We start from the raw sequence: 72,089 nt of genomic DNA, 5'->3' as shown, positions 1-72,089 counted from the left end.
GCGATCTTGCGGTGGAAGAAGGTGGCCAGCGAGTTGCACAGGTTTTGCAAGGGTGGGATGTCGTTGGTGTTGGAGCAGGGGTTGGAGAGTTCCTTCATGATGTGGAAGAGCTCTTTGCTGTTGTGTGCGTTGTTGTCTACGTGGTCTTTGAAGGAGGCCTTTTTTGTGGATCAGATGAGGTGAGGGTGTTTGCTGGTGGCGTTCTTGTGGGCTGTGTAGCTGTCCCGTGTTCGTTCCCGGAGCCAGTTCTTCTCTAGCCTCCTGCAGGTTTGCTTGGAGGCCTGGAGGTCTTCGGTGAACCAGCCGGTGATGGATCAAGCCCTGATCTTTGGACTGGGTAGGAGTGTTCTGCTTAATTCAGATACTCTGTCCATCACCACCCCCTTTTCTGAATCGTTTTGGCCACTATAGGAGTGGAAGGGTATGCTCAGACATGAGTCCCTTGCTCACTGCACCATCAGGATTCAAGCAAGCCGGGCCAAAGACGGCTGCAATGCCAGAAACTGGTCCCCGGAAGCTTGTTTCCTTTCCAGTAAAGAATTGGCTTGGTAGTTTGGTCTGCCCTGTACCCATGATGCACTGGGCCAGGGACAGACTAATTTGCATGTAGCCAGGTTCTGAACTGGGATGGTTCAGTGAGCTAAAAAACGGTGATGGATCAAGCCCTGATCTTTTGACTGGGTAGGAGTGTGCTGCTTAATTCAGATACTCTGTCCATCACCACCCCCTTTTCTGAATCGTTTTGGCCACTATAGGAGTGGGAGGGTATGCTCAGACATGGGTCCCTTGCTCACTGCACCATCAGGATTCAAGCAAGCCGGGCCGAAGACGGCTGCAATGCCAGAAACCGGTCCCCGGAAGCTTGTTTCCTTTCCAGTAAAGAATTGGCTTGGTAGTTTGGTCTGCCCTGTTCCCATGATGCACTGGGCCAGGGACAGACTAATTTGCATGTAGCCAGGTTCTGAACTGGGATGGTTCAGTGAGCTAAAAAACGGTGATGGATCAAGCCCTGATCTTTTGACTGGGTAGGAGTGTTCTGCTTGATTCAGATACTCTGTCCATCACCACCCCCTTTTCTGAATAGTTTTGGCCACTATAGGAGTGGAAGGGTATGCTCAGACATGAGTCCCTTGCTCACTGCACCATCAGGATTCAAGCATGCCGGGCCGAAGACAGCTGCAATGCCAGAAACCGGTCCCCGGAAGCTTGTTTCCTTTCCAGTAAAGAATTGGCTTGGTAGTTTGGTCTGCCCTGTTCCCATGATGCACTGGGCCAGGGACAGACTAATTTGCATGTAGCCAGGTTCTTAACTGGGATGGTTCAGTGAGCTAAAAAACGGTGATGGAACAAGCCCTGATCTTTTGACTGGGTAGGAGTGTTCTGCTTAATTCAGATACTCTGTCCATCGCCACCCCCTTTTCTGAATCGTTTTGGCCACTATAGGAGTGGAAGGGTATGCTCAGACATGAGTCCCTTGCTCACTGCACCATCAGGATTCAAGCAAGCCGGGCCGAAGACGGCTGCAATGCCAGAAACCGGTCCCCGGAAGCTTGTTTCCTTTCCAGTAAAGAATTGGCTTGGTAGTTTGGTCTGCCCTGTTCCCATGATGCACTGGGCCAGGGACAGACTAATTTGCATGTAGCCAGGTTCTGAACTGGGATGGTTCAGTGAGCTAAAAAACGGTGATGGATCAAGCCCTGATCTTTTGACTGGGTAGGAGTGTTCTGCTTAATTCAGATACTCTGTCCATCACCACCCCCTTTTCTGAATCGTTTTGGCCACTATAGGAGTGGAAGGGTATGCTCAGACATGAGTCCCTTGCTCACTGCACCATCAGGATTCAAGCAAGCCGGGCCGAAGACGGCTGCAATGCCAGAAACCGGTCCCCGGAAGCTTGTTTCCTTTCCAGTAAAGAATTGGCTTGGTAGTTTGGTCTGCCCTGTTCCCATGATGCACTGGGCCAGGGACAGACTAATTTGCATGTAGCCAGGTTCTGAACTGGGATGGTTCAGTGAGCTAAAAAACGGTGATGGATCAAGCCCTGATCTTTTGACTGGGTAGGAGTGTTCTGCTTGATTCAGATACTCTGTCCATCACCACCCCCTTTTCTGAATCGTTTTGGCCACTATAGGAGTGGAAGGGTATGCTCAGACATGAGTCCCTTGCTCACTGCACCATCAGGATTCAAGCAAGCCGGGCCGAAGACGGCTGCAATGCCAGAAACCGGGCCCCGGAAGCTTGTTTCCTTTCCAGTAAAGAATTGGCTTGGTAGTTTGGTCTGCCCTGTTCCCATGATGCACTGGGCCAGGGACAGACTAATTTGCATGTAGCCAGGTTCTGAACTGGGATGGTTTAGTGAGCTAAAAAACGGTGAAGGATCAAGCCCTGATCTTTTGACTGGGTAGGAGTGTTCTGCTTAATTCAGATACTCTGTCCATCACCACCCCCTTTTCTGAATCGGCATTGTAGTGGTGTCGGGCATCGTGGTGATCTTGGGGGCGAGGGGTTCTAGCCCTGGGCGCGGTCCAGGCACAGATGGGTGCAGACGGGCTTGCCTTAGGCAGGCAGCGGGCCGCCAGCGGCGCAGCTACCATATAAGGGGAGGTGGGAGGGAGGAGGAGCGGGGCGGCAAATGGAAGAGTGAGGGGGCGGGGCCGCAGGAAGGCAATGGCGGTAAGAAATGGGGAACAGAAGGCAAAAGGGGACGGGGCACAAAAACAGATCACTAAGGAGCAATGAGAGTCAACAAAAACGACACAAACGGTGCAGAACAGTTAGCACAATTCAACACAGTGAGTAAAGGGGAAGCACAAAAACATACAAACAGAGCGGAGGGGGAGGCGAACTCACGGAGCGGCAGCAGCGGGCTCCTAGGGCGGAGAAACACAGGCGGAGCTGTGCAGCATGGGAGCGGCCTAACCTGCAAGCAGGGTCAAGGGTCGCAATAGATCAATGTCCAGTCAAATAATCATTTTTATATTAAAAAGAAGTATTTTATATCTAACTTTATGCATTCAAAGTAGTAATATAAAATGTATTAGAAAAAATACAATCCCCTTGAGGTCAGGGCCCTAGTATTTATCTGGCATCTCCCTGACCCACCCACTCTTTGTTACATGTTCGGGTTAGTCGCCGTTCACTGGTGCCTCACAGAGGGAATGCTCACTAGTAGGCCTTAACTCAAGAGTCCAGTCTGACTCTTAGGAAGTAGTCAAAAGTGTCTGTGATGCAGTAGCACCTATAGCAGCGAGTCGCTTGGTCCAAATAGCCCGTGTTAAGTCTTATCATTCCAGCATCAAGGAAACTTTCAGCCTCTCAGCAGGTGCCATGACCTCTTCTAGCCCTCCACTATTCAATTTCAATCCAAATACCAGACTGATATGTCCACCCTTCAAATTAATTTCATATTTCCCTATACTAATGCCCCACTAATCTTGTTGGAGTTCCGGAGTAGCGTGCTACTCGCCAAAAAGCGCTTCAACACCTCATCAGGGGTAGCAAGCACTATATAAATGCCAACCTTTTCCTCTTTTATCCCTACACTAACCTTCTCAATAGAAATAGCAGACTAACATATCCACCGCTCAAATTACTTCCATATTTCACTATAGTAATTCACCACTAATCTTTTATGGGTTCCAAAGAAGCATTCTACTAGATGAAAAAGCACTACAACGCCTTGTCAGGGGTAGTAAGCACTATTTATTTTTATTTATTTATTTATTTTAATTTCTTATATCGCGCTGGAATCAATCCCATGAGGTATCTCCGCGCTTTGCCTGCCAGCGTGTGCTAAAGGGACTGAAGTGCTTTAGAGGGACTGAAATGCTTCCTGGAAGAGGAATGTTTTCAACGCCTTTCTGAAGGCCAGATGATTGATGTTCATCCTCATTTCTGTAGGAAGTTTGTTCCACAGGGCAGGGCCGACTGATGAGAAAGCTCGGTCTCCCTGCCTAGCTCTTTTTGTTGCAGGGGGTTTCAAAAGGGCTTGGTTGCTTGAGCGAAGCGAGCGGCTGGGTTGGTACAGTTCAACAGATTGGGAAAGATATTTGGGGCTGTTCCCATATAAACATTTGTGAACCGTGCAGCATATTTTAAAATTGATGCGCTGTCGTATCGGGAGCCAATGTAACTCCATCAACAAAGGCTTAGATGGGGTCCTAGCCTGCACACCCATGACCAGCCTAGCCGCCGTATTCTGGACCACCTGCAAACGACCTACTGCATCAGCATTTGCTAGCGTCAGCAGGCCGTTGCAGTAGTCTAGGCGGCTAGTAACCAAAGTCTGCACGAGTGTCTTCCTATAGGTATCAGGAAGATAAGGAAATACTCGCCGTAGCAGACCAATGGTAAAGAAGCACAGTCCTGCAGTGTGATTGACATGCTCCTTAAGGGTCAGTTTTTGGTCAATCTTGACCCCTAGATTTTTTACATGGGGCTTTGAAATGGGAACTGGGCCTAGGTCCAGCGGCCACCATTCAGGAGACCATAGAAGGCTCGCCCTACCGAAGAGCATAACCTCCGTTTTTGCAATGTTACATTGGAGGCAGTTGGCGGCCATCCAATGTGACACTGCCCTCATACCCTCAGCAAAATTTTCCTTGACTGCAGGACCAAGGGAGCTGAAAGGGTAGAGGAGCTGGGTGTCATCAGCGTAGGAAACTGGTATGAACCCATACTTCCGCACAATCTCAGCAAGGGGGGCCACATATACATTGAATAATATAAATGCAACTTGAATATAATTACAATGTACCATGGAACAGAGGTGAACTTGAAACATTTACCAACAATTTTCCAAAATTGAGAGACAAGCCTGTACTGTGCTACCCACAAGTTGATAGATTGTTGTGTGGATTGATTTGAAAATGTTCTTTGACACTGCAATGCCATCTGATTTGTGGTCTGAATGTAAGGTTATTGTACAATGGCCAAGTGAGGAGCCAACGAGAGATGCTTGCACAAATGCACCATCTTCTGAAGTCATGGAGAACAATTAAGCATTGATTGCTTTCATGAAGGGCTGAGTGCCATCAAACGACCGAAAAACCAAAGAAATCGGTTCAAGAATTTTATGAAAGAGTGATACAGGAGTATCAACAACACAGTGGGAGAGAATGGCCTGATGCCAGTGACAAAAGATTTTTTGTGTCTCAGTTTGTTATTAGAATAAGGGAGTCTGGTCAGGTCAGTGTGTATATGCAGGAAAGTGTGATTTGTTGGCAGAGAAAGTTGATAGATGGGATTCTGAGGGAGTAAGGGTACTGTAGTGATGGACAAGAAATGAAGAACTAGGGGGCATATTATCAAGAAACAGTGTTAACATTATCGCCGCTTTAGCGGCATAAAACTGCAGCTAAAGTGGCGATAATGGGCTTGACAATACGCCCTTGTGAATTCCCATAGAAGCCCATGTTCTAGTGTGAACATCAGCTTCTATGGGAATTCTCTACGGCGTATTATCAATCCCATTATCAACGCTTTAGCTGCAGTTTTCAGCCGCTAAAGCGGCGATAATGTTAACGCCGTGCTTGATAATATGCCCCAAAGAGTTTAAGGAGAAGCTTATTTTAGTTCAGATGAAGTTTGCTCAGAGAGGATATCAGAATCAGTTGTTTCAGGGAATGAAGGTGAGATGGAAGGTGTTATTCCACAAGCAGGAGTAGAAGGTGCTGAAGAAAAAAATCGATGTAGAGGTGTTTTGGTTCAGGTATGCAAAGTTCAGGTATGGTTGTCACAATGATGAAGAAAATTACTTTTTGCCATTTTTGTAACAGATTTGAGTATTGGGAGAAAAAGTGTAGACTTAATCTTGAGGCAGTAATGGAACTGTGCAAATACAGAGAGAAATGCAGAAACAAAATGTGCCAGTTCGGCAAATGCAAATGTCAGTTCAAAACCAGGTCCCAATGATACAAGTTCCACAATCCCAGATGTTCCCACAAAATATGAGAAACCCTAAATGTAATTTAAATCACTTGCCCAAAGCAAATTTAAATTATTTTCAGAACCCATTTCAACAGTTTGCTGTATTTGGTAATGACAGTTTTAGCCCAGACATTTCTGACATTACCAGTTCCATTGTGAAAACAGTGGTAGTTCCAGATCTACCCCATTTTGGAAATAAGTTCCAAGTTGCAGGAGTTTTAAACAAACCGATTACAAATCTGGTTTCGGAGAAGGCAGCAGTAAAAATAGGGTTATTTGAGGAAAGTTACCAATTTCTTGTTTGTGACTCAAACCCTGTAAACCCGCTAGGTAGAGATTTGCTGTGCAAATTAAACTGTACAATTTACTGTACACCGTATGGTGTTGAATTTGAGACTCCTGATGTGGATGTAAAGTTTAAAATGGCCCAACAAGAGACAGCTGCAGGATTATTTTCAGTAATGACAGTTGAAGAATTACCCCCTGAGTTGAAAGAAACAGTGAACCCAGAAGTATGATGCTTCACACAGAAAGACATCAGATTAATAAAAAGTGCAGACCCAGTCCGAGTCACATAAAAACAAGATGCAGTGTTTCCAAGAACACCACCATACAATTTGACACGAGAGACAGTTGCAGGAATTACACCCATAATTGAGGATAAGTTGAGTGAAGGATGTTTGAGGGAATTGATTGGAAGTTCATGTAACTCTTCGATCATAGGTTTCCAGAAACCCAGTGAGGAGTATAGAATAGTGCAGGACCTTAGCATAATTGTTACATGTTGTCCTATGGTACCGAATACAGACAACATACTTTTTCAACTTCCAAGTATTGAAGGATGGTTTACTGTTATTGATCTTTGTCAGGTTTATTTCTCAGTGCCATTACATGAGGATAGTAAGGAATGCATGGGGATAGTCGGGATGTGTCAATATCTGGGACACATAATTGAAAAAGGAGCTAGGAACATGTTACCAGAGAGAGTGGAAACAATTCTTCAGATGAATCAACCTCAAATGCAAAGAGAAGTCGGGATGTTTTTGGGAATGGTTGGCTACTGGAGATGGCGGATTCCAAACAAGTCCCTAGTGGCTAAGCCTTTACTGAAGCTGACATACAAAGATGTGTCTGATCTGCTTCCATGGGACACTGATTGCACATGAGTGTTCCTAGAGTTGAAAGAGAAAGTGCGTTGTGCCCCAGCACTAGGAATGCCAGATTATTAAAAAGCATTTACACTAATTTGCAGTGGGAGGGAGGGCTGCGCTCTCTCCGTGCCTATTCAAAAACATGAAGATGTTCAAACATCTGCGGTGTATTTTCCATCAACCCTTGACCCTATTACCCCAGAAATGCTTGGCTGCCTTAAATTAGTAGCTGCGGTTCGTGTCAGTCTTCAAAAGAGTGAGGACAAAATTATGGAATGTCCGGTAACTGAAATGGTCCCTTACTTTGTGGAGTTTCTATTGAAAACTGTTGTGATCAAAATATGTCTAATTTTAAAAGAATCAAGTCTACTGCCAGTAAATGAATATGTTTGAGATGAAGCAGAACATGATTGTCTATGTGTCATGGATCTATGCACAAAGCCAAGGTTAGACATTAATGATGAACCCCCTGTTTGAGTCCGACCATGTCCTTTTTGTAGAATGTTCATGTTTACGAGGCAACAGTGGCACATTAAGAGCAGCATATACCATATGCACAAAACATTATGTTGTCGAAGTTTTATGGCTTCAAGGGGTTACCTCAGCACAAGTTACAGAATTAATTGCCCTTACCATAGCATGCAGTTGAACTGGGAAATGGAGATGCTAATTCAGTTGCACAATATTGTGTCCTGCTAGCCTACACATTTAATGGAATTTTCATATGTGAGTCTGAGAAGGACACTGTCTATTCAATGTTGATGTCAATAACTGACACTTCAGATGAGTTGAAAGGGTACAAGGAAATGTTTTAGAGGAAGAACAAGAAGGTTGGTTCAGAACAGATTTTGAGGAAAACACAACTGACATCCAAATGTCCGCTGATGGGAAATCAGTGTTACCTAATAGATTGTTGTTTTCAATGACACAATACTTTGATGGACAAACGCACTTAGAGAGGGATTCAATTACACATCTATTTAGACAGAATAGATACAAACCAAAGCTTTGGATGCTTGCAGAATAAGGTCATTGAGATGTGACATGTCAACAAATGAATGCAGGGAAAAGAACACATGTTACACTGAATCACACAAAGAGATCAGAAGGTCCCTTCAATAGAATGCAAAAGAACATCATCAGATTGCCTGATTACAATGAACTGAGATACGTCCTAGTTATAGTGTGCCTCTTCACAAGATGGGTGAAGGCCTACACAACAAGAAGAAATTACAGTCCCAGCTTAGCAAGCCTGTTATTGCAAGAATTGATCCCCAGGTATAGATTGCAAGTTTCTCTGAAATCAGATCTAAAGACCCACTCTATCAATGAGGTCCTGAAGATGATGTGCGCAGCACTATAGATTGAGCAAGGATTACACTGTAGGCATCGACCTGAAGTTTCAAGTATAATCGAGCAACACAAAGACACTATAGAGTCTCACTTTGCAAAAGTCTGTGCTTCAACAACACTGAAGTGGCCTGATGCTTTGCCTTTAATGCTGACGAATAGTCGCAGTATTCCAGAGAGATGAACTGGGTTGTTTCTGCATGAAGTTCTCATGGAACGTGACATGAGATTGCCTGCTGTACCTGCAAATGCACTTATGAAAATCACAGATAAGATGATACTCGATAACTGCAAAGGATTGACTGATGGGGTGCTTACGGTTTCTCATCAGGATGCAGCTGCAACACAAGATCCACATAGTGAACAGTGCCATGACCTCAAGGTGGAGGATAGGGTTGTGATAAAAAAAGCACGTTCAAAAGACTTGTTTGAAACCAAGATGCGAAGGGCCCTTCCAAAATATTCCTGTCACGAGTACTGTTGTTAAGTGTGCTGGGGTGTCAAACTGGGTGTATGCATTTTACACAGGAAGAGTAAGAAATCTGCATGGAGAAGAAGTGTTCTCAGAACCTGAAAGAAGAGCACTGGTGACAGGCTCGTCACAAGTTGAACAACAGAAAGAAGCAGTGACCCAATGATCACAACAACAAGGTGAAGAAAGGGGTGAAGATTTGCATCCAGTTGCACCAATCCAAGTTCCTGTGATTCGACAATGTGGCACTGAAATCCCTGACGGAGAAGAAGAGACACCACAAGCTGAAAAGACTACAGAGACAGCATCAGTACCAACAGAAGATTTCTTAGCTGAAGAAACAAACACTGAAACAAGAAGCGCCACTTTTGAGGTTTTTGTGACCATTCGACAAAACAATGTTCAAAAGAGACTGAAAACAAGTGTATCAATTGATCGAATATCTAAGACTTTTGCTGAAGAAACAGAATCAAGTTGTGAAAATGACACAGAAGAAGATCAACAGAAACAAGGAAGATCATAGAGAGGCAGAGTATCTTGTTGGAGGTGTTCAGCACCCGAGTGGTCATATTCCGTGGACAAAGTACTGAACGTCACATTAGATGAATTGTGTGCAGTAAGAGTTGAACTGTATGAGTCATGCTGATTTCAAGCTTGAGACAAAAAGAACTGAGAAAAGCTGAAATAAATAACTGAGAATTATCAAAAGCTTAAAAGAAAACAATAACATATCAATGAACGAAACTGCCCTGTTAAACCTTTAATTTTTGTTACTCATTTTATAGAAAAACAACCGAGGCCTGCGTTGCAATAAAGAAATAGGGATAACATTTTTAGAAGAACACAGAGTAGGTTTAAGGATTGTCTATTTAGAAATCTAAACAGCTGAAAGCTAACCACATTAGAGAAGCTACTTACAGAACTCTGCAGTGAACTTTTGAGCTTGGCTATATATATATGTGATCTGATTACAGACAAAACTTGTGTTGCCTTAGAAATAGATATGACATTATTATGTGCTCAGTTTTTTGTAATAACATTGATACTGATCATAATTGTGTTAGTTGGATTCTTTTTCGCAACTGATAAAAATTATGTCTACTAATTAATTACCACATTCACGCACATCACAAATGAGAAGCAGTATTCAAAGCTAAAGAAAAAAATATGATTCAACTAATGATGAGTGTTCTTTAAATGATTTCACTTGTGAAATAACTTTTGTGTGAAGGTTAAGATAACCATCTGATGGAAGGACTGTGATAGTCTAAAATTTCCTATGAAATTAAGCACCACTAATGAGAATGTCCCTTGGGTTTTTAACATGAGAAAATGCATTTTCAAAAATAACACACAGACTTTTGGGCTGAAAAGACAAGGCTTTCATATTCAATGCCAGGCCTTTAGCTAGACTTGTTTAATAAATAATGTTCTTTGGAATGCAGAAACATGCACAAATATATTTGATAGGTTGCCTTTAATGTGACTAATATAGATTTTGTCTTAACTATAGAATGTGCTTTTTCAAGTTACAATAAGTATTAAACATGTGTGCAGAATTAACGTGCAGCTTGTATTAAATTAAAGCAACATTTAACACAGTGATAGCTAACTAAAATCATGGTTTGTAGAAATGCAGCTTGCTCAAAGAGCTGACCTCAAGTTAACATAGGATGGAATGTGTCTTTCGTTTATGAAATAAAGATGCCTCCCATAAATGACAGCATGTAACCTTGGAATTATACTGTATTTGTTGCTGATAACATTTTATCATTCACACAGAGCCCTTATCATAAGCCACCTACCTGGATCCCAGATGATTCCAATGTGGCAGCTATGCTATTTCCCGAATCCTCCTGAGACTTGCCCTCGGTTTATGGTAGGAGACAGTGCTCCGGCGGCAAATCCCAGGGGGCAATGGGGTTGGGATGGACAGAGCATGTAGAGTCAAAGATGCTGTGGCTCATCTACTCAACAGCAACATTGCAGCAGGTATTCACACCAGTCTGATGAATGGTACAGTACATATGGTACCTACAAAAAACCAGATAATAAGGCTTTAGTCTAGTATTAACTCTGTTTCTTAAGATATCACCTCACAAAAGCTTTTCAAATCTCATCCAACCTTTAGTTTTGTTGTTGTCTTCGATTCATATAGATTGTCCATAGAGGCCCCTTCATCAAAGTTCTCGAAACTGTAGTGAGTATGATTTCAGCGTCAAACTCAAAAACAAATTTGAATGGGGTTAGCTTCACCCAAGTCCTCACTGGCAGAGCCCTGCCAACAATATGTACAAGTTGACCAACAACAATGGTCACCTTTGTTTGCAGCACAATGTTGCGACTGAGCTCAGAGAAAGGTAAAATCAAGTATGTTAATGCATCTCTCCTTTTCTTCTTGTTCTATTTTCCATCCAGATGCAAAATTAATGCGGGACGTTTGTTGCGGTGAGGTCGAAGCGGAAGGATCAAGAAAGCTGGCAAGACAGAGCCCTGGAAGCCTGGAAACAGATAAGTGACAGGCGAAGAGCCTATGCGAAGGAGAGGAGTGTGGACGGTCTTTAAATCAGACTGCTTTAGAATGTTCAGAAAGGTCACATTCTAATTGTTTGTAACAAGGAACAGGTGGAGATAATTAACTTGACGAGGCTGCCTTCTAGAGGTGCTTTAGAATGTCCACAAGGGTCGCGCTCTAATTGCTTATACCAAGGAAGAGGTGCAGATGATTCATTTGATGAGTCTGTCTTCTTGAAGGTGTTTTAGAATATTCGCAAAGGTGGTGTTCTAATTGTGTATATTAAGGAACAGGTACAGATGATTATTTGATGAGGGCTGTCTCTGGAGGGTTCATGTTGAGGTCATCTATGCCAGTTGCTTGATGCTTATTCTGGTGGATTTTCTGGAAGTTTCTGTGGCACCTGAAACCTGACCTTGCATATGCATGGTAAAACATTTGTAAAAGCTATTAAGCCTTTTCAAACAAATCAGGGAACACCAGCTGCAGCTAGCTATTACCAACAACATGTAATGTAGTCAAAAGTCAGGGTACCACATGTTTGCTTGTTCATAAGTGTTGGGAGGAATGATATGAGTCATGCTGTTATATTGTGATAGTCAAGAGAGGTGAGCTGTGGAACGAATCCTGATAGCTCCATTCATAACTGACAAAGCTTTGTTTTACTTGCCGAAGAGAACAGAAAACACACTATAATTTTATATTTCAAATGATTTCCTGCTTAGTAATTTTTTCCTTACAGCTTAGAGACCATGTGTTTAGTTAAAGTAACATTTGCTTTATTAGAAGGTTAGGAAAAGTGAAGTCATGTAAGGTATGGGGATATTTTTGTTGCAAATGGAGGAAGATACAGCCTGCCACATCTTGCTGAATGACAGAAAGACTTGAGAACGGTGAGAAATATTCCATATGGAGAATGCTGAATTTCCATTGGATGGAGAACAAAACACAAACCATATGTGCTTTGCAACTTTAAATTACTGTTTTAAAACGTTTGTTCATAGAAAAGGAGTTCAGATGTAGCTTAGGACACACTCAGAAACGTATGCACCTATTCTCCAATCCATTCAAGCACTCATTCAGCTACTCACAGATCCACTGAATGACTCACACTCACAGACCTATTCAGAGACTCACATACCCACTCACACACCCACTCAGAGACTCACACATCCATTCATAGACTCACTCAGACTCATGCACCCACTCACAGATCCACTTAGAGACTCACACACCTACTGACTGATCCATTCAGATATTCACTCACCCACTTATAAACCCACTCAGAGACTCATACATCCACTCACATCCCCACTCATACACTCAGACCCACTGTCAGACACACTCAGACACTCATGCACCTATTCACAGACCCATTCAAGCACTCATTCACTCACACACAGACCCACTGAGAGACTCACACTCACAGACCCATTCAGATACACCCACTCATAGATGCACTCAGACACTCCAACACCCACTCACAGACCTACTAAGAGACTCTTGAATGCTCTCACAGACCAACTCAGATATTATTCCAACCACTCACAGACCCACACAGACACGTATGCTTTCATTCACAGAACCACTTACAGACTCATGCACCCACTCACAGATCTACTCAGAGACTCATGTATCCACTGGTTAACCCACTCAAACACTCACTCACACCCTCACAGACCCACTCAGAGACTCACACATGTAATCACAAACCTACTCAGACACTCAGCACCCACTCACTAAGCTACTCAGAGACTCATACATCCATTGATAGACCTTCAAAGACAATCATGCACTGACTCACAGACCCAGCCAGATATTCACGCACCAACACACAGGCCCACTCATACTCATGCACCCACTCAAGGACCCACTCAGACACTCATGCATCCAGTAACAGAGCCACTCAAGCACTCATTCACCTACTCACAGACCCACTCAGAAACTCAAGCACCCACTCACAGATCCACAAGGCACTCCCACACTCACTTAAACAGCAACATACACACTCATACAGTCACTCACACACCCACTCACAGACCCATACAGCCACTCACGCACCCACAACCCACTCTCACACCCACTCAGAGACCCATGCAGGCATTCGCACACACCCTCACCTACCTATACAACCACTCACACACCCACTCTCAAAGGTTACAGGTTACAGTTAAGAAATAAAACTTTCAAAAATTTTGCAATTCACTGAAAAAAACAAAGGTTACAGGTGAAGTTGTAGTTAGGAAATAGAATTTTAAAAAACCTTAGAAATTCACTGAAAAACACAAAGGTTACAGGGACGTTATAGACTCACTCAGAGGCTCATGCACTCACTCACAGATCCACTCAGAGACTCATACACCTACTGACTGATCCATTCAGATATTCACTCGCCCACTTACAAACCCACTCAGAGACTCACACATCCACTCACATAACCATCATATACTCATATACTCACTGACAGACATACTCAGACACTCATGCACCCATTCACAGATCCATTCAAGCACTCATTCACTCACTCACAGACCCACTGAGCGACTCACACTCACAGACCCATTCAGGGACACCCACTCATGGATATACTCAGACACTCCAACACCCACTCACAGACCCACTCAGACTATTGAATGTTCTCACAGACCAACTCAGACATGTATCCACCCACTCACAGGCCCACTCAGACACTTATGCTTTCATTCACAGATCCACTCACAGACTCATGCACCCACTCACAGATCTACTCAGACTCACATACCCACTGGTTGACCCACTCAAACACTCACTCACCCCCTCACAAACCCACTCAGAGACTCATATATCTAATCACAAATCTACTCAGATGCTCACGCACCCACTCACTAAGCTACTCGGAGACTCATACATCCATTGACAAACCTTCAAAGACAATCATACACTGACTCACAGACCCAGTCAGAGATTCACGTACCAACACACAGGCCCACTCATACTCATGCACCCACTCAAGGACCCACTCAGAAACCCATGCATCCAGTAACAGAGCCACTCATTCACCTACTCACAGACCCACTCAGAAACTCAAGCACCCACTCACAGATCTACACAGGAACTCCCACACTCACTTACACAGCAACGTACACACCCATACAGTCACTCACACACCCACTCACAGACCCATACAGCCACTCACACACCCACAAACCCCTCTCACACCCACTCAGAGACCCATGCAGTCACTCACACACACCCTCACCTACCTATACAGCTACTCACACACCCACTCTTAAAGGTTACAGGTTACAGTTAGGAATTACATTTTCAAAAATTTTGAAATTCATTGAAAAAACAAAGGTTACAGGAGACATTATAGTTAGGAAATAGAATTTTTAAAAACCTTCGAAATTCACTGAAAAAACAAAGGTTACAGGGACGTTATAGTTATACTCAGATTTCACTCATACAAAACCAGTGAAATTCATCAGTTATAGTGAGCTAACTATAACTTATGCCTGCGCAATGCACTGCTTTTGACCTCACATGTTACATCCCTCATGACATAGTCAGTGATATCACTGATGACATCAATGATGATACCATCCATTGTACCACTCACTCTCACATCCACTCACACCACATACAACCTCTCACACACCCACTGAAACACCCACACAATCACTCACATACCCATTCACAGACCCATACAACTTCTGACACACAAACTTACTCACTCATACAGCCACTCACACAATCACTCACTTACCCATATAGACACTCACACAGCTACTTGCAGATGCATACAGTTGCTCACACACCCACAAAACCACTCATATACCCACTCACAGACCCCTGCTGCCATTCACATACTCAGTCACACACCCATACAACCACTCACATACCCATTCACACACCAACACAGCCACTCATACAACCACCCACTTACCCATACAGCCACTCACATAGCCACTCACTCACTCATACAGCTACTAATAGAGCCACTCACTCACCCATGTGGCCACTCACACATCAATTCACTCATCCATAAAACAACTTACATACCCATTCACACACACATATAATCACTCATGCGCCCACTCACTCATCTATACAACCACTCACACAAATACTGTGCAAAACAGCCACTCACACACCCACTCATTTACTGATGCACCCAGTCAAACAGCCACTCACTCACCTACCCATCCTCTTACACACTCAGTTACTCTTCCATTGAGCCATTCACACAGTCACCTAGTCACCCATACTGCCATTCACAAACACACTCATCCACCCATAGAGCCACTCACACAGCCACCACAGTCACTGATACAGCCACTCACACAAACTCACCCCCATACAGCCACCAACGCAGTCACTCATTCACCCTTTACAGCTACTCACACACCCACTTATTCACATGTATAGTCACTCACACACCCATACAGCCACTCAGACACCCACTCCCACACTGATACAGACAGCCACAGTGCTACCCAGATAACATACATTAGAAACAGTGTCACCCATTATTAGTACAAAAAGAGTAGCAATTTAACTTATACAGTAGCTTAATATGTATCTTTAACTCTCAGAAATATTTATGAAACACACTCGCTGGATGATGTCATCCTGCTAAACTGAGTGTTTATATTTTGTATTAAAGAAAAGTGATGCTTTAAGCAGTGTTTTAGGTACTGTGTAATTTAGTAGAGTTTAGACTGGTTTTTTTTGTGAACCTTCAAGCCTGCCATTCACTACAATGCATTTCAATAGGGTGCTATCATGTATATCACAAGATGGTTCCCAACACTTAGTCGAAATGTTGGCAACCAATCAAATTTCAGTAGGATTTCAGTAAGATTTTGGGTTCCCAGATATCTATATTTTTTAAACCTAAATATCTCCTAAACTACTGAACGGATTTACACCAAATCAAAAAGAGCACACTTTCTGAACCAACGTCTAGTTTACTGCCAAATTTGGTGTACTTCGGTTCAGTGGTTCAGCCGTAGTTGTGTTAAAAAAATTAAAAATCCCCATAGGCATAACATCGGAAAATGTGTTTATCACTCACTTATACAGCCAGTTACACACCTACTAAATGAACCATGCTGACTCTTATGCAACCATTAATTCTTCAATACAGCTTGGCATATATATATATAAAACATATTTACATTTTATAGAAACCCATAGTCACTGGATGATGTCATCAGTGATGTCATAAGTGATGTCATTTGAGATGTCATCAGTGATGTCACTGACCATGTCATGAATGATGTAATATGTGACGTCATCAGCAGTGCATTGCGGGGCACGAGTTATAGTTAGCTCAACTAACTATAATAGGGGAATTTCTATCGTTTTGTATGAGTGAAATATTTCCAACTAACTTTAACGTCCCTTAAACCTATGTTTTTTTCGTGAATTTCTAAGGTTTTTTAAATGCTCATTCCTAACTATAACGTCTGTAAAACCTATGTTTTTTTCAGTGAGTTTCTAATGTTTTTTAAATGCTTACTCCTAACTATAACGTCTGTAAAACCTATGGTTATTTCAGTGAATTTCAAAGGTTTTTTTAAATGGTAAATTCATATTTTAATATTTATAAAACCTATGTTTTTTCTAATTGTTTTTTAATATTTTGCAACTCTATTATCCTTTTTTTTAACTTAAAAAATATGTAATATTTTATATCTTCCCCCCAAAAATATGTATATCACTTTTTCTTTTTTTTAGAGAAAATTGAAGTCCCGTACCGGTAGTCTACCAAGCTCCATCAGCACGCAAATCCTATCCACCATATTGAAATAATGCGCATTTGGAATCCAACGTATTTGTGACACTGCGTCCCGCGTACCAACATATACGGATAAGGTCGCACCACCTACTAGTTTAGTATGCGAAGGGTATGCAGTACCAACTGCGCATCACGTCATGTACGTATGGGATCGCGCCAGCTGCGCGTTGCATATGCAACGAGTGCACACTGCCAGGCCCTGTCTTACATCATAGATGTATGGTGTTGCACCGGGTATGCCACTCCCTAATTTTTTTTTTTTATGTCTCAAAATTATATGTATAACTTTAAAGTGTATATGACAGCAAGCGATAATCTAAGATTTTTCAAACATTTATATATTTCTAACTGCAATAAACATACTATAGTAAATATATTGTTTCAAAATTGCATCGGGTGCGGTCTCCTTCCGCACTGAATGTGTGATTAGATTACCACGTGACCTTAAAAAAACCCTTTTGATTAGTTCATAACATTTCCCATTGTAGCAGTTGAAGGACGCTACCCATTTTAGTCATTCTCGCTATAGCATTTCATGAGACACACCTCTTCTGCTTAGAGAGCTTTTTTGAAACTTTTTGCTATGTACACATATCTTGCACTACACACAACATTCAACGACCATCTTCATCAAAATTCATCGTCTGTAAAGTAGCCTTCCACCTATGATAGCCATACACCTAAAAGTTACTATGCCGAAGTTTCCCCCACTACCAGAGATAACATAGTTACATACACTGCCCACAGCACAATCTAATGTAATACGGCCCAGGGGCAGTACCATGCATAGATAATGAACACACGGACACAGATAGATAGTGTAAGTGGGTATGGGAATGTGCGCTCAACACCTTTTTATTACCAGGGTCACATATCCAGTGACATCTGTGGTGGATGCGTGTGGAGTTAGTGTAAACCAGCCCTCAGGGAATAGTTGCTACTATCATCAACTACAACAATAATCATTGGATCACACACATATATTCAATAATAAAAGTATCAATAGTTTGTGCTGCAGCAAGGTAGGGACAGTAAATGTGAAATAATACAGAATAATATTCTATCGTAAAAGAAACACAACTTGTGGTATACTAAGACACAATTAATAGATCTGAAATAATACACAAAAAAATTGTATCATAACGGGTCCATCAGTTCTAGTGCACTCAGATAGCCACATCAAAATCATTCAGCATGTCAACAACCAGCGATGATGTGTGCTGTAGACGGGCGGGCCGTACTAGGAGTAATATCTGTTGCCATCAACACAACATCATCTGCAATATCAACTCAATCTAAATTGGGAACACTGGTGTCTACAGTGTAGGCTAGGGAGAGCAGTCAGCAAGGGCCCACAACTACGTAAGGTGGAATTCAGCTACACAGTTTGCCATACACGAAGGAATAAAAAGCGGGTCTGGAGCCTATAATAATATGTATGCATGGTGTAGACAGAGCGCACTGGAGTAATGTCTTTTCCTACAGAACTGTGTCATCTACAAGACTAACTCGATCTGAATTGTGAACACTGCTATCTGCAGTGTTAATTGTAGACAGTACTCACACAGACATTCATGAATACGTTCTCTCACTTCCTCTTCACAAAAGACAACAACATAAATTGCAGAAAAATCTGCAATAAAACAAAACAATTCAAATACCATTTCTACTGTCTACAGTGTAGACTATTCAGTTTTCTTTACACTTGCAAATTAAATATGGTCATTCTAGTAAACCTATAAGTCATTGTCTTCAAGCAAGTATACTAAAAACATAATATGTATATTCCAATAGATATTGTAGTTACTTGACTACTGGATTCTATAATTAAACAATCAGCACTCGATCTGAATTGTGAACACTTCTGTCTGCATTGTAGGCCAGACTCACTATTCATTAACGTCTGATAGCCATGTACTGTTCAATTCGAAAGCATGGACTTGCTTGCAGTAGATCAGAGAGGATACACAAAAATAATAACAAACTTCAACTTCTCACATCCTCAATCATACAATCAAGACCCTGTTTCACTGTTCGTACCTGCTGTACCAAGGTACACTCCACCGACTGGTGTAAACCAAGCACAATAATCATGTGCAACAGTTAGCTACGGAAGCACTGAGTTCTATGAAAACCAAGCAACAAGTAATATTGGACATCTTCCATTGTGGAATCAAGACACCATTCCACTGTTGGGACCTAGAGTTTCTAGCACCTGGTCGAAGGGAGTACCTTCATCTCCACTCTCAGATGAAGTTCTAACATCCGTCATTGTGGAATCAAGACATCGTTCCTACTGTAACTTCTGACATCCTCACTCATAGAATCAAACCCCATTTCACTGTTCGGACCTGCTGTACCTCGGTTTACTCCACCGACTGGTGTCAACCAAGCACAATATTCATTTGCAACAGTTAGCTACGCAAGCACAGTGTAGGATGCACCTCAACAGAGGGAGTTCTATGAAAACCAAGCAACAAGTAAAATCGGACATCTTCCATTGTGGCATGAAGACACCGTTCCACTGTTGGGACCTAGAGTAGGTTGCACCTGGTCGAAGGGATTACCTTCATCTCCACTCTCAGATGCAGTTCTAACATCATCAATTGTGGGATCAAGACACCGTTCCACTGTTGGGACCCACAGGTGGTTGCACCTGGTCAGAGGGGGTACACAGAAATGATCACAGACTTTAACTTCTGACATCCTCAATCATAGAATCAAGACCCCGTTTCACTGTTCGGACCTGCTCTACCGCATTGTAGTCCAGCGACGACTATCAACTAAGCCCAATATTCATGTACATCAGGTAGCTACGCAAGCACAGAGTCTGATCCACCTCAACGGAGGGAGTTCTATGAAAACCAAGCAACAAGTAATGTCGGACATCTTTCATTCTGGGATCAAGGCACGATTCCACTGTTGGAACCTAGAACTGGTTGCACCTGGTGTAAGGTGGCACACAGAAATAATCACAGACTTTAACTTCTGACATCCTCAATCATAGAATCAAGACCCTGTTTCACTGTTTGGACCTACTGTACCGCTGTGTACTCCACCGACTGGTGTCAACCAAGCACAATAATCATGTGCAACAGTCAGCTACGCAAGCACCATGTCTGATGCACCTCATCTGAAGGGGTTCTATAAAAAACAAGCAACAAGTAATATCGGACATCTTCGATTCTGGGATCAAGACACCGTTCCACTGTTGGGACCTGGACCTGGTTGCACCTAGTCGAAGGTGGTACACAGAGATAAACACAGACTTTAACTTCTGACATCCTCAATCATAGAATCAAGACCCCGTTTCAGTGTTCAGACCTGCTGTACAGCAGTGTAGTCCAGTGACTCTATTCAACCAAGCACAATAATCCTGTACAGCAGTAAGCTATGCAAGCACAGAGTGTGATGCACCTCAACAGAGGGAGTTCGATGAAAACCAAACAACATATAATATCGGACATCTTCCATTGTGGGATCAAGACACCGTTCCACTTTTGGGACCTAGACCTGGTTGCCCCTGGTCGAAGGTGGTACACAGAGATAAACACATACTTTAACTTCTGGCATCCTCAATCATAGAATCAAGACCCCGTGTCAGTGTTCAGACCTGCTGTACAGCGGTGTAGTCCAGCGACTACACTCAACCAATCACAATAATCCTGTACAGCAGTAAGCTATGGAAGCACAAAGTGTGATGCACCTCAAAAGAGGTAGTTCGATGATAGCCAAACAACATATAATATCGGACATCTTCCATTGTGGGATGAAGACACCGTTCACTGTTGGGACCTACAGTTGCTTGCACCTGGTCGGAGGTCGTACACAGAAATAATGACAGACTTTAAATTCTGATATCCTCAATCATAGAATCAAAATCCCGTTTCAGTGTTCGGCCCTGCTGTACCGCGGTCTACTCCACCGGCTACAGTCAACCAAGCCCAATAATCCTGAACAACAGTTACGTACACACACACTGTGATGCACCTCAACAGAGGGAGTTCTGTGAAAATCAAGCAGCAGGTAATATCGGACATCGTCCATTGTGGGATCAAGACACCGTTCCACTCTTGGGACCTACAATTCTTTGCCCCTGGTCAGAGGGGGTACACAGAAATTATCAGACTTTAACTTCTGACATCCTCAACCAGAGAATCAAGACCCTGTTTCACTGTTCAGACCTTGTGTACCGCGCTGTAGTCCAGCAACTACAGTCAATCAAGCCCAATAATCATGTGCAGCAGTTAGCTACGAAGCACACAGTGTGATGCACCTCAACGGAGGGAGTTCTGTGAAAAGCAAGCAGCAAGTTATATTGGACATCGTCCATTGTGGGATCAAGACACCGTTCCACTATTGGAACCTAGAGTTGGTTGTAACCCATCAAAGGGAGTACCTTAATCTCCACTCTCAGATGCAGTTCTAACATCCATTGTGGGATCAAGACACCGTTCCACTGTTGAGACCTATAGTTGGTTGCACCTGGTCAGAGGGGTACACAGAAATTATCACAGACTTTAACTTCTGACATCCTCAATCATAGAATCAAGACCCCGTTTCCCTGTTTGGCCCTGCTGTACCGCATTGCAATTTCAACTTCATGCATTGCAATGGCTGCTTCATGTTCCAGTATTGGTCGTCCAACAAGATCGTGACTACATGGACCACTAGTTTCACTATCTTGAGAACTTTTATTACTAATTTCAGATGTAATAGTCTTTTCCTGTTCAACTTCATCATTCAACATTTTTAAATATATAGCTAAAATTGTACATGCAACGCTAACTTTACATGCATTACAAGAATCTTCATAACAGTCAAAGTCCCCAAATAATTCACTTTCACTACACCATGGTTTAAACAGTTGCAGAAGTGCTAAATAGTAAAATTCTCGCTTATCTAAAGTTTCACAACTAACTTTCTTGTGGTTTATGAGATTACTCTTTGCATGTTTTACTAAACAACCATGACATCCAACTGCTGCATATTTTCCTTCTTTTATATTCTCTTTAACATTTCTTTTCAAGATGTAATGTTGAAGTACTTCATAAAGACATAGCTGTTCCAGATGTTGACTCCTTTTCGGTTAGTTCGTGTCAAATATATTAGTTTTAAGAATGTCTCTACTGTCTGTTTCATTTAATGCTAATTCTTCAATTTCTTCAAATGATTTCAAGACTCCATTTCGTTTGAAGGCAAGACCTAAACTTACCAAAATGATTCCTTGTGACTTTGAATTTAAACTTGAAGAGCATAATCAGTCTGAACATTCATACAATCCAATTTCTCGGTGGGAAAGCATTTTCAAAGTAAATATGTACAATTCTTTACTAAGGCATTTCTCTTGTGCAATTTCTTCCCACAGTTCTTTCATCTCTATTTTTTTCTGATTTTGTTATGTGCGATGTAACATAACATGCACCAGCAATTGAGTTATCTGCAACATACTGAATGTCCATGTTCGCATTCCATATTTTTAAAATGACTGGATTGTAATCATTGATATACTTTGACACTTCTCTTCCTTTTAACTTGTAGTTATTCTTTGGAGATTTACGAGTTATTGTGTGCCTTACAGAAGAAAAAAAATAATTTACTCTTCCTTTACAAATGACTGGACAGCAGTGGCGGCTCCTCTATAGGGGCGTCTGGGCGCCCCCCCTGCTTTCTCGCGTGCGAGAAGGCAGAAACATAAATGGTAATAACTACCATTTGTTTCTGCCTTCTTCGACGGCGAGAAAGCAGAAGTTCCTGGTTGGGGGTGGGCGGTCCTCCTCGAGGGCAGGGGGAGTGGGTTGCCCACTGTGGTTCATACTGACTGTTTGGGCAGCCTGAAGCCGCCCAAACAGTCAGTATGAACAACAGTGGGCAAGCCACTCCCCCCTGCCCTCGAGCAACACCGCCCACTCTCCCTGTTGTCTATGTATGCTGCAGCAAATATAGAGAAAATAACCCAGGTGGGGCGCGGCCTCACCAATCTCAATGCTGCCATTGCAGCATTGTGATTGGTGGAGGGGAGGGAGGCTGCCTTCCTGATGACGAGCGCTGCAGCCAGGAATTCAAAACGCAGGACAGCGGGAGTCAGGAGTCTCGGGATTTAACCAAAAGCGGGACGGTAAGTTTTACTTTTATTTTATATATATTTTTTCCATTAAACCCCTCCCGCCCCCCCATCCCCTCCGTGGCGCGACAACCCCATTTCCACCCCCCCAACCGCCCGTAATGCCAGCCGCGACTGCTCAAAGAACTGTTGAATGTGATTCAAATGTCAAGATTTTACAAGAGGCTCCGACCACCATTTTAAAAGAGGCTCCTGGGATGGTGTTATGCATTTCATCTAATGGATGCTTAGGAGGAGCAGCTAAATTAATGTTTTGGCCCAACTCCATTTGGCTGACGAATACATTAACACAAACTCATTAGGGGTTAGAGACAAAAACGGTCAGTACACTAGCTCAATAAAGGCTTGCGAGTAGAAAACAAAAAGGTGGTGGTAATTACACTTGTCGACCTCAACTGTGACCTGTGAAGCGGTTGTATCACAAAAGCGAACACGAAGCTTCTGCAGACACTAGCATGCCATAACTAGACTACTAAAACTATGGTGTTGCTGCAGAAGGCGAATTATGTAGCGAATGGCAGTGCAATCAAAGGCCCTCATGATTCTTTCCTTGAATGCACCGGCATTTTGTCATACCATTGCTGGTCAAAGATAGTAAACAGACATAGGAAACTGGGCGCAAGTGAGATATGTTTACACCAGTGCACTTTTCACAGCGAGAGGGTGCCGCTGCCACAGATCAATTTGTGAAACAAATAGAGAGCAGGCAGATACATAACTGGCGCAAGACGGCTTTCTATCATGAGGAGAGACAGGATGACTTCATTTATCGGATAAGGGTTTACAATTGTTCATCATGTGATTAAAGGTGTATAATTGCATTTTGTCTGGCCATAGACTGCCAATAGGCCTCCCTATTGGATTATCAGTACAAGCAGATAACCTAAAGAGGTTGCATACAAGGCCTCTTATTTGATTAGCAGTATAAGCAGAGATACTTCAAGGTAGCTCTTCCTCAGACAGCAAGGCGTCCCAGCCACTTCCCCATCAGTTAATGCCTGTCTGCGCTGTTAATGGTCAGGTCTGTTGCCTAAACTTACTTGTGGGTCTCTCTCTTAACCACATTGCACGAGATAGTGAGTGCATCAAAATTGCAACTGCACAAATCAACAAACACAATATTACTAATTGTGTAGTTAATATAGACTGTAGATATTGTATGTGGGCTTGATTCAGAAGTTGGAGTGCTTAAGCCGCAGTCAGATGGTGCATTATTTTAGTGCTTTGCGCGTCACTGCTGTGGTTTCTAAAAGTTCTAAGTATCAGGTTCTACTACTGTCCGAGCTAATATACCCAATTTACCGATCCCGCTAAGGTGGCCTTGCCTGAATGCAATCTGGGGAACTACGAACAAAGCTGATGTCAGCAGCGAGCGTTGCTCTTACGCCTCACTAGTTTCAAATTCCACCAGACGCCACTGCTGGACAGGAAAAACCAAACCGACATCTGGTGTAAAATTTTCCTATAGACTTAGATTTTCTTCTGTAATACTTTCAACAACTCTGACTTTGGAAACGTAAAACTTGCTATCTCAAACTTCTATCTCCTTCTTCTCTTGGTATCTCACATGTCACATACTATTCAATGAAAGACAATACTGTTTCATCAGAATCATTTCCAAATTTGGGTTCATCCTTGATCCATAGTAGCATATGTATATGAGGTGCACCTCTTGCTTGATACTCGTTTCTCCAAAAGAAATCGGTAACCTCTCCAAGAGGTGTATTCTTTTTATTGCAGATAAAAGACATCATAGGTTGAAGTCTATCATTACAATATCGGCACACATTTACAGGATCCAATGAACACAGTTCACCACAAGTCTTTATTTCAACATTTTTTAAGTTGGAATTCGCTTCTCTTAGAAAGTCAAGCAAATCTTCTCATGCATACTCTGCACAGCTAAGTGTGACAAACCATGTTCTTGTACCTACGTTCCGGAACATACACTTGAGTTCTTCATGATGACAATACCAATACTCATTTGTTCCACGTTGACATGCCATCAAATTGATGAAGGGTCCTTCTAAATTTTCATCTGTTTCTTGAACTTTCTCCATAAATTCTTTCGCAGAAAGAACTTATTGATGAACTTTAGTTTTAAGTATGTGGTTCACTGCAAACAACAGAGAAGATAGATCATTTTCAAACAAAAGATAAATATGTATAAAATGCACTGTCGAAATCTAGGATCTTTAGAATATAATTTGAAAATTCAAGTGATCAAATTGAGAAAGTGGACAAGTCAAGGACTGAAGATATTCATGAACATTACACAATATACCCTTTGTATTCAAAAGAAGTAATAGGAAGCAGCATTGAGTTATTTGAAATGAAAAAGGCACAGGGAACTCCAATGAGTGAAAGGTAGAAAACCTTGGAAGGTCATTATTTTTCACAGCTGTTTCCTACTGGAGGCGGTAGACGGTATAATGATCAACCTGTACAGATTGCAGCTTCAGAATATCGGTCAACAAGATTCATCTTCTAAACTTATTACCTCTTCACCCACATTTCCAGTTTTGTAATAAATATTGTTTTCTATAAGATATAAGGTAGTCTTTTCAACTTCATTAGCATCCACAAATTCTTGCCATATTTTCCAACTCTTTGTTACTACACCATTTCCTAGAATGACTACTACCTAATTTTCCTCTTTCACTCCAGCAATAGTTTCAATATTTTTTTTTAAATCCAAAGGTAACTACACCACTCTTCCTTCAAACCTCTTTGCAAGTCTGTTGGTGGCAGTTTACCTGTTTTAGGCTCCATCCGAATTACAGTTTGAAAAGAATGAACACATTGAATTAGAACAGACTCATGTGTATTCAATTCTGCCAGTTCCTCGGGAATAGCTACTAATTCTAAATTATTATGTACTGCTCTAAAAGGCATTTTGTCCTCTTCTAATTTGTTGTAACAATATTTACATATACGTTGATCACTACTTAACTCAAAATGACCTTCCACCAACAAGTAAATTGAAAATATTACCCACTTACAATTGTTCTCCTTTTCACTTTTCAAATACAAATCAACATTCCTACTTTGACTTTTATAATCAGTACGTCAACAACAAAGACAAACATAGTTTCGTATTTCAGACCACACTACATTAAACTTTCCTATTTCTTCTTCAAACTGATCAGTGCTAATCACTTTCCGATCTCCTCGAACATCTGTAATTGTCAAACTTTCACTTTCTATGAACTGCTCCTCTGAACCAAAATATCGCATTTCAATATTATCATACTTTTTTTGAACAACTAATAAAGAAGCATATAAAAGACTTGTACTCAGTTCACTTAAAAATAATGCAGGACTTTTTACATAGTGCACTTTCCTCACAAACGTCCACATTTCTGATGAAAAACACTTTTACAAACTTTTTTTCAAAGACCAGCCTGAGAATGCCCATACTTCTCAGTATATTTTCTTACATGACATGGAACTAGCCCTTGTAACAACTTACCGTTCTGTTTAATACTTTCTCTTCAAAATCACAATGAATAACTTCTGTTTTAAATTGAAAGCACTATCCACTATACTTTCAATACGCTGCTTTTCTTTCAATTTAAAAACTTTTGTTTTATATTTGCAGCATGTTTTCATTGAATTCTGCATCGCTCTAGACCGAAAAAGTCTCTGACGAATTTTATGAAACTTCTTTTGTCTCTGAGTAACAGATACTATTTCTTTATCGTGTTTCATTTTCTGGGTATTTGAAATTGAACTCAGCTTCACCTTACTTGAAAAATTCTTCTTTTTCCTCTTGTGTGATCCTTTCATTAAATGTTCGTAATATTTTTTTTCATAAACTATCTTGTACTTATAGTAGAACAAACTGTTTCTGTACTACTCACATTTTTTTCTAATTCAAGATTTTGCCTTTTGCTGAAATATATATTTTTCTTCTCTTTTCTTTTTTTTCACTTCTTCTTGGTATTTCCAAATTTTAATCCAAACAAAATAATTTTCTGAAAAACAAAAAATACATTCAATTATTTTTCACATTTGTTCACTATGTTAAAATAATAACATACAATTATAAAACTTCCACTAACGACTTCCACACCCAGTGCTGCAACGTGATTGAGCACGACAGAGCAGCACTAGGATGACAAGTAGTACCATAGAACATACAGCAAGTATTTATTTAATTATTTACATACACCTTTACAATTTATATGTAACTGCACTACCTCGTACTTTTCACCTCTCTGCCGCACCCCATCACCCCTTACCACTCTCTCTACAACCCACCGCAGACAACATTATAGAAAGTATTTTTTCAAATTTTAATCTATGTACTTAGGATGATATTATCAACCAAACAGCACACACAAAAATTACCATTATTAGCCTACAATTTTATCTACAACTTCTCAAACATAACACTGCCCCCCCGGCTTTAAGTGGGGAGGGGGTGTCTGTGGGGATCTGAGCACCAGCACTTTATTTTTGGGGTCCTCGAAACAGGTCTTTATGGGGGTCTATTTTCGGGTCTCGCAAACCCCATCCGTTTTGTTTTTCTTTATTGCACTGCAGTGAGACTGTGAAAACATGCACATTACTCACTACTTAGAAGTGCAGACATCATGCCAGGTGACTCGCACTGTAGGAGAAGGGAAATCCTTTAAAAAGACACATTTTCTCTCAGTATTTCCCTTCTCTTTTTGCAACGCAGGAGCAATATCATCCAGGGGAAATTAGCAAACAGACCACCAGGTGCGCATCGCCTATTGCCCCGGACTCTCTCAAACAGCTTCCTGGGCGCACACACAGCCACACCGAGTACTTCACAGGTCTCCAAAAGATAATTTTTTGGTAAAGATGACTCTGTTCTTTTTCACCTCTTTTTACAACCCCTCCAGCTCCACTCTGCCTATTGCTGAAAGAATTAGGCTCCCCCAAAATTTCGCTCTGGTTGCGCCTCTGGAAACTACCACAAACAGGCAACTCCAGCACGAACCTGCTCTGACCTTACACACTCTCTTGTTTTAGTGCTACGAAAACACACGCTTTGCCGGCCTCACTATGGCCTAGATGTAGGTAATTTTATTTTACCACTTCTTAAATACCAAATTTTACCGATTCGGTATTTAAGAAGTGGTAAAATAGAGGGGGGGATGTAGGTATTACAAATTCGGTAAATACCGAATCGTTAAGATTCGGTATTTACCGATTCTGTAAATACCGATTCGGTAATGCCCATTGATTCCTATGGGCATTGAAGCCCATAGGAATCAATGGGCATTACCGAATCGGTATTTACAGAATCGGTAAATACCGATTCCAGCAAGGGTGCAGGGGGTGTCACTTTGACACCCTCTAGCACCCCAAATACAGGCATGCGTGCCATGTGGCACACAGACATGCCCTAAGGGCATGTGTGTCTGTCACATGGCATAGGTGTGCATGCACACATGTGCAAGCACACCAGGATTCGGTATTTTACCACCCAATTGGATTGGGTGGTAAAATACCAAATCTGAAAGGCCTTTGGGACTCAGAAGAGTCCCACCTACATCTAGAAGTTACCGAATCGGTAAAAATACCGATTCGGTATTTTACCGAATCGGTAAATTTACCGATTCGGTAAATTTACCGAATTGGTAGAATTGGCCCCCTACATCCCAAAAACCTATTTACCGGTCAGTAACGGCCGAAATCGGCCGTTACCGGCCGGTAAATGGCCACCTACATCTGGCCCTTAGTTCTCACACCCCCTAATATGAACATAAAAGCTTTCCAATTACTTTTATAGTCCTATACTGTGCTTCACATGGAAATGTAGAACTCAAGGTTCTCACCACCCCAAATTAGCTTTCTGGTATACTCTCTCAAATATAAGAAGTACAGGTATTCAGTATCTGTCAGTCACGGACACTTTAAAACAGTGTACCTATATACAACTCGACAAAACGTTATGTTTCTATATTAACGTCTTACACTTAAAAGCTCCTTTACATTTCTTTCTCTAGATGTACCTTTCTTTAAAACACCACCAGAGAAGGGTGGTGAAGTATGCTCCACAAAGTGCAACTCAAAGCTTTGTTATTCTTTATTAAAAAAAATCTGCCTGTCAATGCTCTTCGCAAGCCTTTTCGACCCCTTAAGAGGCTGGATGGATGAGTATATTACGTCATATTTAGGATCGGGGGCGGACGATGCACGGAAATAAGAACGTATAGTTGAATAAAGGGCAAGTGGATGCATGGCCAGATGCATCAATGCACAGATACATAGAGGAATGTATCAATGTATGGATGGAAGGATAAATGAATACAGGGACCAGTACTTACGATAGACGGGTGGGCTGATAGATGCTCAGGATTGGTTCTGGGACAGATGTTTCTATGGATATATAGAAGTATGGCTGCATGAGTGGCACAGTGCTTACAATGGGCGAGTGGGCTCATAGATGCTTAAGATAAGTGCAGGAACAGATGTATGTATGTATATAAGTAGGAATGTATGATTCAATTAAAAGATGGTTGGATGGCGCAGTGCTTAGGATAGATGGATGCTGGGCTTTAATTGGGCCGGGTCTGAGGACCGGCACTTATTTTCAGGGAGCCTCGAAACAGGTCTCTATCGGGCTCTATTTTCAGGCCTCGCAAACATAGTCAATTTTTAAAAATGTTTTATTGCACTGCAGTGAGAGCATGCACATCGATGTACGCATGCTTATTTTGCTCACTACTAAGTTACCCACGTTGTAGAAGGAAGGGAAATCCTTTAAAGAATGTTTTTTTCCGAACGTAGGATAATTGGAGAGGATTTTCTAAAGCACACAATGATACTTATCTTGATTTAGACCATGGCCCAACTTGCACAGCCCACATCCCTTTAAGAGCTTTGCCCCCCCCTTTCAGAGCATCCCCACTTGTTTTTCTCCCACTTAGAACCCTAACTACACCATAGTAACAAAGAAACAGTGTAAGCTTCCATTGAAATCTACAATGGAACCAAGTTTTATAATTTTCCATCAACGCTATAAGCCTTCTACCACAGTACAAGAGTGTCTATCAGCACGAAGATTTCTTATCCACAGAAATGGTGTGTAATTTGTGTACCTGTCTGCTAGAACACTCATCACCAAAAGGTATTAAAACATGGGAATTTGCCAGAAAAACATATACCATACCATAAAGCAATTCATTAATGGGTACACTACCACTGCACCACCCTCTTCCCCATCCTTCCTTAACTTTACAAAATTAAAGAAAGAGCCACACCAAACCTAGTAGACACACTATAGCAATACAGGAACTTAATTCTCCCAAAAAGCTCATCAGCAAAACGTATTAAAACATGACAATTTGTGGGTAAAACATATACCATGCCGTAGTGCACTTTATAAGGGCTCCCAGTGGTACTATATCACCTTTAGTAGCTCGACATCTGCACGTTACTGTATTCTGTGTTTCAATTAGCAACATAACCACCTCCCCCACACCTACCCCCAACCTTGGTTAACCGTACAAAATGAAACAGAAACCCCCACCATTCCCAGTAGCGCCACTATACCCATACACAGGGTTAATTTTAACAGGTGTCTGCCGGAACATTTATCAGCAAAAACTATTCGAACATGCAAATTGGCGGGTAAAACATAAACCATCCCATAGCACGGTTTATAAATAGACCCAGTGAAACTACATTACCTTTACTAACTACACATGCCCACGTTAGAAACATCTGTCTTATTTTATTTTATTTTAAAGGTTTTATGTAGCGCTGGCTAGACCCGGAGGTATCAGAGCGCTTTACATGAGCATCAGATCATAGTTACAGGTTACATGGTTACACAGTTATTAGAGCATGGCAGCATAGTTACTTGTAAGGTTGAGATAAAACAATAAGCACAAATACATAAGGGGAAAAGCAGGCAAGGGGAAAGATTCAGGGGAGGGGTAATGAGGGGGGAAAGAGAGGAGGAGGGTGACGGACACAGCATGGAAAAAGGAGGGGAAGGGCGACGGGGACACAAACCGGTAGACGAGTCAAAGCAACGTCCAAAGTCCAGTAAGCTGTGATCCCAGGAGAAGTGGTATCACTTCTCTATCTCTATTGTGGGAGGTTCCCTTTACGCAGTGGACTCTCTCAGAGGGGTCTCTGAGACTCCAAGGCCTACATACTGAATCCTTTCCCAAAAAGGGGAGAGGGAGTGCTTTGGCAAGGGGTGCCATACCATACCTCTGATGTGAGTGGCTCCCTTGGCGCAATGGACTCTCTCAGCGGGTTTGCTGAGACTCCAGAGTATAAATATTGGATCTTTCCCCAACAAGGGGAGAAGGAGTGCTTAGTCAAAGGGCACAAAGGACAGGGGGCTAGGCAGACTAGCGGACAAGGTGAGAGATTCAGGGGAGAGGGGATAGGAGCTAGGGAAGTAGACAAAGAGAGAAAGAGTACTAAATGGGAACATATTCAAATTAATGAGTTATTATATAGTGCTGGCTAGACCTGAAGGAAACAGAACACTTTACATGAGGAACAATAATGTTGCAATTTACATCAGTTAACAATGACATAATTATCAAGAAAAGCATTTAAAGAACATAGGGGACAGGGTGAATGGTGCAAGGAAGGGTATAGGGATAGGGTAAAGGGGTAGGAGGAAGATAGGACGTAGAGACGAGGGGAGGATCTGCCCAAGGTCCCGCTGGGTAGGTGATGGCAGGGGGGGGAGTCCACAACCCATCTCCTCTTTAGCTATATGGTAGCTCCACAGGGAATCAGCCAAATCACTTGGTCTCTACAGTCTGGGGTAAGTTCCACAGCTTCCAAGTCCTGATGTGTAAGCAGGTTAGGGGATAGGTTCAAGGTCTGATCAATGTCCAATTGTTGTCCCAGGGAAGTAAAACAACATGGAGGGGACTACTATGGAAGCCATCTTGGGGTCAGACAGGAGACTGTAATGTACACTTGTGGCCATCTTAAGGTCAGGCATCTGGCAGTTAGAGTCAATTTCCAGGACAGTGGCTAACAGAGAATAACAAATCCAGCGTGCACACACCATCACACGCACAGACATGCACAAGCACATACATATGTGGGCACACACTCTCATATGCGCACATACGCACACACACAAGCAAATAGACAGAGACATCCAAAAACACAAGTACACATAAAATCCCATGCTCTAGTACAAAAGCACCCAAGTACATGCACATGCAAACACCATTACATGCACAGACATGCACAGGCACACACAAATGCACTCAAACTCTCATACACGCACAGACGCACACACACACACATGCACACATACAGAAACTACTAAAAACACAAGCACACATACAATCAAAAGCTCCAGAACAAAAATACCCAAAGACGTACACACAGGTACATGCCCACACACACCATCACACGCACAGACATGCACAAGCACACACAAATCTGCATTCTGCATTTTGTTTTGTCTTTTTGTTTCGTCAATCTGTATTGCCTGTATCTTTTTCCCCCATTATTGTAATTTCCTTCTGGTGTTGCTTCTGCCCTTCGTCCCCCCTCCCCGCTTCCCGCCACCGCCGATTACCCCGCCCCTTTTTGCATTCTGTACCCTCCCCGCTCCCGCCTCCCAGCTGCTCCGCCCCCCGCGCACTTGGCCATATATGGCGACCGTGCGACGCAGGTGAGTGTGACCTAGTTCTAGGACACCCCCGCGCCGCACGGCCACCAGCTGCTGTGTGCGCCCACCCTGCCTGACTGCCTCGCTGCTGCCTCGCTGCTACCGCGTGACCACGCCCCCCTGCCTTCGCGCGGCGTGGTCCGTGCTCGCCTGACCGGCCCCTGTTGTATTTGCCTTTTCTGCATTCTGCATTTTGTTTTGTCTTTTTGTTTCGTCAATCTGTATTGCCTGTATCTTTTTCCCCCATTATTGTAATTTCCTTCTGGTGTTGCTTCTGCCCTTCGTCCCCCCTCCCCGCTTCCCGCCACCGCCGATTACCCCGCCCCTTTTTGCATTCTGTACCCTCCCCGCTCCCGCCTCCCAGCTGCTCCGCCCCCCGCGCACTTCGCCATATATGGCGACCGTGCGAACGCGCAGCGTTGACGCGCAGCGGGTGCGCCGATTGCGCGCCGAAGTCGCGCCAAAGGTAAGCCCGTCTGCGCCCGTCCGCGTCTGGACCGCGCCCAGTGCCAGGACCCCTGGCCCCCACCGACGGAAGACGACCCGACGAACCTACAACGCCGCCGACCTCCTCGCACTCAACACGGGCGACATCCCGGGATGTCACCGAGCCACCCCAAAGCACACCCACGGACCATTCAGCTGCCACGCCTGCAAGTTCACCTGCATCCGGACCGACCCTGCACCAGCACCCGCCAAGCCGAACACCAGCGGCAACCACCTCAAGTGCATCCTGCTCAACACCCGCTCCGTACACAGACACGCCATCGAACTCTGGAACCTCCTCGACACCACAGCCCCTGACGTCGCCTTCCTCACAGAGACCTGGATGAACGCCTCCTCAGCGCCCGACATCGCCATCGCCATCCCAGAGGGCTACAAGATCACACGGAGGGACCGCACCGCCAACCAGACGGGAGGAGGCATCGCCATCATCCACAGAGACACCATCCGCATCACGACCAACACCGACGACACCCTAACCACCGCCGAACACCTGCACTTCCAGATCCACACGGACCCCAGAACAACCCTCAGAGGCACCCTGATCTACCGACCCCCAGGACCACGCACACGATTCAGCGAGGACATCGCCGACTTCATCAGCCCGCATGCCCTCCCCTCCGCCAACTACATCCTCCTGGGGGACCTTAACTTCCACCTGGAGAACAACAGCGACCGCAACACCATCACCCTGCTCGACAACCTCGCCAACCTCGGACTCAAGCAGCTGGTGACCACCCCCACCCACCTCGCCGGACACACACTCGACGCCGTCTTCTCATCCAGCAAAGACATCGCCTTCAGCCACGCAACAGGACTCCACTGGACGGACCACAGCTGCGTCCACTTCACCTTCAAAAGAACGACGATCCACCACCACCAGCAACAGGTTGCCCGAAGAAGCTGGAACAAGATCACAGCCGACCAGCTCACCGCCTCCCTGAGCCAGCACCCTCCCGCCGGCTCAGCGAACCCCAGCCAGGCCGCCGACAACCTCACTAAGTGGATCAGCAACTGCGCGGACGAACTCGCCCCTCTGAGGACCCCGCCCAGCAGACCCGGCAGCAGAAAAGCCCCATGGTTCACCGACGAACTCAAGAGCTCCAAGAAGAACTGCCGAGCCCTCGAGAAAGTGTGGAGAAGGGAACCAACAATGGATAACATGACCACACTCAAGCTCGCCACCCGGAAACACCACCAACTGATCCGCGCCACCAAGAAAAATGCCTACAAGGACCGGCTGGACAACAACGCACACAACTGCAAGGAACTCTTCAACATCGTAAAAGAGCTCTCCAACCCCAACGCCGGAAACAACGACATTACCCCGTCGCAAGACCTCTGCAACTCCCTCGCCTCCTTCTTCCACAACAAGATCGCGGAAATACACAACAGTTTCAGCATCCAACCGACGCACGCCACGACCACAGCAACGCCACCCACCACCACCCTCCGCGCCTGGACTCCGATCAGCACCGAACACACCATCCGCACAATGAACTCCATCCACTCCGGATCTCCAACCGACCCCTGCCCTCATCACGTCTTCAACAAGGCCGACGTGGTCATCGCACCCCACCTGCGGGACATTATCAACACCTCCTTCGACACCGCCACCTTCCCGGAGAGCTGGAAGCACGCGGAACTCAGCGCTCTACTCAAGAAACCTACAGCGGACCCCACCGAACTCAAGAATTACCGTCCCATCTCGCTCCTCCCGTTCCCGGCCAAAGTCATCGAAAAGACCGTCAACAAACAGCTGGCCGCCTTCCTCGAGACGAATGGATCCCTCGACCCCTCACAGTCTGGCTTCCGAGCCAACCACAGCACCGAGACCGCCCTCATCGCTGCCACCGATGACATCCGAACCCTGATGGACAACGGAGAAACAGCGGCCCTCATCCTCCTAGACCTCTCCGCGGCGTTCGACACTGTCTGCCACCGCACCCTAGCACAGCGCCTCGGCAACATCGGAATCCAGGAGAAGGCACTGGAATGGATCACCTCCTTCCTCGACGGAAGAACACAGAGAGTCCGCCTACCACCGTACAAGTCAGAGGCCACCGAAGTCATCTGCGGCGTCCCCCAAGGATCCTCGCTGAGTCCCACCCTCTTCAACGTCTACATGAGCCCCCTCGCGGCCATCGCACGCAAACACAACCTCAACATAATCTCCTACGCCGACGACACCCAGCTGATCCTCTCCCTGACCAACGACCCCGCCGCCGCCAGAACCAACCTGCACGAAGGGATGAGAGATGTAGCCGAGTGGATGACTACCAGCCGCCTGAAACTGAACTCAGACAAGACGGAGGTCCTCATCCTGGGCTCCTCGCCCTCCGCCTGGGACGACTCCTGGTGGCCCCCCGCCCTGGGCACCGCACCCAAACCAACGGACCACGCACGCAACCTGGGCTTCATCCTGGACTCCTCCCTCTCCATGACCAGACAAGTCAACGCCGTCTCCTCATCATGCTTCAACATCCTACGCATGCTACGGAAGATCTTCTGGTGGATCCCCACCGAGACCAGGAAGACCGTCACCCAGGCCCTCGTCACCAGCCGACTGGACTACGGCAACGCCCTCTACGCCGGAACCACCGCCAAGCTCCAGAAGAGACTCCAGCGGATACAGAACGCCTCAGCCAGACTCATCATCGACCTCCCACGAAACAGCCACATCTCCGGACATCTGAGAGACCTGCACTGGCTCCCCGTCAAGAAAAGAATCACCTTCCGTCTCCTCACCCACACACACAAAGCCCTACACGACCAAGGCCCAAGCTACCTCAACAACCGAATCAACTTCTACGCTCCCAAGCGCCACCTCAGATCAACCAGCCACGCCCTCGCCGATGTCCCACGCATCCGAAGAGCGACAACAGGAGGAAGGTCCTTCTCCTACCTGGCCGCCAAGACCTGGAACTCCCTCCCGACCGACCTGCACCTGACCCAAGACCACCTCGCCTTCAGGAAGAAGCTCAAGACCTGGCTGTTCGAGCAGTAACGGCAACCCCCCTCCTAGCGCCTTGAGACCCTACGGGTGAGTAGTGCGCTCTATAAATGTCTTGATTGATTGATTGATTGATTGTTCACTCATACGCGAACAGAGGGCGCAGATGGGTTCAGCAATCCATCCCAGTATGTAAAGTCTCACCGGGCCAAGTAACTATACTGTCAGTTCCCAGAGCATGGTGAAGCAACCTCCTGGTTTACGCCACTAGGCACTGCGCACTTCTCACTGGGCTGCGCGTCTCATGTCTTGTGATCCCAGCTGCTCATCCAATGGTAAAGACTCGATGGCCTCTGTTTGCACACAACTATTTACTTAGTTCCACTCTGAGCAATATCGCGGTCACCCCAAATCAGCCCAGGGCAGCCTGGTATGTTAATTACCGCAAGTACGCTTTTAAGATGAGCACTCACCACCGTAGGTCATAATGCTGTAACAGGGGCCAGCTAGTGAAAGAATTACAGCAGTCTCTTGCACCTTCTGCCTGCCCAGCACGGCTTTGTGGCCTCCCGAGATCTCCTCTGCCCGGGTGCCGCCGATGTAACTCGGCAAGTGGCTAAGCGAAGGCAATCACGGTGTCTGCAAAGACCGTGGTGCTGGGCTCTCCACCGCAGTCCCCAATCAGCGGGCCTCGCCTGCTCTGACCCCTCTCTCTGTGCCTTGATGCAGATGGTGCTTGCAGCTCTGGGGTTTCTCGGGTCGTCTCCTCGTCGGCCTTGCAAATCTCTCAGGGCTCCGGCGGTCGCAGCGGCTTGTCTCTCTGCTTGCACCCCTCGCGTCCTCAGGAGTGTCAGCTGGTATTTTCACCCGGAGGCGCCATGTCGGGTTTGCCTGCTCTGGACCGCGATCGTCGGTGCAAGCAGCGCTGGTATGCCTTGTCGGAAGAGGTCCAGACACCACAGTCGTACTCCGGACCTCCGGTCTACCTCGATGCGATGTAGGAGGCCACCATCTTGCTTCAGGTGTCTCACAGAGGCGATCGTCCTGTTCTCGCCCCCACCCCCGCCCTTGCTTAACTTTACGAAATCAAATAACGAGCCCCAGCACTCCAGTTACCGCCACGATAGCCATACATGGACTTAATATCAACAGGTGTCTGCCGGAACGCTCATCAGAAAAAGCTATTAAATCCTGCAATTTTGCAACTCAAACATACACCATACCATAAGACGGTTTATAAATAGTCACAGTACCACTACACCACCTCCACACCCGCCTTTGCTTAACTTTACGCAATAAAAGAAAGAGCCCCAGCAAACGTAGAAGTGCCACTATATCCATACAGACGCTTAATTTCAACAGATGTCTCCCGAAACGCTCATCAGCAAAACGTATTAAAACATGCAAATTTGCAACTAAAACATATCCCATATCATACAGTGCTTTATAAGTGCTCCCAGTGGTACTATATACATAACCTTTAATAGCTCGACATCTGCACGTTACTATATTCTGTGTTTCAATCAGCAACATAACCACCTCCCCCACACCTACCCCGCCCTTGGTTAACCGTATGAAATCAAACAGAAACCCTCACCATTCCCAGTAGCGCCACTAAACCCATATGCAACGTTAATTTTAACAAGTGTCTACCGGAACACTTATCAGCAAAAAGTATTCAAACATTCAAATTGGAGGGTAAAACATAAACCATCCCATAGCACAGTTTATAAATGGGCCCAGTCGAACTACACCACCTTTACTAGCTAGACATCTATATGTTACGAAAGTAGTTTAAACACTTTGGAGGGTGTATAGCAGGGCATGGAGAGAATAAACAAAATTCTAATTCCCAAACGTTTGATATACAGTCCCTTTACTGTATCTATATTAAAGATATTGAATGGAATGAATAAATTGACAAGTGTCTCAAAAGGGATAGCGAAGATCAGCATCAGTAAAACAGTGACCACTTCAACACCTGCATATATCCACCACAGCAACACACCCTAACAAATAGTATCACTTAAAATCACATGTAGTTCTCTAATGTCAACAAAGTCGTACAGAAAAGATAACGCACATTTTCATTTTTTTATCTCTCACACATTTATAAAACATCTCTTCTAAAGAAGCACTCCCCAACCACTTCTATTCCATAAGAACAGACAATAATTAATACATTTACTACCACATATTTTAGTATATCTACCTTTTCATTATTCACTAGTAAGAAACTACAAAAACTATGAACTATACCCAAATGCAAACCAGAAACCATGTTCATATTATATCAAAACCTAGGATCACATGATTCAAACTATGCGTACACATAAAAGGAACTTATCACTTTTCCTATCTCCATCTCCTCTCCATGTAATCTCCAAACACTGTAGACGGCCCCACTGTACAACAACCTACCTTGACTTACATTCAAATCTACCTCTCAGTGTAAAAAACTGAGACCTCAACCTGCCCACATAACATTTCTGGATTTCGTTTTTATCGCTTTTAACTTAATAACACATACATCTCCTACCACCACACCCACCCCACTATTTACACAAAAAATATAATTTGCAAACGTGCGACATTTTATTTATCTCCCTGAATACATTACAAACCCAAATTAACACTGTACCTCATTTTCAAAACCATACAGTCCTATAAAGATGACAAACTACACTTCTTTTCTGTGAAAAATTCTAAACATACATAAAGTACTTATTTAACAACAGCTCAAATGTTATGCATATTGTATAACCAATATCAAACACCACACTTTACTAACACTATATTACTTTGAAAAAAAATACTTTCAGAATTAAAAACATCACCTCAAATACTTAATCACTACTACAGAACACATAACACACCTTGTTCATTTCTAACTCACCCTTGTAGTTGGTATGCAGATTGCAAATATCACACACGCATGGAATTCTTTCTTTGTCACACACTACATGTAAAGCACCGCTTTCATCAAGAATGGAACCAGTAATGGCACAATTTCTCTGTCGCTCCACACATAAATACATGTAAAGACCAAATCAGAATACTTCATTCCTTCAATGACATTCCAAAACTTATCTCCATTGGTTAATTTTGAATTTTCCATACGAAAAGCTACTTAATCTTCCGCACCACATACAGGTCACGAGTTCAACCTATTTTATCACCACACTTTCTGGAACATTCTACGACACCTGCGGGTTAAAAGATCAACAATTTTTCTTGTAACCTAACAATATACTTTTGCAACATTTTATCGAACATTTAACAGCACGTGCAGGTTAAAAGTTCACAATGGGGGTCAGTAGTTCATCAGCTTTATCCCCAACTCCAGCAGCACCTCAGCATATGCCCCCAGCACCATCAGACCCGTAGGAGTCAGTGCTTTGCACTTTCCAAATACCATAAATCATTTCATACACACAAATTTACCATCGCACTCCCTATATAACACCCCCTAAGCACCATACACAAGTTATAATGTTCGAAACAAAAGTTCCTCAGAGTAGCTCTAACTACATGCCGACACTACTTGGACAGATGTGGCACAGCGGCCATACACATGACTTCACAGCATATGACACACAGTTTGGGCTCACGCTTTCATCCCCAAGTCGGGCAGCAGCTCAGCTTAGCAGCATGAGACTCTACACACTACCTCACATATTTTCCGTACCCCAGGACTTTCAGACCAGTACGGGTCAGTAGTTTGTCCTAGTAGTTATAAACACATGCTGACACTACTTCCACAGCTGTAGTGCAGCAGCCACGGCACATGACTTCACAGCATAAGACACACAATTTTGGCTCACCCTTTAATTCCAGAGTCCCGCACCAGCTCACCTTAGCAGCATCACACTCTAGACAATACCTCAGTTAATTTTAGTAGCCTAGCACTTTCAGACCGGTAGGTATGAGCAGTTCACTTCGCACACCCTGTATACCACACCCTAAACACCCCACAGAGGTTACAGTGCTCCTACCCTCCTATTTACCACTTTTTTGCCCTTTTTTCCCCTTACTCACTTAAACTGAATCACAAAATGGCGGCCAACCCTTCCTCCTTCCATGAGACTCTAGACAATATCTCACATATTTTCCATACCCCAGGACTTTCAGATCAGTACGGGTCAGTAGTTTGTCCTAGTAGTTATAAACACATGCTGACACTACTTCCACAGCTGTAGTGCAGCGGCCACATGACTTCACAGCATAAGACACACAATTTGGGCTCACCCTTTAATCCCAGAGTCCACACCAGCTCACCTTAGCAGCATCACACTCTAGGCAATATCTCACTTAATTTCCGTAACCCACCACTTTTACACCGGTAGGGGCGAATACTTCGCTTCGCACCCCGTCTATAGCACACCCTAAACAGCCCACAGAGCTTACAGTGCTCCTACCCTGCCATTTCCCACTTTTTTCGCCCTTTTCCCCCTTACTCACTTCACCGGAATCACAAAATGGCGGCCAACCCTTCCTCCTTCCATGAGACTCTAGACAATACCTCACATATTTTCTGTACCCAGTACTTTCACACCAGTACAGGTCAGTAGCTCGTCCTAGTAGGTATAAACACATGCTGACACTAGTTCCACTGTAATTCCAATGGAATCACAAAATGGCGACCAACACTTCCTAGTTGCAACGCTTGCACCGCTCACAGCCAATAAGCAGCAACCTCGAGCTCGTAACGCCTCAGCCAATCAGATGGCAGAATTCCCAAATATTGATATCTGTAAATGTTGATATTTTTCAAAAACTACTGAACGGATTTACATCAAATAAACAAGGACATGCTTTCTAGACCAAGAACCTTCTCCCTGCCAAATGTGGGGTAATTCCATTCACCCGTTCGACCTGTAGCCTTGTCTAAAATTTCCTATGGAAATTAACATTGAAAAAACACGTTTTGGGACCCCCTTTTTTCTCGACCCCCCCTTGACAAATCACCCCCAAGCGTTTAACATAGGAGCTAATCTCAATAAAGAATTAGTTTTGAATATTTCGCGAAGATTCAGCAATCTGCGCCAAAGTTATTGGGAATAGAATCTTGCCATTTTCCTATGGGTACTAGATCCTAACTATAACTACCTACTGGCGACCGCCAGTAGGTAATATATATTCATATTTATGCATATTTTATATGCATTTTGGATAGTATATTGGCTACTGTAGTTATTTCTTGATGATCCATCTTGAGCATTGTGCCTAAATCTGTAGACCAGTACTGGGGTATTGTATACAGTTCAGTTCTTGGGCACATGGGACTATTGTGACCCAATTCTGTTGTATTTGTTTCTTTTCTGGAGGGCATCTGTTGTATATTGTGTTAAACTTAAGAGGCTGTCTATAGAGTTGTGGAGTCATCATCTGGAATGTTGTGCCCAGTTTTGGATAATTTATCTGGATTTTTGTATCCAGTGTTGGAGGTTACCTCTAGCATATTATGTGATGTTCAAATAGCCATCTCTGATGTTTTCTGTCCATTTTGAAGGCCACACATGGTATGTAGTCTGAGTTTCTGAAGGTATTTTCTGACAAGTTATATCCAGTTCGGAAGGCCACATCAGATGGTCTGATTAGTAGTAGTAGTAATACTTTATTCGATATTTCCATATCATAAAAGTACAAACATTTACTAGACATAAAATCAATGTACAAAAAGTATTACATACATTTCATCTTTAAAAATGTTAAAAACACTCTTTACAATAAAAAGTAATTACAGAAGGCTAAAGTGCATTTTCAGTAGTAATCATAAATCTAGATGGGATTGGAGTTTCTATTTTTAGTAATGTCTAGCAGCCTAGTCCGTATGAACCAAGCGCTAGAAAGATACTTTGCAACCCCACAGACAATGAGCATGGAAGATGTATCAGTTAAGAGGATACGTAATACAATCCTAAAATCTCTAACACCCATCTCTCTACACACAGGTTTTAACCACCTAGCTCGAGGTAACTTGTAAGCCCTACAAGCAAACAAAAAGTGAGGTAGAGATTCTTTCTTACCTGGTAATATCATAATCCCTCACTCCTTTCCACCCCGCTGTAAACTTTTTCAGAGGGAGTGTGCCATATCTCATTTTCAAGAAAAGTGATCTGTCTCTAGGAATTTGGATGTAGTCCAAAAGTGGCTCTAACTTCCTGGTTGGCTTGTGTTCCAGAAATTGATTGATTAGTGGTCCCCACTTTGTACTTTTTAGTTCCTCAGCCACCACCCACTCCCAATACATTTTTTTGACAATTTGTTTGTGCGGTGGTGAGTGAGAAACCCAAAATTCTGTCATTCCTAGACTCATCACCAGCTGTTTTAATTTATTGAGCCACTTAATTTTTTTGGAGACATTCAAATTGATCAATTCATCCAACACCAAGGCATATTTAGCCAATTCTGGTGTCCTTCTTAGGCGCACCCAGAACAGCAAGGGGCGGAGGCGTACTATATCCACAATTGATCTCTTGCCCAAATCGTTATAAAGGGGTTTTAGAGGGGTTGAATAGGGGAGCGATACTAGGTCTCTCACAAACTTGTTCTCGGCTCTTACCAAATCCATTGTATTCTCTCCTCCCCACAATTCGGAACCATAAACCGCCGCAGCTAGCGCCTTTCCCTCATAAACTGCAAGGGCCGGGGCTATTGGCCTACTAATAGATAGGCGCTGGTTCCTCAGAATTACTCCAGAAACCCTTTTAAGATTCAGGAGCATTTTTGCTAAATGGGAATCCCATTTCATATTATTACATAACCAAACTCCCAGATAGTCAAATTCTTCAACCACCTCTAAAGCAGCCCCATTTAGGGTAAGATGGACTTTCCTGACCTTTTTAGAAGCTAGCACCATCAACTTCGTTTTGGTGGTGTTGATGGTTAACCCTCGCTCATCACAGAACACACTAAATCGATCGAGCAGTTTCTGTAAACCCGATGGGGTTTTTGACATCAGGGGTGTGTCGTCAGCAAAGAGGAGGGTAGGTGTTTTCTCCCCAGCCAGGACTGGGGCATCCACAGAGTCCTCCCTCAAATGGTCTACCACCCCATTAATAAAGAGGGAGAACAATGTCGGAGCCATAACACAGCCCTGGCGGACCCCTCTGCTGACTGGCACCCTCTCTGTAAGTTGACCTTGACTACCCCACCGGATTCTGGCATAAGTATCTTCATGAAGCCTAACAACAAACTGCAAAAGATGAAACGGAAACCCCATGGCCAACAAGACCTTCCAGAGCTTATCACGGGGGATTACATCAAACGCTGTTTTTAAATCAATAAAGGCCAAATATAGGCTACCCTTTGCGATGGTCACAGATTTCCAGTATACTGCACAGAACCTGAAAACCTGGTCCATCGTGCCTACACTTGTCCTAAAGCCCGCCTGAAAGTGGGTCAAAATATTATCCTCATAAAGCCATGTCCCTATTCTGTTAACTATTGTTGAAAATGGCAATGTAGGTGTACATAAGCGGCGTTCATTTGTGTTCACTGTACCCCTTGTTGTAAGCAGAACAAATAATTACGAAACACTGACTGTGTTATCCCGCCAGCATAAGACCCATGCACACATGTACACGACAGCTATTTTAGGCACCATGGCCTCTCTGACCGTTTGCTAAACCCCCGACACCCCTCCCCGCGCGCACTGCTCATGCATCGACCACAAGACCCTCTCCCTCTGCGTGACCCTGCTCTAAAAGTAGCACTCCTGCTTGACCCACACCCCCCCCATTTCCTCCCAAGAACACCCTTCCCCTCAGCTGACAACCCCCCGGCTGCACTTGACCTATCGACCCGGTCCCAAGTCCTAAGACCAAGCCTCGTGGATATACATCCCCCTTTTTCTCTGCCCAGCATAACAAAACCCGTGATACACCAACCGAAGTGTCCGACCTTACCACCTGACCAACCTTTGACCTGATCATCCCCTCCTGCCCTCGTGTCCTGTAGGAATGTCCAGCTGAGAGATCACAATCTCTTGTTACATTTAGGAGGGGAGGATGACATCTGAGCGACTGATATGGGAATAGGCCTGAAGCTGGGATTCCAACCATGCCTTTCCCCTACTTTGAAGCGTCTTATTGTAATAAGGAATATTTGTGTGCCATAAACATATGTATAAAAGACGAAGCCTCAGAGAACTTTTTAGAGCACCTCCTGAAGACACTATGCGAGTGTCCGAAATGACAGGCTCTCCTCATGAGAAATAAAACTCTATTCTTGTATTCCTGCTTCCAGCGCCCGTCTCTTTATTTGGTAATCGTTCAAGATGGGAACTAAGAGGCGTCCTGCGCCAGCAGCCTGGGCATCAGGTGTGTTATGGGCTGACTTTTCCACAATATGACCCTGCCAACTACCTTCTGGGTTGTATCAATTAGACCTATAGGTCTGTAGTTGGCAGGGTCCTGTCTGTCACCTTTTTTATATATGGTTACAACCTCTGCACCTTTCCAGGATTCAGGGACTGGGTGTCCAGCCATGACTAAGTTCATTATACGTGCAATGAGGTCGGACCATAATTTAGGGTCATGCAGAAGTAAATCATCCGGCAGTCCATCCGGGCCTGCCGCCTTGCCTGGTATTATATTAGTAATAGCATCCTGCACTTCCCGGGGGACAAAGGGTTCTAACTGCGCTTGTTTCTCCATATTGTAGTTATTATAAACCCCTGTGGATTGCTCTAGGTCTGTTGTCCCACAGTACAGTTTGAAAAAATGGGCGTGCCACTGTTGTTCTGTTATATGATTTGGCATTGCCTCCACCCCTCTTCTTTCCAGTTTATTAACCAAGTTCCAAAACAGGGTTGAATCTTTTGCATTGGCGGCAAATTTAAGTTGCTGCCAATGATCCTCCTCCCAATCCCTCTTAGCTACTTTAATAATCCTACTGTAGTCCTTTCTAGCTATTCTTACTGCTAGAGGGTCCTTTCTTTTAATGGAAGCTGTTATTGCCTTCCTCTTTGCCCTACATTCAGCAGTATACCAAGAGGTGCCACTCGAAAATGTAGTATTACTCGAACCCTTGCTCCTCTCTATGATAAAAAAAGCTCCAATTTTATCTATTAAAAACTTATATGAATCCATTGGTTTAAAATCTTGGGAAATGGGCTGTATTAGGCTACTGGATGTTAACTCTCTAGTCTCTGCATGTACCAGCTCTTTAATGCTATTTAATTTCCCTTCCTCGCAGCTAACCCTACTCCATTTTAGTTTTCGGTTACAATTTGTAGGGATAACTTCTTTAGCAATCATCATAGGTGTATTCATTGTATGGGTCTTATTCCCCCAGGTAAATCTCATACAGAGTGAGTTATGGTCACTGTCCTGAGATGGCCTGACCACCATATCTACTAAACTGTCCCATGATCGGATGTCCATTAATATATAATCTATGCGTGACGGACATCCTAATCTATTATATGTCATTGCCCCATCAGGATCTGAGACAGTCCTCCCATTAAGAGCCCGTAAATTGTGTTCTAACGTTAGAGCATTCATCTGTATTGCTCTAGCCGACCACTTCTTAATAGGCTTTAAATTTACCGGGGGAATAGACTGCCTCCAGTCGTCTACACTGAGTCCAACTATCTCCTCATCATCTAAGGGTTCATAGGTGCAGTTGAAATCGCCTCCTACTATCACTTTGGACCTTAGTGGAATATGCGCTAGTGTTTCATCAAGTAGGGTTATTGTCGGTGACGATTGCCCACCCTGGGAACCTCTAGCATATACACAAAACAGTTCCAGTGTGATTCCCCCAGTCGGGCCCTTAAGGGATAGAAGTAATAAATCATTTGAGGGCAAGTTGCGGATAGTGATAGCCCAATTCAGTGCCACACTAATCCATATATGCAGGCCACCCGATGGTCGGCCTCTTCCTATCGTGGTTGCAGGGATAAAATAAGTAGCATACCCATTTTTATGGAGTGGAACCATGCTCCATATCTCTTGGAACATGCAAATATTAAATAAATCAATAAAATAGTTCCATTCTGGGATAGCCATTTTTTTTTTGCAACCCGGCTATATTCCATGAGAGGAGGTTGATGATGTTAGAAGCTGGAGCTGGTCCTGTATCTTTTACATTGGCTACTACAGGTGTCAGTACTCCTTTATCTACTATACTAGAGCTAGTTTGCCCATGGCTATTTAAAAGCTCTCCCGAGCAGTCATACTCATGACTACTAGAGGGTTCGCCTTTCCTCTCCGCGATACTTGCAATAAGCTCAACATCAGACATTTCATGATTGCAAGATATATACAACTTCTCGTTGCCAATGCGCTGGAGTCAATCCACATCTTCCAACCCATATAGCAACGAGAATTGATTAAAGGTTTGGATATTAAAGCCACGGTAATCCATATTATGCCCATTTACAGCCCGATTTCCCCAAGTTAGTTTTTGTGGATAGTTAAAAGTTTGGTGAGTATAACCATTAGTCCTGTACTGTGCCTATTTAAAACCCTGTGTCCTAAGAAGGGACCTTGGGGATTTGAAAACGAAGTTTGGGGATAAAAATAACTTAGGTGGTGCGTTGAAATTCCTTCACAGCCTCCCATGTCACACCAGTCACCAATGTGTCTTACTGCTCTAAAATCTTTTAAATTAATAATAATGATGTCTCCTGTTCTGTCTTTGGGCCTAGTGCCAACCTAGTTTACACGCCTAACACTTAGAATTTCTCCGTTAACATGGGCTGGCAAGGGTCTATTTTTACACAACCAGAATATTACTTTGTTTTTAAGGGCTCGTTGATCCTCCCTTACTCCTACAGGGAGAACCGAGACTCCTGCCATAATCACAACGTAAGAAGCAGAGTCCGGGGGTAAATCCACTCTTCTATTACTTGAACTATTTGCGTTTTGTGGCTCACTAAACCCATTACCCGCTTTTCCAACTAAATTAGGTTTGTTTGCTGTTTCTACAATATCTCCCGTTTTTTTGTTACTCAGTTTAGGTGTTTGTACTACTTTGGGGACTGTTTTCTTCTGTGCAGGGGGAGATTTCTGGCCCTTAGTGAGGGATTCAGATAATGGCTTTATGCCTTCTTGATTATCTTTTAACCCAGTCATAGGACAGACAGAGTACTGCTTACTTAGCAACAGGGAGTTCTTTACCACCTCCTTTTCAACGGAGCCTAGCTGTTCACTTATTCTCTTTACCCTTTCTATTAGTGGAAGAATTAGAGATGTAACCATTTTTTCCATACTAGGCAACAGCTCATTTATAAATGTTGATGGAAGTTGTTGTGGCATGGTAATATCAGGGGTAGTGGCGCGTGGTCTCTTTGGTTGAGCTTTGGTTATGGACACCCGTTTTTGATTATTGTCACCCTGTTCCTTACTCCGAAGTTTTCTCTTCTTTGAGGGCGGAGCAGTAATTTTTTGGGCCTGGACCTCACTTCTAACAGGTCCCCTTTTGGGAGATCTTACTACCGGGGCCGGGGACAAACTTGGAGTGATTTCTAATAGTGACTCAACTTCATCTAAATCATTTGTTGTCAGTTTCAGCTGTGGCGACCGTAATAGATCATTTACAATATGTAAATCATCGATGTGTGGGGGGGTGTCAGCTAGGTGCTGTCTAAGTGGAGTTACTGCTGATTTGATTGCCCCTAGAGAAGAACGTTTTTTATTCATGAGCTCTAGGGACAATCGTTTTTCCGTTAGAACAATCTCTTTTTCCAATACGGAAGCAGCCCTAGTGATAAATGCATTGAGAGTCCCCCTGACACTACCCCCCACCAATGATGGCCTGCCTAAACTATTACGACGGCTCATAATTCCCTTATAGAAGGGTAAAAACATGAAAAACAGGGCTAATATTAAAAACCAATTGATTTGCTTTACCCAGACAGTCACAGAGGAAAGACAGTGGGATTTACAGCCTCGCACAAAAGGATACACAATTTAAATAAATGTCCTTACGTCCAAGTGTATTCACACTCCTGTTGTTAAGGGGGTGGCCCAGCCCAGCCTCGGCCAGCCCCGGATGGCCACAGACGGCCCGCCCTTTGCCCGGGCTTAGCCCCGCGCTTCGACCCGCGCGCGTCCCGCGGAGGCGTAAGGGGCGTTTGTTAAATAGGAAGAGGAGGGTGCGGGAAGAGGCACCAGGTGCGCGTAGTTGGCAAGGCGCAAGGAACTCTGGGCCTCGCAGTCCAGCACTCCCCGTTACCGCCCAGATGACAGTCAGCTCCAATGTTCAGGTAAAAGGGTTGGCTAGTGATTCAGCAACAATCCCGATCAGTACAGGAGCGATGAAATGATAAAAGGGACCACGTTAAAAGCAACGGAGCAAGTTCCACAACTACGAGCGGCACCCGCATTGCGGGGGCCGCGAGTCGTATTTGAAGTCCACAGGGAGCAGCAGAGAGGAGGAGCGGGAAGAGGCACCAGGTGCGCATAGTTGGCAAGGCGCAAGGAACTCTGGGCCTCGCAGTCCAGCACTCCCCGTTACCGCCCAGATGACAGTCAGCTCCAAAGTTCAGGTAAAAGGGTTGGCTAGTGATTCAGCAACAATCCCGATCAGTACAGGAGCGATGAAATGATAAAAGGGACCACGGTAAAAGCAATGGAGCAAGTTCCGCGAATGTTGTGCCCAGTTTTGGATCATTTATCTGGATTATTGTATCCAGTATTGGAGGTTACCTCTAGAATATTATGTGATGTTCAAATACCCATCTCTGATGTTTTCTGTCCATTTTGAAGGCCACACATGGTTGTCTGAGTTTCTGGAGGTATTTTCTGACAAGTTATATCCAGTTCGGAAGGCCACATCAGATGGTCTGATTATCTGGGAGCCTCATCAGGCATTTGGGCCCACTTCTGCCTCATCTAAAGTATTATGTCCAGTTTTGGAAACCACATTTGAAGTTTTTTTTCCAGTTTGCGAAGGCTTTGATGCCTAATCTTGACTATTTTGTGATACTCCTAATGACTTAGAAGCAATTTTGGATTCCACATTTGGAGTTTGTTGCCCTGGTTTGGAGGCTTAGTATGGCACATTGTGTGCATCTCTGGCAAACCCCGCTTGCATATATTTCCAGATGACAAGCAAACACTGAGGTCTCTCTTTGCCCTCCCCCGGTTTCCAGCTGGGTCCTAGAAGAGGACATCTTGAAAGTTGTGGAGCCCTAGAGTGGCCTGAGGGTCGGTTCTGCTCTGTGACACACCAGCACATGAGCATGTGTGCAGCTGGGCTCTGATGGCTACCAGTGGTGACCCTAATCAACAGCAGGCCACCAGCAACCTACTCTGTGACACAGCTCATTGCCTGCCATTCTGAGAGTTGCCTACAATCGGCGGACTTGAGGGGCACAATGAGATATGGCACTATCAAGCCTGTGGGCTTTGATGGAGTCAAACACTGATGTTGTTTAGATTCTAATCTGGTGGTTTCCCGGTTGTGTGTATCACTGCTATATTTGAAAGCCTTTGATTTTTAGGTAATTTCCAGATTTTAAGACTTTCCTGGTACATCTTCACTAAGTATGGGGCAGTTTTGGATGCTGTTAGTTTATGTAGTTCAATCGGTAAGCTGTTTAGGCCCATTGCTTTCCTGGCTTTTAATGATTGGATAGCCTGTACTACTTCACTGTCTATCAGGTCTGATTCTAAACTATCCTTGTCTGCTGCCTCCAGTGATAGTGATTTTAAATCAAACTCTTTCCCTATTGTTGCAGAGACTGTAGTTGGAATAGTAAATTATACTAGTCCATCATCCAGCACCCCCCAAGTGCAAGTCATTGTTCTGACTTGCTTGGTAATGGCATGCGTTAAAAAAGCATGCAATGTATCGTGGCATATTCCTTCCTGCAGTTCCTGGTCGGGGATTCGGAGTATCGCCCTAGGGCCCACCTCCTCTCACTCAGCTGCGCTTCTACTACCACCTAGCACTCCCTAATTGTGTGGCATTCGGATATATGGGGATTTACAATGGGTGTCTGCTGGTGCTCTTTCAAGGTGCAGCCATATTGGTCAGCTGGAAGCCATGCCCCTGAGGTAGGCAAGTTTTTTTAAAATTTTTTTAGAATTTGTAACCCAGGTGATCGAACCCAAGGATTATGTGGTTCACTGTAGCCAAGTGTTCCATTAATTCATCATCCGTCAGATAGAAGTCATCTACATAGGTCTATGCCTCCTCATCAAAATTTTGAAGTAACTCTGTTACCCTTGCTGAAAACAGTCCACGGCTGTTCTTATACCCCTGTGGTATTCAACAAAATAGTCTATATGAACCAAGCGCTGAGAATGCTGTCAATTATCTGCTCCCATGTGCTATATTTTGGCAGATAAATCAATTTGAGATATCTAGTGTTGCTTTGTATATTTTGCACTCCATGTTATTCATTACTGCAGCACTATTTTGTACAGCAAATGTACCTGTGGAAGCGTTTAAATGTCTGTAGTCTAAAACTAGATGATATGAATTATTGGGTTTCATTACAGGAAACAAAGGATTATTCATGGATGAGGTGCAATTCTCTATCGCACCCTGGTACTCAAGTTGATCTAAGATCCCCCTGACTTGTTTCTTTGCTTCATGTTTTATTGGGTATTGTCTCTGTGATTGATGAATGGATTCTAATGGGATTTTGTGATGATGTGACTCATCGTCTCACCCAAAATAACTGCGCTAAAGTGTAGGGGCTAGCCCTAACGCCCACTTCTGCGCTTATGAATTTTTAAGTGATTCTGGTATGAGGTCAGAGAAGGCAGGTAAAATTACGTTTTTCCCACTGGACACTCCCTTACAAAATCACGTTGGCAATCCTTTTCAGAAGAATGTCGTGACCATATGTTAGGTTCTCCCAAAAGAGACCCTTCACTCACCTGAGAATGTACCCCTCCATTTGGAGCATTATTTCGTATAAACGATGTGGGACACTTACCTGTGTGTCAGGTGTTAACATCATGATATGCTCACTCAGCCATACTGCCGCCAGATAGTCCATCAGGTTGTGACTTCTGCCGCTCTGTCTAGCATCGTCAATGCCCATTCCCCGTTCAGAAGCAGAGACCTCAGTAGCCTGGGCATTTCTAATGTTAATCCTGGCTAGCTTCTTTTTAAATTGAGGTTTGGGAGTCTTTGTTTGTCCTCCTGTTTAATGATGTAGTCTGAAGTGCGATGTGTCTCCCTTTTCTGCTTTACTCGCTCTGCCGAACTGTGCTATGACCGTCCGTCTCTATCCGAACTTTTTTGGATACCTCCTGAAAGGAACGAGTGAATAGTGTATCAGTATCCTGATACCTGTCAGGATTCCTAATATTGTCACTGTATCTCAAATTGTATTTTCTCTCATGGTGTTTTGTTTATTTTTTGTTTATTGTCCCATTTCTTCTTGGATGAATTGGGTGTTTGCTTTGAGTTATCCTGTTCAGAACTTGCTCTTAACTATTAGCTTCCCAGGTTTGACTCCCAGATTATCTCTACCTAGTGAGGCATCTGTTTCTTCGATAATCTTAGGCAACTCTTGTGCCTGTTGTGCAGGAGCGAAGTCCCTCAGGTGTTGACGTATAGCCACTGCTACTGCCTCCCCTTTTATGTTACTTAACATAATTGCAGAAACATGGGCAAAATTGCCCATTAGTTTCATCCCCAGGTCCAAGGCAGGTTCTGTACCATACTCATTCTGTATTTGAAGGGGTACCACGAGTTCTGGTATAAACGACAGCGAAGATTGTGCCATAAGGGACACAATCTTCTATTGGGGGAGATATCCTCATTGGCAAGCAAATTGTTAGTATTCTGTGTTTTTCCTGGGGGCCCATATGGGAAACGACTGCTTCAAGCCGAGCTGTTTCCTGCACTATCTAGAACACGATTGGCTCCCAGCTGGTGGGAATTATTCACATAATGGTGTTCAGGGTTTGGGGGCTAATATCTGTAGTAGCCAACTGAGATTGTGCAGCTTGACTAGCCCTCCCAGGTTGTTCTGCCAATGTTCTCATTATGTATTGTATAGTATGTACCCCACCATTTGGAGCATTATTTCGTAAAACCGATGTAGGACACTTACCTGTGTGTCAGGTGTTAACATCATGATATGCTCACTCAGCCATACTGCCGCCAGATAGTCCATCAGGTTGTGACTTCTGCCGCTCTGTCTAGCATCGTCAATGCCCATTCCCCGTTCAGAAGCAGAGACCTCAGTTGCCTGGGCATTTCTAATTTTAATCCTGGCTAGCTTCTTTTTAAATTGAGGTTTGGGAGTCTTTTGTTTGTCCTCCTGTTTAATGATGTAGTCTGAAGTATGATGTGTCTCCCTTTTCTGCTTTACTCGCTCTACCGAACTGTGCTATGACTGTCCGTCTCTATCCGAACATTTTTGGATACCTCCTGAAAGGAACGAGAGAATTGTGTATCAGTATCCTGATACCTGTCAGGATTCCTAATATTGTCACTGTATCTCAAATTGTATTTTCTCTCAGTGTGTTTTGTTTATTTTTTGTTTATTGTCCCATTTCTTCTTGGATGAATTGGGTGTTTGCTTTGAGTTATCCTGTTCAGAACTTGCTCTTAACTATTAGCTTCCCGGGTTTGACTCCCAGATTATCTCTACCTAGTGAGGCATCTGTTTCTTCGATAATCTTAGGTAACTCCTGTGCCTGTTCTGCAGGAGCGAAGTCCCTCAAGTGTTGACGTATAGCCACTGCTACTGCCTCCCCTTTTATGTTACTTAACATAATTGCAGAAACATGGGCAAAATTGCTCATTAGTTTCATCCCCAGGTCCAAGGCAGGTTCTGTACCATACTCATTCTGTATTTGAAGGGGTACCACGAGTTCTGGTATAAACGACAGTGAAGATTGTGCCATAAGGGACACAATCTTCTATTGGGGGAGATATCCTCATTGGCAAGCAAATTGTTAGTATTCTGTGTTTTTCCTGGGGGCCCATATGGGAAACGACTGCTTCAAGCTGAGCTGTTTTCTGCACTATCCAGAACAGGATTGGCTCCCAGCTGGTGGGAATTATTCCCATAATGGTGTTCAGGGTTTGGGGGCTAATACCTGTAGTAGCCAACTGAGGTTGTGCAGCTTGACTAGCACTCCCAGGTTGTTCTGCCAATGTTCTCATTATGTATTTTGTAAGATTTCTGAAAATTTTTACTAAATCTCGATAAAGTGTATGTATTCCTGATGCTGGTAAAGTAGCGATGTCTGGGTACGGTGTATATGAAGCTAGGACTTGCCAGGTTGCTCCTTCTTTGCTGAGTGGACCGAGTCTCAAATTTTCTGTGGTATGGGGTAGGGCGCCTTAAAACCAATTAATGTGCTCTTGGTATGTTAATGGGACATCTATGTCCACGTATGGAAAATACTCCTTAGGTGGTTCATCAGCAATGTAAGTGTGAAACAACTGTGTGCATGCTTCTGCAGGAGAGAATTTAACCCAAGAGTAGAATATCTCTGTTCTGAATGCTTTGTGTGCCTCTAACACGAACGTAACATCTCCACCTGTTGCCAGGTGGCCATGCTGTAATATTTTCATAGTAACTGCCTGTCTGTAATTTTCTGTAATATTTAGAGCAACAGAAACAAAAAGAATGTCCCTAGGTTTCACGTACAGTGAAACCTAGGGACATTCTTTTTGTTTCTTAGATTCTACCCAGTCCCTATCACATATAGTAGGGTACCTCCCTTTTTTTGAAATATTTAGAGCAACTACCTGCTCTTCAATGTCCTCAGCTTGTTCGATTATTGTCAAAGAAGAGGTATTTAGTTAAAATATTTATAGAGATATGGTATGCACAATGCTGGGAACGTCTAATCCTTCAAGTTTGAAATAACCTACAGCCAATAAATAGGGTATACCTACTCAGCTGAGGAGCATTTGTTCCCTTTCCCACTTTGGATGTCTCTGGTTTAAATTTGAGTAGGGGTCTCTGAGAAAGCACAAATGAACTACTCAGATTGACCATTAAATAAGTCCTGTAGTTCCTACTAATCTGTAGGATTTGCGTGTTTGTTTGGACAACATAAACTAGGGGCTTGATGCCTAGACTGGCTTCGGACATCCCGCAGGATTTGTTGCTCTGTAGACCAGCGAGCTCACAGTGCCACCGTAAGCCCCCCCATAACCTTACCACTGAGTAAATGGTTTCTGGCAACCACTGAACATGACAGCCTGACCCCTCAGGGATCGCGGAAACAGTACAGAAGCTCAGTCACTCATGCTCACTTACTTTCAGGGAGAAATACAATGAATACACAGTGGGACGTTTTTCAATAAGCTTATTGAACCAATGTTATTCTTGTATAAAATATGTGTGTTGCAATGATCAATAGACAGAAACAGGCAAACGTGATTACGAACACCAAAAGCGTAAATAGTAGATATAGTTCTACCATGGTGCTAAAGCAGTGTATATATCCAGGCATATAAAATAAGGTAGTAATCGAGCAAACCCTACTCTAAGTGTACCTGGAGTGTGTGTAGGTGTGGATCCAAGAATTCCCTCAAGGGACGATCCAACTTATTGGAAGAGAATGAAGGACCCCGTCTTAGTCACAAACTGTACACCCCCTTAAGGGATTGTCAGACCCCTGCTTGGTGAAGTCTCAGCATCTAGGGAACTCGGTGTTACCTGAAGTGCCTCCTCTGCTAATCTATAGGGATGCTCATCTTTTATAATATAAAGCAGCCTTGTGATGTGCACATAGATTAGTGATGTTATGGATATGTAGATAGCCCTGTCGCCCCGTGGAAGAAGATAGAGATGACATTTTTACAAAGTGTGAAAAGAGGCCTTCTGCATGATGTTCAGGGCATTGTGATAATGTTGTGCGAAGCTGGATGTGTAAACAAGTTCAGTTTTGAGGAAACAAATCCAACATTGTCGTACACGCAAATATGTGCAAAAGTTCACTGCTGAAAAGGTATTGTGAGGACAATGTAAGAAATGAGCTGCTTCACTACATGGGCCTCACCTGGGAATATAACACCAGGACTTCTTTTTTATCAGCACTTCTTTTCAGACAATTTGTCTGCATCCATGCCCCATCTCCTCTGAGATTCTCTTTAAAGTTGTGGAACACTGCCTCAGTGTTGTCTTGGAAGGAGAAAAGCAACTGGGAATCGTTGGCATAAGACACTACTTTAATTCCCTAAGATTTGATGAGATCCGCCAAGTGGGCGAGGTAATGATTAAACAAGAGTGGGCTCACTGCAGAACCCTGTGATGCATCCCATACCAGTGGTTTAGGTGAAGAACAATGTGGGTGTGAATACAGCCGTTGGAATCTGCTCTCAAAGAAGACTTTGACCCACAGGAGGGCATAGCCCTGAATGCTCAGGTTGCTAAGTCTGTTCAACAGAATCAGGTGTGACACAGTGTCAAAAGCTGCCAACAAATCAAGAAGCGGCACCATGACTGGTGTGCTCTTGTCCAATTTCTCGCTGACAAACACGGTCACCTCCAGAAGGGCTGTCACCCAACTAAAACCTGCATGGAAGCCCGACTGTGAGTGGTGGAGAATGGAATTGGCCTCCACAAAAGTGTTGGCTGACCAATTTCTCAAAATGTTTAACCAGTGCTGGGAGGAGAAATATAGGCCTATAGTTGCTCAACACATTTGTTTTGGCATTAGGCTTTTAGGAGTGGTAGAAGAGATGCCTGTATCCAACAGCAGGGAAAAACTCTAGCATTTCAAATGTTATTGAGCGGGGATTGAGGGAGATATTGCACCAATAGTCTGGAGATTTGCGAGGGCAGACAACATCCGGAGCACCAGGTCTCAAAAAGCAATCAAATAAAGTATTTTTTAATTGACACCCACAGACCTGACCCCCCTAATGAGTTAATAATTGTTAACTTGGTATTTTTTGGTGGGGGGCTAGGGAGGCACCATTTCTTCAAAAGCTGCTGATAGAGAGCAACAAAAATGAAACAAATTTGTGTAAGACCCGAAATTTTCTCACCCTTCATTACTGGATTGAAAATTCCGGTTAAAGGAAAAATGAGCCATTTGAACATGCCCAGTTCTAAAAATTCTTCTTTTAATTCGTGGTAACTCAGGTTTAAGGCGGAAGCCTTAACACTGCACAATTTGATTGCTGGTTACAGGAGTGTCAGAGAAATGACTTGTGCCACTCATAATCTCGATTTTTTTCTTTTAATTTCATTACATCACTCCTCTTTGATTTACTCCAACGCAGCTCCACCGATTTGGGAAAGCAGCAACATGGAATCCCTATGTCATCTGTGACCTAGGTCACTGGCGACAGGGGCAATTTACTAAAAGTATTAATTGAAAATGGCCTGACAGCCAGGTCTCTCCTGCAGAGGCCCCTGCACCTCAGACCTGCACGGGCTGCACTCTTCCCTCCAGCAGCCTCTCAATATCTCACAAACAGGCCCCTCAATCACAGGAATCTAATAAGGCTATAATCATCATTGACACTATAATGATTAAAATGAATAAAACCCATTAAGAAAAGTCATGTTGAGTTATTAAAAGTTTCGCTCTCGGTGATATGTAATCTTTTATCCATTTTTTATGATAGGATCTGCAGGCATCTGTCCACAAAAGATCATTAATTCCCTGTTCGGTGGATGTTACCATGCTCTTTAGTTTAACAGCGTAGCATTGATTTCTTGTGGGAGATATTATATTTGGCGAAATGCAAGTGGTACACAAGGCAGGATGCTGAAGTAGTAAATTCGCTGCTGACAGGATGATGGGCAAAGTCCCGGGTCCTTCCTGAAACTGGGGAGTGGGGTGTTATTCACTAGACCGGATGGGAATCAAACACAACCCGGAAATTGAACAAGATGTGTAAAAGAATACAAGCATTGCAGCATGCATTTTGTGTTCGGAGGTTGTTGAAGAGAGTCGGAAAATATGTTGAAATGCGTGAAAAGACCACTCACATTTCTATCCTTCCCACTGATTTCTAAGAAATGTGGGAATAATTCATGAAAATTGCTATCAGCAAAAGGCAGGCCTTAATGGCTCCCAAACAACCGTGGAAAAGCCTGGATTAGAGCAGGTGAGGAATTATCACCCTCGGGCTTCGTATGTTTTACCAGATTGTTTTTTGTGCTTCGAATTTAAGTCAGGGGTAATACCACGCATATCAGTCAGGGGTAACCAGGACTTGGAGCTGTTACCCCTGGTTTGCCCTTTCTTAGACTTGGTACTGTCCTTTTGGGCTGTAAAAGCAGCGACGGGAATAGACAATACACCCGGACCCAGGAGCCCTGTTGTTTACAGCCCTTCCCCTTGCATCTCAGCAGAAAGTAAAGAGAACTGGAGAGGCTAAAGGAGCAACAAGGCCTTAACCTTGTGATGTCATCGGAGAGTAAAGATTTCATGATGTCACTTATTCTGGGCCTCATGTTGGGAAATTCAGCAATTCCAAAGTGTCCAGTAACAGGAGTTACTCCTAACGGCGGAATGAGAGTTGTGCAAAGGAAAACCTGTTAAAATGCGCACGAGTGAGTGTGCCAAAAATAAAGGAAAACTTGTGTGAATCTCTGCACGACCATTCATTCCCATCAGTTATCCCCCATTTCGCAAAATCATAAATGTATGGTAATACCACATGTTGCAATTACTGCAGCTGCTGTATTAAGATGTCCATGATGGTGCAGTATTATCAAACTATAAACCCCATACACCTCATGAGATGGTCATTGTGGTGGGTCAACCTGCAGGTGTAATCGCATGTCTCCTAAATGCAGGGACATCAATATCTCACTGAGATATTACTTTACGAACCCAACACTAAGAACATCAGTCTCATGTGGACAATATGGGGGGAAATGAGGAGCGACCAAGTGAATCAGGTCTGGTATTTCCGATTCTGATGGTCATTTGATTATTTCTGAGGCCCTCAGGATATACCTTAATGGGTAGCTTTGCCCACCTGTAGCTAATGGCAACTCTGACAGAAATGTTAATTACGCCGGTGGGATGTGTGTAATTTCGCGTTATGCTTGCCACGTGCCATTCCTGAAATTACGCCATTACGTCATTTGACGAAATTGCATATCAATTGCTGTAAAAATGTACTGCAAACGTTCAATTCATAGTAAAAATATACTGTGAACACACATGAACAACGGAAGCAGGACTGTTATTCATGGTGCTTTTGTTTAAACCCATCTTCGTGCAAAAAACGGACAGGAGAGACCACATTTCGAGATAAAATATAGTAAAATATGACAGATTTGCATTTTGTGTAATTATGTATAATGTTACCCTAATTTTGCATAATGATGCGAAAGCACATTTCTCCCAACCAACAATACCAAAATCCGTGCACCTAGAGATGAGGCATTGAGCGCGGCAGAGTGCCATAGTACACAGTGGCATCATTTCCATGCACAAGAAAAAATGCAGCCCGTCACAAAATGTGTGGCCTTCCCTGCGCTCCATCCTGGTCCTGGCTGTTGAAAAAACTGAGCAAACTGGTTGGGCCACATCAGAGCTGCCCCAGATTCTCAAGCCCAAGCGGCAGATACAAGTTCTGAAGCATCACAAAGGCTTGTAAGAAAAGGTCACGATCACTTCTTGGGAGGAGAGCAGGGGGGAACCATAAAATCTCCATTAACCGAGGCCTAGTTAACTTGCTTATTGGCGTCTATAAGAAACACATTGCAAACAAAGCTGATCCTATCATAAACTGCCCTTTTTTCCTTCAGTGAACCCCCGGGGCTTGGGTTTGGCGAACACACAGCAGCGTGGAACGCTGTTGTCGAATCTGGGCAATTATTTGTGTCCGGCTAGAAGTATCGCTTTCAGGGCCTACCAGAAAACTCGGGTGACGTGTGGGAAATGTGTCCATCAATGCATGGGAAGAAGGCCTGAGTGGATTCCGCGTTCTTGCCCGCTCTGCCTCAAACTGTGAAGTTCTTTTTAAGCAAACATCAATAAAATTTCAAATGGGGTAATGTGTACACAAAGCTTACGGTTAAGTGGTTGGGGAGCGCCATTAGCGATGTGTACGTTTTCTTACGATGACCTCGGCGGCTGTATCTTTATTGCTCATCTCCCATCTTCTGCATCTTCAGACAGGGAGAGCCTGACGAGGTTTGAAAGGGCCCTTGGCAGGCCAGGCCGGCCGCGCGCGGCCGTGACGTGCACATTGTTCCGCGTCCCGGGCTAGGCACGAGCCGTGTTTATCTGTCACGCCACATTAATATGCGCGTCTTTTCTAAAGGAAATATGCGCTACAAGATAAGCTGTTGGAAATCTCGGGAAAAAACACAACGTGTCATGTTTTGTTTAAAGATAAATATACCAGCCTTTTAATTTTGTTTGGAATTTAAGGCTCTGTTGATTCTTGTTTAATTCACCCATTATACAACATCACATTAACAAGTGTACTCTGCACGAGAATCTGCGGTGCTGGCGAAACTGTCCAGGATTAATCAATGGGAAAACATTCCTACCTTGCCAGCTCGCCACATCCCTTCCCCCTCCCATTTTTTCCTACCAGTACCTCTTCCCCTCCACCTCCCCTCCCCCTTCCTCTCCCTTCCCTTCCCCCCTTCCCACTCCCAAAATGTTGAAAGTACAATTCCAACATTTTTTTATTGAAGAAGATATAGCAATCATTCCAATATAAGATGTCTTTCAGCATGATGAAGGCCTGATAGCTCTCCCTGAGAGCGAAAGAGCTCCTTGTTGGAGCCTAATGTTGAGTTATTTTTTGAAATATATATGTCTAGAGATGTCATGAAAAATACTATTGTAAGTGGTGAAAAAAAAGCGAGGGCATGCTTTGGAAGGTCATTAGGTTAGTGGGGGGAGTTGTTTCCAGATGTTATTTATTAATTGAGATTTAAAAATAATGATTACATCAAATCCAAATGTGTGAGAGTACTTACTAAAATATTATTTTAGGCATGTGCATCATCAGTGTGTTACACAGAGAAAACAGGATGCAAAGAACGAGGGCAGTAAATAAAAGAATGTGGTGTTTAAAGAACTCTAAACTCTTTTGCTCTATTGCAAAAGTGGATAATTGTCCCATAGTCAGAGACCGGAACTAGAGTGGCTTAATTCCCTATTCTTCTGGTCATGGGAAAATATTGACTAGGTATGCATCCTGGGACCAGCCAGTGGGATTTGAGAGATTTAGGTGGGTTTATATTCTCAATAAGTTAGTTTCAAAATTAAAATGGCCTCATGGATGTTGCATGATTGTTAAAAAAGGCTTTAATATGCATGTGTAGTCAGAATAGGTTTAAAAAAAGCACGGTAATGTTCTTGATTCACTGTTTTTTTTTATTTGAAGCACACTTTTATTTTTTCAGACAAACCATCTTTCATTCACACATCAACTTCAGTGTATAGAGATAAGTGTTATGGCCAATTGCGATTCTGATCTATACTTCTAACTTCAGATTCTTCATCTTTAGAAATCCCCAGGTGCCAGGCTTGATCTGGGAGATTTAAATAAAATTGCTCTTTCACACTGGGAGGTGTTGCTATTCATCTCCACGATGAATTAGTTTGAGCCACTAAAAAGCACCACCCCTGCATCTTGACGTCAGTTCCTTTCTTTATATGCCTTCATATGTGGATCAGGAGTTTGCTGCCACTTTTTCCTGGTCAGTTGATGGATTTTCATGCACAATTTTGCTTTTTTCTAGCATGTAAGATAAACATGTCCCTTCCTAAAATACATGGTTTAAATCTTGTTGGGACTGTCGCAAACACACGCCTGTGACAAACTCCCATGAGGTGTCCCTCTTGTGTGTGGGTTCCGGTCGGGACTCCAAGCCCTGTTGTGAGTGTGCCTTATGAATCCAAAGGCAGTCCAGAAACACAAAGCGAAACTGTACATCACTGAACACCAAAAGATGTCCCAAAAGTTCCTCTTGAAGTCAGGGTCATGGACCCATTCCAGCTCCCATGGTCATTCTCATGACAGGTCCTCGTTGCGGTCCAAGTCTTCCGGTAAGTCAAAGTCTAAGCAGAAGCGCATGAAGGCCAATTGGGATTCACCCCAGTCCCGCCACTCGCAGCTTGAGAAGTTGGGAAGAGGTCAGTGTGCCTCTCATTCTCCTTGCCGGTCCCCTGCCCCATTGTAACAGACTGCATACCACTTTAGTTTGCCCTTAGTGGCACACAACCACCCTTTGGGAGGCTGGATCAAACATTTCCTCCAAGGGTGGCAACATATAAAATTCAACATATGAGTTCTTCAAATCATTCAATGGGGCTATGCCCTGCCATTCCTTTATTTATTTATTTATGTATTTTTATATAGCGCGGACTTTACCCGAAGGTGTCAGAGCGCTTCACTAAAGGAACAGAACTGATACATGAGAACATTACAAGTGAGCAAATTACAAAAGCAAACGTTACATTAAATGAGGCAAAAGTGACAATCGTGAACCAACAAAATACAAGAGGTAGCAAACGGTGCATTACAGGAGGAAAAAGTGACGTGTGCAGGTTACAAAAGCGTACAAACCTACCACACCTGCTGCCAACATCAGAGAGGTTTTCGGAGGAGCACCTGTCAATTTTGTTTCAAGAGGTGCAGGCTCTTTCAACCAAAGGAGCCATTCAGAGGGTTCCAGCCCTGGAAATAGACACTTGCTGTTATTCCTGTTATTCACTCATGCCAAAGGAGTACTTAGGCCTTTGTCCTATTTTAGATCTCCACACTCTGAATGTCTTCTTGTGGAAGGATACATTCAAGGTGCTAATGTTGACCTGGGTTCTGTCAGCCCTGTATCCATTCAACTGGATGGCTGCTTTGGACCTTAAGGATGCCTTCTTTCACATATCGGCCCTGCAGTCCCACAGACCTACATGCAGTTCAAGGTGGGACTTGAGCATCTTCAATTTGTCATGATCCTCTTCGGCCTCACCAGTGCCCCGCGGGTGTTCTTGATAGTGATGGCGGTGGTTGAAGCACATCTTCGGAGTTTTCGGATTCCATTATTTCCCTACCTCGAAAACTGGCTGTTGCAGGTGAGCTCAGCACGGTCAGTCACAGACCCCTCCAGATGTTGGCGAACCTCCTGACATCATTGGAGCTCATTATCAATGTGCAGAAGTATCACCTGACTCCTTTGCTGAGGCTTCCTTTCCTTGGAGCTATCCTGAATGCGGTTACGTTTCAGGCCTTCCCTCTATCACAATGAGTTCATGACATTTGGCCTATGATCTCAATGTTTCAGTCTCAGTCCTGGGTCTCTGTGGGGGTGGCTCTGAGGCTTCTTGGCCTTATAGCATCCTGCAGCCTTCTCTTTGACTATGCCAGATGGCATATGTGGGATCATAAGTGGAACCTGGGCCAACAACAGACTCCATCTCACTGCCCCTCCCATGAATGGCCATGGTGATGAATCCGACACTGCTGAGATGGGGAGGTCCTCTGGAAGAGGTAGAGATCAGATGACTGTGGTCTCTGTTGGAGTCCCGTGTCCACATCAATCACATGGTAGTTGTGGTCATTCACTTGGCAGTAAAAGCCTTCATACTGTCCTTTAAAGGGAGACTGGTTCAGCTTCTCACGGACAACTCTCGTGCCATGTAATAATAATAATAATAAAACACTTATAAAGCGCCTGGCTGCACAAACTGTGTGTCCCCGCGCTAACTGCTTATAAATCAACCCCTAAGGTGGAAACCAGAAAAAAAAGAGAGTCATATCAGCTAACTATTTAGGAAAGAGGAGCGTTTTGAGTTTTGCCCTGAAAATTCTTTCGGACGGTTCCATCCGTAATTGAAGGGGGAGATCATTCCAGTGCTGAGCAGCTAGAAATCGGAAGGATTTACCTCCCATTTTAGCTTTTTTAATGTGGTACTGAAACAAGCAGGGTGGGTGCAGTCTGGGTCCTGTGTGAAGAGGCACTTCATTTCTGGGACTGGCTGGAGTGTCAGGACATTTTCTTGGTTGCGAACTACCTGGCAAGCTCTATGAACATAAGGGCAGAAAAACTCAGCTGGCGGAGCCTGGCGGGTCACAAATGGAGGTTACATTCCCAGGTGGCACTTGGCATCTTCTTGCAATCTGTTTACCCTGGCTTGATGTTTCCACCACTGCCAAGAATGCAGAATTTCAAAACGTTACCATATTAAAGTTTCTAAGATGGTTCTCTCTCGCAGACGCATTCCAGTCAGAGTGCAGCTTGGGACTCCTGTATGTCTTCCCGCTACTGCATTTCCTGCTCGACTTTTGAAAAAGATCAGGCATGACTGGGCCCAAGTCATCACAGTGGCACTGAATTGGGCAAATAGAGTATGGCACCATAAACCTCTAGGCATGAGCATCTATCCCCCGATCAGGATACAGCTTTTAGAGGATCTCCTGTCACAGCAGCTGGGTAGGGTCCTGGACCGGCACCTGCACAATTTGTACTGTAGTTAATGCCATTTGATCTTCCTCCTAAAGTTCGTAATGTCCTATTTGCTACCCGACATCCCTCTTCAAAGTCCGTCAATGTTAGACGCTGGGACACATTTGTGGCCTGGAGTTGAGCCTGTAATACAGAACTGTACTGCCTGAAGTCTTGTTTGTTTTATCTATAGCCAAGCAAGGACTTGCAATGGGCACCATTAAAAGTTATTTGTCAGCCCTTCCAGCCTTTTTACGTTTGCTGGACCAACAGTCTGTGTTCAAATCATTTGTTGAGGTTTCTAAAATGCTTGACACATATGTTTCTCCCCAAACTCTTTGTGATGTGATAGTGTGAGCTCAGTTTGGTTCTCACTTTCCTCATGTGCACATCCTTCAAACCGATGCACAGTTACACACTATGTCTCCTTACTTTTTCGAGATAAGGTGGCATTGAGGATCGGAGTGGCCTTTTTGCCAAAGTTCATGACTCCTTTTCCTGTTGGGCAATCCATCACTCTCCTCACATACTTTGCTCTGCCTCACCTATGGAAAGAAGAGGAGAGACTTCATGGGGTGTAACCCAAGAGAGCCTTGAGCTTTTACACTGATTGCACCAAAGACCACTGGGTGGACAATCAACTTTCTGTGCTTTTTTTGGGGGGCAAAGCCAAGGTAGTGCAGAAACAGACTTTGTAATGGAGGCTAGTCCTCTGCGCTAACGTCTGTTACGCATTGGCAAAAAGCAGCTTCCAGAAGGACTGAGGGTTCATACCACCAGCTCCAAGACTGCTACCACTCAGTTGGCACACGTAGTGCATGTCCTTAATATTTGTCAGACCACAATGTGGGCATCACATCACACATTCCCAAAGTACTACTTCCTTGAAAACCGGGTCAACGGGAAAGGAGTTTATCCTTCAAGACTCTAATTTGAGCCATTCCACAGATCAACTACCTTGGGGGTACTGATTATTTATCTGTCATAAAGGTGAGTAATCTGTGGTTAGAAGTCTCCATCAGAAGAGCAAGTTACTTACCTTTGGTAACGCTCTTTCTGGAGGAAGCTCTCTCTACTCACAAATTCCTCAACACTCTCCCTCCAACCCATGTAATGGTCTCTTTTTCCTTCTAGAAATGTCCTAATATTAGAGATCTGCACACTGGTACCTCTGATTATTATTGTTCTCTGTAATGGAGGGCATGGACAGAGCCAAAAAACAAACTTGCGTTGAAGCGCAGGGGTGGTGCTTATGTGCTGCTTCATCATCACTTCCGGGGCAGAATGAAATCAATGTGGAGTCACATGGAGCCACCTATCGACGCACAGGAGCAGTGCTGTTTAAATGTTCTTGATGCAGTTTAGAACCTGGGTATAGTCTAAAGGCGAGGAATATGCAGTCAAATAGAGTATTATTATGAAGGATCATTAACAAAAGAAAGTAACCTGTTCTTCTGTGTTCAGACACTTGAATTTTGCCATTCATAAGTAAAACTATCATAATTGTACATCACAAATAAACATTACAGACACTCAGAATACATCCCTCCATCTGGACATGATTCCAATGATTGTTCACTCACTCTTTTCCCTCAGTTCTCTCTATTCCTCGTCCATGGTTACCATCTCTTTTCATACTTTCTGTGCCTCCCTCTAGCTTCACACACCCATTTCTCTGCATGCATGCACCAGCCCATGCTAAGGTGCTATTATGCCAGGGTAGGATCCTCTAAAGTACACCAAATTCTCATGATGTCTTTATTGTCAATCGTTAGACCCACGTTGTATAGAAGTATTTATGCTAATCATCCCAAATTCTCGATAACATGAGTTTAACCTCTGAGGAGTGTGATTCATCCAAGACTGAGTTGAGACACCCATTTACATCATCCCAGAAACTCCTCAATCAAGGGCAGAGTCATACGGTGTGAAAGAAAGCATGCTTCTGCCCCCTTCCTCTAAGGCATGCATATGTGTACAATTTCTCCATTCCCTTGAGTCTAGAGAGTATGTAATAGACCCTAGGGAGGATTTTGATTTGTACCTGTGTTACACTGGCTCTAATGACCACATTGAGAGAATGCTGTAATGAAACCTCGCATTCTGAGCTCTCAATTTCCATCAGATCTGTTTACCACATGGTTCAGACCGCTCAGATGTCCCATTTTCAGACCTTTTAGATGTCCGAAGGTGCTATACAATTTTACGTGTCAGTGAGGCTACCTTTTTCAGCATTTTTTCTGTTACCACCCAGTGTTCCAGTTGGGCCCCATCAAGGAACGTCCTGTCCTCTTTACTGTGATAGACACCGGAAGAGTAGATTGAAAAACTTCTAGGTAAGCTATACAAAACTCAGCTCCATAGAATTAAGCCTCGTCGGCCCTGGATGCCCACCAAAGTGAAATTACAATTAAATGTCAGCTTCATAAATTTTTGTGATGCCCTATTTTCTTCAATTTAATGCCAACCAGTTTGCCCTCACACACCAGTTCGTGGGTAACCTTCTTCCAAACCCTGATCCCGGTGGCAATGAGAGCTAGTACATTTCCTTTTAAAATAATGTTTATTGAGTTATATAGCAAGTTTATCCACATCCATATAATCACATAGTGAATGCAGCAAAAAACATAAATACACCACCCCGTGAGTAGGGTGCCCTTCACACAGCCCCATCCATCCACCCTTCTTGAATCAATTCAGCCAGATTGTGGTAGGCCTCAGATAATGACCTGCTACAGTGTTCAGAGAGCAGCGCCCCTAGTGTCCACAATTTCTCGCTGGTTGCTGCGGGTGGTCTCCATCAAGCTTATCCTGTTGGTATGCCTGCCAGGCACCCCAAATCTTGCGATGTTTGTTGGGACAGTCTCTCATCAAGTATACCTCTCTCCATAAGTGCGAAGTGGTTCATACCTCTTCTCCACTCCCAGAGAGTCGGAGATCCACCTGCTAGCTATGTTCCTTTTAGCAACCATGCACTTGATCTCCAACAATAGTCGTTTACCTCTGAGGCTGTCCTCCTCATTGACCTGACCTGCAATGCAAGCTTGGGAGTAAGCTGCACTGGTCTACCCATTACCTTCCTCAGGTCCTGTCCAATCTTTTCCTAGTACTGTGCAACCCCGGGAAAGTCCAATGTCATGTGGAGGAAGATACCCATACCCTGAGTATCATAGGACAACCAGGACCAAACTTGTCGCCCATCTTCTACATATATCTGGTGTATAGTAAGTCCTATATAAGTAGCTTGATTGAATGTGTTGGAGGCATGACGAGAACACAAGGACCCAGGGCACCATCAACGCCTCTATCCACTCAGCATCCTCCAGGGCCCTAACGTCCTCCTGCCACTTCATCTTCCAGCTAGTCATCGGGTTGGGGACATTAACTACCAGGAAGTGGTGCAGTCCTTAAACTCCTTACTCTGCAATGGGCTCCAATAAGAGTCGTGCCTAATTCCGGAAGAGCGGTACAAAAGGGGGTGGTGCTGGACGGAGCATCTGAACCAATCAAACACTCACACCCAGTCAGCAGATCTGGGTTGAATCCATCACCGTTCTTTAGCCCACTCTGCCACCCTAGTTTAGACATGGCCAAATGCAAATCAGTCTGACCCTGTGCCTCATGGGACCAGTCCAGCCCGAACTGCCAAGCCATGCCTTCCCTGGACCGGAATCAAGCTCCCTAGCACCGGTTTCTGGCATTACAGACGTCTTCAGCCAGGCTTGCTTGAATCCCGTGGCAAAGTGAGCAAGGGACTCAACGTCTGAGCATACCCCGCCAACTTATGGCGCACAAAGCAGTACAAAAGGGGGTGGTGATGGACAGAGCATCTGAACCAATCAAACACTCACACCCAGTCAACAGATCTGGGTTGAATCCATCACCGTTCTTTAGCCCACTCTGCCACCCCAGTTCAGACATGGCCATATGCAAGCTTCCTAGGACCGGTTTCTGGCATTACAGCCGTCTTCAGCCAGGCTTGCTTGAATCCAGTGGCATAGTGAGCAAGGGACTCAACGTCTGAGCATACCCCGCCAACTTATGGCAAACAAAGCGGTACAAAAGGAGGTGGTGATGGACGGAGCATCTGAACCAATCAAACACTAACACCCAGTCAACAGATCTTGTTTGAATCCATCACCGTTCTTTAGCCCACTCCGCCACCCTAGTTCAGACATGGCCATATGCAAATCAGTCTGACCCTGTGCCTCATGGGAACAGTCCAGCCCGAACTGCCAAGCCATGCCTTTCTTGGACCGGAATCAAGCTTCCTAGGACTGGTTTCTGGCATTACAGCCGTCTTAAGCCAGGCTTGCTTGAATCCAGTGGCAGAGTGAGCAAGGGACTCAACGTCTGAGCATACCCCGCCAACTTATGGTGAACAAAGCGGTACAAAAGGGGGTGGTGATGGACGGAGCATCTGAACCAATCAAACATTCACACCCAGTCAACAGATCTGGGTTGAATCCATCACCGTTCTTTAGCCCACTCTGCCACCCAGTTCAGACATAGCCATATGCAAATCAGTCTGACCCTGTGCCTCATGGGAACAGTCCAGCCCGAACTGCCAAGCCATGCCTTGCCTGGACCGGAATCAAGCTTCCTAGGACCGGTTTCTCGCATTACAGCCGTTTTCAGCCAGGCTTTCTTGAATCCAGTGGCAAAGTGAGCAAGGGACTCAACGTCTGCTCAGACGTGAGTCCCTTGCTCACTTTGCCACTGGATTCAAGCAAGCATGGCTGGAGACGGCTGAAATGCCAGAAACCGGTCCTAGGAAGCTTGTTTCCGGTCCAGGGAAGGCATGGCTTGGCAGTTCGGGCTTGACTGTTCCCATGAGGCACAGGGTCAGACTGATTTGCATATGGCCATGTCTGAACTGGGGTGGCAGAGTGGGCTAAAGAACGGTGATGGATTAAACCCAGATCTTTTAACTGGGTGTGAGTGTTTGATTGGATCAGATGCTCCGTCCATCACCACCCCCTTTTGTACCGCTTATTTCCGGAAGAGGACAGGAAAGCTTCTGGAGAGCTTCCACAGGGAATACAACATAACATTCAATTGCAGGAACCTATGTAACTGCAAATTATGTATCTCATACTCTTCCATGATGTCCTCGTAGGACCAAATGTGCAACCCGGTTCACAAGTCTCTCAGTCTCAAAAATCGGAATGTGTCCCACTTTCTAAAGTCATATGCCCTGCTCGAAGTCTTCAGCCAGTCCCTGACCCACAGCAATATTTCCTGGATCTCCTTGGGATTTTATACTACCAAATATGATGCAAAGCACCACACCATGCTCTGATTGCAAATCTAGTTACCTCTGGCAGGTGTATCAAGGCCCAATAGTATACAGGTTGTGATGTACCACCTTCTTCCCTAACTCCTCTTGTTCCATTTAATGAGCGTGTTCAAGGCTGTTGCCAAATAGCCAGTCATCGGTAGCCAATAGATGGTCTGCCCAGTAATAAAGCAAGAGTCTTGTGGTGCTCATGCCCACATCATAAGAGGGTTGACTGCGTTTGTCTAAAGAAATCCTGGGTTGCCTGCCTGCCCACATGTATGATCTGTAGGAGGACCAAAGGCTCTTGATAGCTGACAAGAGAATTTCACAAGGATAATTCTGAAGGACATCTAGCCAGCGCTGTAGGACTATCATCTTGTACAGGTCAATTCTGCCCGGATGGATAAAGGGCGTGAAGCCTACCCCTTAAGGTCTCATTCCGTCGTGGTCACAAGTGGAATTATGTTGTACTCAAAGTACATGGACCTATCCACGGATACCTTCATTCCCAGGTGGCGAAACCTGTCAGTGTGTCATTGTAGTTGTGGGAGACTGCCCCAGTCCTGCAGTGATCTGCGTAGAGGCACAATTATCGATTTATCCCAGTTTGAGACTAGACCTGAGGCTGCACAGAAAAGTTCCAGAACTTTCATCACCTGCTCACCAGTGGTCGCAGAATGACTGAGGAACCACAGAAGTCTGTATAAGTTAATACGGTCCTCCCACTCCACCATGCATCCAAAGCCCTATATTTGGGCGTCTCGACCGACCCACTCGGCCAGTGGCTCAATCGTTAGGTTGGATGGTATGGGAGAGGAGGATAACCCTGCATGGTACCCCACTCAGTTTGAATGGGATCTGAGAACACCCCATACACTCTCACCCGTGATCAGGGTAAAGCATAAATTATTCAAACCAGGTTGATAAACTGGGGCCCAAAATTCATTTTATGCAGGATTTGGAATAGAAATTTCCAGCGAATCAAGTCAAAGACCTTCTCAAAGTCATGAACAACTAACACCAAGGGTCCCTCAAGTTGGCAATGCTGAGCCAATGGCTGATGCAAATGCCTGAAGCAATGCCTTGTACTGCACCCGTTCTACAGGGAGGTAAACATGCCAACAATGGATTTGCTTATGAGTAGCATCTAAAATTCATTAAACATTATTTACTTTCTATAGGATAATTCAAAGAAAAAGAAATCAATCTAAAATGCAGGTGTATATATTTTTACAAGTTTGAATTGAAATTTGATCAAATAGTAACAGGGATTCAAAACATACATCTCATAGAACAAAGACAATGTTCGTTACAAAATCTTTGCAATTTTTTTTTAACATATTTCAATGCACTTGTTGCCCACTGTCTTGCATGCAACTAGAGACTATTTTTACAAAACAGAAGACCCATAGAAGGTGTTAACAATTTTGAAAAGAAAACTGGGTTGTTTATCGACATTTCAGTCTCAATTGTTGCACATCTGCGAGACCATCTTCAGGACAGTATTTTTTAAATAAGGATGAAGGACCATTTATTGAAATGTAAATGGTAACATAGCTATCATATAAGTAAAATGCTACTTCAAAATATACACCTGCAGTGAAAAGAGCACAACTTGTTTGAAGAACGCGAGGATAAAAGGCATCACTGTGCTCTTAGTCCATCTCTATTGATTTTTGCCTTTCCAAAGATATTGTGAATGATAAATACTTGTGCCCAGCATGCAGAAGACCATACAGTAAGATTTGTGAGAGGGAAGAGAAAGAACGTACCGTGAGTGGAACCTTTTTTGCCAAAGCTGCAATAAAAAGGGAGACAGACGACCTTCACCACTATTTGATCTAATTTCAATACAAACTTGAAAAGATATATATACCTGCATTTTAGATTGATTTCTTTTACTTTGAATTATACTACAGAAAGTGAATAATATTTAAATAATTTGAGATGCTATTCATAAGCATCATTGATTAATAATAAGTATACTTGAAATTTTGCATCCAAGTAAATCCCTTGTTGGCATCTTTACCTACTTGTACTGCACCCAGGCATTAACCTACTCTGATCTTCTCCCACCAAATTCTTAATTAGCTGTACCAATCTGCTTGCCAAGACCGTGGCGAGAATCTTCACCTCCACATTTAAGAGCAAGCCGGGCCTGGTGCTTTACCCAAATGTAGGTGCGTGGTGTGGAAATGTAGGTGCCACTGATCCACAGACAAATTCATTACCACGCTGAGTCCCTTCCCATCACGTGTTTCTCCAACACAGCGCAGGTCAATAGTGTTCTGAGATCCTGCAAAGTATTTTTGAGCATGGTCGTTGAAACATATACAGAGAGACTGGACCAAGCTTTGCCTCTGCACCCTTCCAGCAGCAGTAGAGCTCCACCTAATCCATCTGCCACCATCTGTGGGTTTTCCAGCTGGAAAGACTTGTGTAGGATGATGGTTATCACCTGCAATCCAGAGGTGTAGCAGCATGAAAGACCCCTTGTACCCATGTCTGCCCAGGAAGGTGCAGTTGGACCCCAGCAAGTGAGCCTCTTGGAACAACGAGACCTGTGGCAAGTATCATTTCACAACGTGCATTCCTGCCCCCCATTTGATACAGTGATTTAAAACTTTCATGATCCAGGAGAGGACATTTACAGTCTGTCCAGTCTATTCTGACCTGGTCTTTAGCCATCCCATGTGATGAGAAAATATTGCCCATTCAATGCAGAGGGGGAACTTACTAATTGTAACATCCCAATATGACTCCCACTCCCAACCTCCCCCACTCCATACTTTTCCCATTGAAGCATTTGTCAACCCAATATTAACGTAAGCAATCAACTTTTTCTCCCCTGTGTTACAAAACAGTAGAGAAAATACAAATGAACAATTTGATAAGGGCAAAGCATAAATGATAATCCTCATGTGAGCTCATCACTCTAAAGGGATGTATGCAGGGCAGCCCCTCCGACAGTAAGGGATGGACCAGCCGGGGACAGGTGTCAGTTCTTGTCCAGAACCTCACCAGACAGTTCTCCTTCCGATGCTAAGCTCAGAAGTTTTGGCCTGCC

Source organism: Lissotriton helveticus, chromosome 10 (assembly GCF_964261635.1).
Source record: "Lissotriton helveticus chromosome 10, aLisHel1.1, whole genome shotgun sequence".
In the NCBI taxonomy this organism is placed as follows: Eukaryota; Metazoa; Chordata; class Amphibia; order Caudata; family Salamandridae; genus Lissotriton; species Lissotriton helveticus.
Note: the sequence above shows the minus strand (reverse complement) of the source record.